The following is a 69,711-nucleotide window of genomic DNA, read 5'->3' on the forward strand; positions in this document are numbered from 1 at the left end:
AAAAAAAAAGTCGCACAAGCTTCTAACATATTATATTTGTTTTAATTGGTTTCTTACTTAGGCTTAAGACTCCAGTGGAAAATTCGTTGAGGGATGCAAAGCTCGCGTTTAAAGATATTGACGAGATAATTCTTGTGGGTGGATCAACACGTATTCCAGCTGTTCAGGAACTTGTCAAGAAGCTGACTGGGAAGGAACCAAATGTCACTGTCAATCCTGATGAAGTTGTTGCTCTAGGAGCTGCTGTTCAGGTAGGTTCAGAACTGCGCTTATTTGCTTGTCATTGTGTGTCTCTCTATTAACCTCACTTTCTGGTGGTAAATGTCTTCAAAGATATTGATGTCTTAAACCGTATAATTTGGGAACTCAATTAAGGAATGTTACATATGAGCTTTCTTTAATCTATAATGGACGTGGAGGGGGATTTTATCAAATAAACCCATACATTTATATGTGATAGAAGAGTGGATTATTGTTGGTGTTTGTAGGCTGGTGTGTTGGCCGGAGATGTTAGTGACATTGTGCTGCTGGATGTGAGTCCGCTATCTTTGGGTCTTGAGACTCTTGGTGGTGTAATGACTAAAATTATCCCGAGAAATACTACACTTCCTACCTCCAAATCAGAGGTCTTCTCTACAGCCGCTGATGGACAGACCAGCGTTGAGATTAATGTTCTTCAAGGAGAACGAGAGTTCGTGAGAGATAACAAATCACTTGGTAGCTTCCGACTAGACGGTATACCACCTGCGCCACGTGGGGTTCCCCAAATTGAAGTCAAATTTGACATTGATGCCAATGGAATTCTCTCGGTTACTGCAATTGACAAAGGCACAGGCAAGAAGCAAGATATCACCATTACTGGTGCTAGCACATTGCCAAGTGATGAGGTACGATTTAAGGCTTTGCTGCTTTTGTGAGCCCATATTTTGATTGCCTTGTTAATGAACGGGAAGAAAAATGTACGCACACAGGTGGAGCGAATGGTTAGCGAAGCGGAGAAGTTTGCAATGGAGGACAAGGAGAAGAGAGATGCTATTGACACGAAGAACCAGGCTGATTCAGTTGTGTACCAGACAGAGAAGCAACTGAAGGAGCTTGGAGACAAGGTGCCTGGGCCAGTGAAAGAGAAGGTGGAGTCAAAACTTGGGGAATTGAAGGAAGCAATTTCAGGTGGCTCAACCCCTGCCATTAAGGATGCTATGGCTGCTCTAAACCAAGAGGTGATGCAGCTCGGGCAATCCTTGTACAATCAGCCTGGTGCTACTGCTGGACCGAGCGCTGAAACCGAATCAGGGCCTTCCGAAACATCGGGCAAAGGAGGACCTGAAGGAGATGTTATTGACGCGGATTTTACTGACAGCAAATGAGGACATTAAAATTGGTCCCCTCTTCTGGATAGAAATTTTTGGGTTCTCGTGAGGCTCAGATTTATATTGCAATTTGATTTTTACGGGGCAGATTGGATTGGTGTGTTGGTTTAGTTGGGAGCAGAGGGTTTGTTATTAGCCACTGCCCCATGATATCAGTTTTATAAATTACGTGATCTCTGTAAGAGAAAAGAAAAATGCTTCTTTACAAGGACTGGTATCAGCTAAAATTTGAGTGGCAGCTGTAACTTCCAAAATTTTCCTTACAGATTAATTTCACGGTACATGGCCACACTAGCATGCGAGTTACACAACTTATAGGCTTTATGTAACCAAATTTGAATTGTGGATTGCTACATTCAGATGCAAAGTTCGAAAGAGTTTATATAAAATTTTCCTTTTGAATGAGGGGTGACACAATAGAGTTCAATATTTAAATAAGAAATACATTTGAATTTTGCATAAAAAACAAAATAAATTGGAGGTTGGGTCAAATGCAAAATACAAAACCAATTGTAACATAATTCTTGAAGAATGCTTACACATTTACGACTCTTATGACTACAATATTTAGCTATATTTAGTAAGTAGCTTAACATTAGGCTTTAATCAATTTCTGCTATGATTAAATTCCACATCTCTAGGTCCTCACTACCCTAACATTGGGCTTTAATCAATTTCAGCTATGGTTAAATACCACATGTTTAGGTCCTCAATGTCACAATCGCACTCTTGATGACAGCGGACTTGTGATTGTGCGGCACTCACTTTTCAACGACAAGTGAGCTAAGCCAATTCGATCTTACGTCGCCTACGGCCAAGCGACGTATGCTCGAGCCTCTGGCCTCAGTTTAAGGTTTAAAAAGAAGGTTTTAGAAAACGAGAGCAGAGAGAGATTTTCGAAAGAGAGATTTTGAAAGAGACGTTATATATGCAAGCAAGAGAGTAACAACAACGGCTCACAGTATATAACTATTGAGAGAGTAACAACAACGGCTCACAGTATATAACTATTGGTAGGGAGAAGTTGACAACTAGTCATATCCCCTATAGGGTATATAACTATTGGTAGGGAGAACTAGTCATATCCCCTATAGGGTATATAACTATTGGTAGGGAGAAGTTGACAGTATTGGTAGGGAGAACTAGTCATATCCCCTATAGGGTATATAACTATTGGTAGGGAGAAGTTGACAACTAGTCATATCGTCTATAGGACATTCTGAGTCATTTCATGTTTGGCAGGCCTAGACATGATTTTTCCGAAACGTCCTACTTCCTAGAAATACAAAAGTAAAACACTAGAACATGGAAAGACATAAAGGGTTCGGCTTGTCATGGGCATGCGGCCATGGGCAATACGCCTTGGACGAGCATGACCATGACACTCAACTCTCTAGGACTAATTTGGGCCAATTTTTGTGGAGTATTTCACCCTTTATTTCTCTATTTCTTGAGTTTTGACATCATCGAGTTCATTACTGAACTACTAACCCTATCGAGGCGAGTTTATGAGCTAGCACTATCTAGGCACTCATAATCTCATGTGTCTCATACTCGGCTCCCTCAAGGCAAATTTATACCTAGCTTAATTTTCTAAGGTGTCTCCCGGGTAAAGTAGTTTTCAATTGAATTGTTATTTCTCGTGTCATGCATCTATAAGGAGCGACCTCTAATTTTTTTTTTCCAATTAATGAGCTGCTAAGACATTATGAAAAATACTCTTCGATATTGGTTTACTAAAATGGATTAGTTGACGACTGCCTAATAGGGCACATCATGTCAGGTTGTCACAATAAGAGGAGAACCCTAGTGCATACCAATCTACTTCATCCATGCAAACCCTTATTCCTACGGGCAAGTTCATGGCCAATGAGTAATTGGAGATCGTTTAATTGTCCTCAATACGTAAACTTATTATAGCACGACTCTCGCTAATCTGACTCCTAAAAAATGCTAAGCACGACTGCAGCCCCCTATCATTGTGACAGATTCATTTATAGGAGTGACTGATTAGACTACTAATGCTCATATTAACATAGAACTCTTTTGGGGGTGGCCTCATAAAATGGTACCACCATGCAAACTCTTGTTCCTCGTGACAATTTCACGATTAAGAGTTGAGGAGCCCCCTAATCATCTTCACATGGTAATCTCATTTAATTGAAGGTATAATGTCTGACACAACATTAGTTATCTATTGTTTAAGTTCATTATTTTAACGTGGCATCTAGTCCTTAAGTCCATTCAGTCATACTATTAGTCATCTATTGTTTAAGTTCATTATTTTAACGTGGCATCTAGTCCTTAAGTCCATTCAGTCATACTAGAGGATCTCCCGGATCCGTACTGTATTAATCAATCGTGAACCATCTCTACTAGCTAGACTCTATTATAGAATTTATGAGAACACAACTTTATAACACCTAAAAAGAAAGAAATTAGAAAGGCTTCATTCTGGTTCCAACTTCTTTGTGGAGTAATTTTGAACCATTTTCATAAAGAACCTGAGAGTTGAAAGTCAGTAAATCAAAGGATTCCAATTTTAGTTGTGCGTTCATCGACAAAAAAAAAAATCAGAAATTTAAACCCCAAAATTCTCCATTATTTCTAGAAATTAAAGCACGATTCTTGTCTCTATGATTTCACATAAGAAACAAAGATCTACAACTTTCAAGTAAACATTAGGTTAGATCTAGGGCTAAAATGCACGATCCAAGTGGAAATTCCAATCACCAGAATCTGGTTAAACATGGTGAAACCCATGATGCCACAACCGGATTGTCACAACCCGCCACTTGTTAAAGACTTAAAAACACGAAGACACTTAAAAAGTGGTGTAGTTCTGTATGATGCCTACTCCAAATCCACGTCCTAACCTCGGCCAGCTGTTTTTTTACCTGTAAAACATGGAGTGAGTACAAAGGCTCAATAAGTAGCCTATTTGTCGGCTATTAATCGTGTCCTTGCTATACTAGGGTACCACACTCTTTAACTTGTTTTGGTTCTTGTTGCAATTACTTAGAAACTTAGGTTTTGTTCCTGAGTTACAAGTTCTTGTCATGATATAGCCATAGGACCTTAGTTCTTGGATTTTTGAGGTCTCAGCCATCATTCTGATCTAAGGTCTTAGTACTATAGTTCTGGGTTCTTATCTTCAGAACTTGAATCTTAATTCATGTTCTAGTTTTTTACGGTTGTCTTGTTTTTGGTTATTTTCTATGTTCTTGTTCTATTCTCGTTTTGTTCTCCAAGATACTCAAAGATACTCACCCTATGATTTACGGTACAAGTCATGAACCTTACAACCTATGTCCGAGGCTTCATATGTTCCAAGCGACACAATCTTAACCTACATCCAAGGCTTCATGCGTTCCAAGCAATGTAGTCTGAACCCGCATCTAAGGCTTCATGCGTTCCCTGAGATACGGTCTGAAAACCTATGCTTAAGGCTTCATACGTCCAAAATGGCATAGTCTAAATACCTAGACTCAAGGCTTCTTACGTTCCAAGCGCGTAGTCTGAAAACCTACGTCCAAGGCTTCATGTGTTCCAAGCGACGTAGTCTGGACCCGCATCCAGGGCTTCATGCGCTCCTTGCGGTACAGTCTGAAAACCTATGCCCAAGGCTTCATACGTTCCAAGCGGCATAGTCTAAATACCTAGCTCATGGTTTCTTACGTTCCAAGTATCGTAGTCTAAAAACTTACGTCCAAGGCCTCATGCATTCCGAGCGACATAGTATGAACCCGCATCCAAGGTTCCATGCGTTTCCTACGATACGGTCTAAAAATCTATGTCCAAGGATTTGTTACAAACAACATAGTCTAAATACCTACACTCAAGGCTTCTTATGTTTCAAGTAGCGAAGTCTTAAAACCTACATCTAAGGCTTCTTACATTCTAAGTGATGTAGTCTGAGTCATGATCATGTTTTACCGTGTGAGGTCTAGGTTTTGAGTCTGAGGATCTTGGTCCATTATCCTTGAGTGATACCTAGCATTCTTCTTATCCCAATAGATGTAAGGCTTGTGTTTGTATTTGATAAGAATAACGGTTTTCTAAATGTTCCAACTAGACCTATTACACGGTCCAAGGCCAAGAAGATTCAACAAGCATTCATTCTTCATCTAGAAAATTGGATAGACTCGGTTCAACCATTATTTCATGTGTTACAAGCTGATTTGATTGAGAAACGATCATTTGGATCTTCATAAATGAATATTTGCACGATTGAAGTAGGAGATGAAGTTGCTATAAATTGCACTTGATTGATAAGTTGTTAGAAAACTTTATTTATTATTTTTAATTTCATAATTCTTGTAATGAGCAAAAGGGTGGAAGTTATTGGTCAAATTGACTTTTCTTTTGTTGAGATTTAAGGGACAGGGATTAAATTATGGCCACTAACTTTTTTAGTGGGCATTTGAAGAATTGAAAGTTAGGCTATAAATACCCACAAATTATTATATAAAAGGCAGATTTATGATGAATGAAATTGATCTCTCGAGTTGAGACTTTCTCCCTGAAGTTCGAGCATCATCTTTGTCGTTTCTAAGTTTCAAGCAATTCTTGTGATAGATTGTATCTGAGTCATTCAATTAAGCCTTGGTCAAGTTCGATTGTGGGGTGACTCAATTTAGAACAAAGTTTCAAATCTTGCTTTTAGTTTTTTGATGTTGAGAGGTAATCTAATTCTAGCCTTATCTATTGGTTGATCCGAATTTTTTATGAGGTATTAATTTCTCTAAGGTTTCAAATATTGCTTTTAGATCTTTGATGTTGAGAGGTAATCTAATTTTAGTCTTATCTATTGGTTGATCCGAATTTTGTATAAGAAGGTGTTAATTACTTTAATTCAAGGGTTCTTACTTCAACAAAAGCTTGGTGAGGATTAGGGTTGCATTCTCAATTTGGTATCATAGCAAGTTTACATCTTTGTGTCGACTTTAAAATTGATTTTATCTTTCATTTCTGCTATTACTTATCGTTTCTTTAAATCTATTCATTTATTTTCTTGCTGCATTTCCACCGTTCTTCATTATCTTTCCACTGTGTTCTTATTGTTCTCTTAAGATCATATTTAGATCTTGAAAAGAAAAAAGAAAAAAAAAAATCTTATCATATTGTTCTTAATATGATATTTATAAATCCTTATCATGAGACCATTTGCACGTTTATTTGAAGATCAAATAAATTTCAATTATCATTTTTCGTAAAGCATATAAATCTAGAATTGTTGTGTTCGATATTTTTCTTTCATCATTTAAACTACAAGATAACTTCCAAATTTTCCCGAATTCTGTAAAAAGGAAAGTTAGATCTTTCTCAAATCTTCACGAACATTCTCTTTAGAATTCATTTTTTTCAGTGTGCAATTATATCCAAAAATATATTTGTCTCTTATTTATTTGTACATTTCTTGTTTTATTTTGTTGTTACTACATAATTACCTTGTCTTGATTGTCTAGAACAGCTCGCTACTATCAGAATTGTTTTATCCATATTACCTACGTTGACCATAAATTAGTCACTTTCTCAAATAGTCTACCTTTGTGTGTTAAACACGAGTATTCCTAAGTGTAAAATCAGTGAGTTGAGTGTGTGAGGTCCTAAGCATATATAACTACTGTTTGTACAGTCATGAACCAAGACGAGAAAATTGGAGGGGAGATCAATGATCTAGTTGAAGAAGCCTAAAAGAATGAAGAGGAACTGGAAGATGGAATTCATTTGACACTTATTACAAGAAGACTTTTTAAAACTCAAGTTATGGAGAATGATGTCGATGATCAAAGAGACAACCTATTTCACACATGGTGTTTAGTCAAGGGAACTGCTTGTAGTCTTGTCATTGATAGTGGAAGTTGCATCAATGTAGTAAGTATCATGTTGATCAAAATGATGCAAATTCAAACTCAATATCATCCTAAACCTTACAAGTTCCAATGGCTCAATGATAGTGGAACAATGAAGGTAGTTTCCCAAGCTTCAATATCTTTTACTTTGGGAAAATATAAGGATGAAGTTCTTTGTGATGTGTTACCAATGCATGCTAGAGACATATTGCTTGGTTGACCATGGCAATTTGACAGGAGGGTTATGTATGATGGCTATTTGAATAGGTATTCTTTTGTAAGAGATGGTAGAAAAACCACACTTGTACCTTTGAGTTCTGCAAATGTATTTGCTGATCGATTAAAGTTGGAGGAAAAAAAGAAAGAGTTTGAGGAAAAAGAGTTGGAATAAAAACAAAGAGTTCAGTGAAAAATTAGAGAAAAATCAAAAGAGAAAAAAAGAAGAATGAAAAAAAAGATGAAATTGAAGAAGAAAGAAAGAGAGTTGTTTGGCTACCTTTGGAGAGGTGAAGAGGTTTTCACAAAAATCAATCTTTGTACGTATGTACAATGGAGGATTTTTGGTCTCTAACTATAACAACTTGGGTTTGCCTAGTGTTTTTCAAACTCTTTTACAAGAATTTGAAGACATGTTTCAAGATAAAGAAATACTTCCCATTAGAGGTATTGAACATAAAATAGACTTCATTCCAAGGGCTGTCATTCCTAATAAGCCAGCTTATCGAGTCAATCCAACTAAGACAAAAGAAATTCAAAGGCAACTGGAGAAGCTCATGGAAGAGGGCTATATACGAGAAAGTTTGAGTCCATGTTCTATATGAGACTTATTGGTGCCAAAGAAAGATGAAACTTGGCGCATGGGCATGGATAATAGAGTCATCAACAAAATCACTATAAAGTTTCGACATCCTATTTCTAGGCTAGACGATATGCTTGATTTATTACATGATTCATGTCTATTTATAAAAATTATTTTGAAATCTGGATATCATCAAACTAGAATGCATGTAGGAGATAAATGGAAAACAACTTTCAAAATTAAATTTGGATTGTATGAATGACTTGTTATGCCTTTTGGGTTAACTAATGCTCCTAGTACATTTATGCGCTTAATATATAATGTTTTGAGAAAATATCTGGAAAAATATGTTGTTTATATTGATGATACTATAACTTATTTGAAGATTTTGATTAAGCATGTGGAGCATGTTAAGTTAGTTTTGATTACACATGTAATACATAGAGGAATTTAATTTTAATAAGTGTAGTTTTTGCATAGAATAATTTCACTTTCCTGGCTTTATAGTTTATATAAACAAAGTAGAAGTTTAAGTAGAAGTAGATAAAGAGAAAGTTAAAGTCATTAGGGATGTGCTAACACAAAAAGTGAAGTAAAGTTCAAAGTTTTTATGGGGCTTTTATACGAGATTTATAAAGGATTTTAGTACCATAGCTGCACCATTGAATGACCGGATGAAAAATAATGTTGATTTTAAATGGGAAAATGCGAGAGAATGAATTCAATTTTCTTAGGAAGAAATTAAGCCACCATTATTTGTTTTGGCTAGCTTTGATAAAACTTTTGAAATTGGATGGGATGGATGTGGTTTGGGCATAAGTGCCGTTTTAATTCAAGATGGAAAGCCCTTAATGTATTTTAGTGAAAAACTAAATGGGGCATTGAAATATCGTACCTATGACAAAGAATTATTTGCTTAGTTCATCTATTGCATGTGTGTCAACACTACTTATTGCCTAGAGAATTTGTGATCCACTTTCATGAAGGGTCAAAGCAAATTGAACGGTAGACATGTAAAGTGGGTGAAATTTATTGAAACATTTTCATATATATCAAATATAAGCAAGGTAAGGATAATATGGTAGCTGATGTGTTATCTAAAATGTACGATCTCTCCCCTTCTCTTAGTGCAAAAATTCTTGGATTTGAGCCTACTACATAATTATATAGAGATAACTAAGATTTCAAAACTATTTATGTATCTTGTCTTGCAAAAAAAAGCGGTGGGTGATTATTATTTGTTTCATAAATTGTTTATACTTTGTATTCCTAAATGTTCTATAAAAGATTTACTTTTGAGAGAAGCACATGGTAATACCTTAATGGGACATCTTAAGATTAATAAAGTTTATAAGATGTTGCATAAACACTTCTTTTGGCCGAAGATGAAGCACGATGTCCATAGGTTTTGTAGCAAATGTTTTAAACGCAAAGAAGGCAAAATCTAGATCACAACCAAATGGATTGTATACTCCTTTGAATGTATCTAACAAACTCAATTGATCATGCAATTGGGTTACTGCACACCAAAGAGGGTAAAAACTGTATTTTTGTTGGTAGATAGATTTATTAAAATGACTCATTTTATTGCATGCTACAAAATGGATCATGCAAAAACATGTTACTGACTTATTCTAGGAGTTTATGGATTTAATCCACTTAATTTGCTTCCTATTCTTTTTAATATTTTTTGTGAGTGAAGCAGTCTGCAAAAGGAGGTGATTATTCTGGTCGTTTATGGATTTAATCCACTTGATTTGCTTCCTATTCTTTTTAATATTTTTGTGAGTGAAGCAGTAAAAGGGGTGATGATTTTTATTCAAGGAACTATTTGGGAAAAACTCAATTGATTTCAAATTTGTCTCCCTAGACACACATCAACATTTGTTGCAATGTATTCTTTTTAATTTCATAAATTATGGAAGGGTCAAATGGTCAATTTGACTTCGTCTTTTGTGGAGATTAAAGGGGATCGGGAATAAATCCCGGCCACAAACGTCTTTTGTCGGGAGACTATAAATACCCACAATATGTTAGGTAAAAAATCAGATTCGTGGATGAATGTAATTCAGATCTCAAACTGAGACATTTTCCTTCGAAATCTGAGCATCAATTTTGTCATTTATAAGTTTCGAGCAATTCTTGTGGTAGAATTGCATCCGAGTCATTCAATCAAGCTTTGATCAAGTTCGATTGTGGAGTGACTCAATTTAGAACAAGGTTTCCAAATCTTGCTTCTAGATTTTCGATTGTAAAAGGTAATCTAATTCTAGCCTATCTCTTGGTTGATCCGAATTTTGTATAAGGAGGTGTTAATTACTTTGATTCAAGGGTTCTTGCTTCAACAAAAGCTTGGATCGTTAGGCTGAGGATTAGGGTTGCCTTATCATCCACCGCGCGTTTGCCTTGGGTCAGGTGGTTAAATTCTTGCTGTTTTTTTTATACGGGTTTCCTTTGGATAGTAGTATTTCAGGAAGGCTTCCTTAAAGGTTTCCCACGTTGTGATCCCCTCTCTCGGGTTGATATTCTGTTTATTATCCGCCCACCACACTTCTGCATCTTTTTACAGTACATATGCCGCGCACGCTACTTTATGGTCATTAGGGCATCTCATTGATTCAAAGGTCATTTCCATGGTTGCGATCCACATATGAGCTACTGTGGGATCTTCATTTGAACCGATTAATGGACGGGGGTCATGCTGTCTGAAGTCTTTTAACCAACTCGTCCCCCTGTCCGGTTGCGGGTTTTTGGCCGGTTGTGTGGACGCTGCATCGACCGGTTGTGTGGCCGTCGCATTGGCTGGTTCCATAGCCATTGCTGCGACTTGTTGCGTAGCTAACAATGTGGCCTATTGTGTGGCCAACATTGTTTGCATCGTCATTTCAAGTGACTCCAAAACCATTTGTGTGGCGAGGTCCAATCCAGCCTATGGTGCAGCTTGAGGGGGCGGTGTGTTTTCAGGAGGTAGTGCAGCTTGTGGGAGAGGTGCATTTTCAGGAGGGGGTGCAGCTTGTGGGGGAGGTGCGTTTTCAAGAGGGGGTATAGCTTGTAAGAGGGGTGCGTTTTCAGGAGGGGGTGCAACTTGTAGGGAAGGTTCCCTCGATGGTAGTTCGAGTGCGTAGGGTCCAGTAGTCGACCCTTCTTGGGAAGAGGTTCTTTCGGCTTCTCTTCTTCCCCATCTCCTAATGGGAGGTCGTCCTCTCCCTCTCCTACCTCTTCTACGCCCTCTGTGCGACATGGTTCTAGAAACCAAGAAAATAATTCTATCTAAGTCTATGATTTACTTATAACCTTACTTACATTCTACTATATCATTCAAGGAAAAGAAAACATAAATGTCATAACATAAAGACATGCATTGACACAAGATCACATCATAGCATAAAATCATTCAGTATCATGACACTCAATATTTAAAGCCAATCACATTAAATATATCACAAAAATGTCCATTCATCTCCCATCCTACGCAAGTTGTACCTGAGAGCTACGAAGCATCGGCGATTGGACCGTGGAACATGTCAAGCCTACTTCGTAGGCAAGTCTACAAGATCTATAACCTGGCTTTGATACCAACGGTAATGACCCTAAATTATATTTAATCTAAGGTCATTACTATACTTTAAACACGGAAGCTCTTATCATAAATGCGACATAAGTTTGTCTTTTATTACCTCATGAATAACGAATACAAGGGAAGGAAAGGCAACTCTGAAATATATGTTCTATACTAACATATGATTTATTAATGCGATTACAATTCAACCTATACTAATGATGCAAGCGGAAATTCAACCTACACTAACCTATACTATGAATGAAAATGAAATTCAACCTATACTAACCTATACTACGAATGGAAAACAACTATCTTATGCATGTGCCACGATCCTGGGATGTGCGATGCTACCGCCGGTCTCACATGGGTGCCTTACCTTTATTTGAAAATGTGGTAGCACGAGGCTTGAGTATTTCTAGAATACTCAGTAAGTGACCCCCTATCGGGGTTATGCAACAATCACATGCAAATGAGATGATGGAACCTATCTTTCAATCTATCTTCCTACGGTGTTGTTCTAATGGGTAATTTGGATGTGTACCATATACTCTACACACAGCCCATACGTACGAGTATGGGCTCACCAGTCAGTTCGCACACCGCTGGGCCACTTTCTTTGCCGGGCGAGCATACTCTAGGAGCTCATTAGGTCGGACACCCATTAGAACTAGTAACCATCACGGCAGTGCTATGCAAAACATAACGATCGTACCCCTGCCCTTGGATGTACGCGTCCGTACCCTCGTGATGGAATAGGGGTATCCCCCCATGAGCACACATAATGCATGAGGTCCCCAATATTTCTACTTTTATCATTAATGAATATAACCTCACTATCATCTTTCATGCTTAACATATCATTTCTCATTTTTCAGTCTACGTATCATACATAATCCTAACGGGGTTACATTTCATGCAGTTTATCGTGATTTCATGTCATACATTTCATGCTGTTTACATTCAAAATTATTGTACCATTCATGCCAAAATCATCCATACATATCATAAACGTCACAAGCACAACACATCACTTCATACACAGCATACATTCACATTTCACAAGCGTTCTTATTCAAGTATAACAGTCTAGCATACAATTTAATGACACGTGCGAATACATGGGCACGTGCCGACAAACAACATACAACGTGTAACCTACGACGGATGAGCACTTACTTGGTAGGCCTTAGCCGAAGTACTCCCTAAAATTTAAACGTAAGCTCCTAGCTCCTCGTATACGTCCTACACTTCCGTTGGTGGTTGGTTCCTATTGGATCATTCAACACCTTCGTTAGTATTTCACAAACATAATTAATTTCCATCTTGAATTTGTGAAATACGGCCTTAAAATGATCTATTTTACCTTAAACGGGGTCGAAATCAAGTCCGAGAGGGTCGGAACGATGCCGAACAGGTCAGAAATAGAATTCCCGAGCCGAATAAGCCGTCGGAGCCGATTAGCTTCCGCCGGAGCCGAGGGGAGTTTTGCGCCAGATACTGCCACGTGGCTGTACCAGAAGCGGCCATGTGTGCTATTCGAAGTCGGGCCGAGGCGCGAGTTTTTGAGTTGCAATCGCGGGTCTGGGCTGACCACGAGTGGTGAACCAGCCTGGGCTGAAAGGAAACTGTTGCAGGTGGGTTGGCCGTCAGCGTCGAGTATTGATTGGGCTTGCGGGTCTCAAGTCGGTTAGATTTTTTGTCTCGGGTCGCGGCTAATGGGTTAGGCCGTAATTGGGCTTTCTGGTTTTGGCTGAGGCGTCTGGGCCGCGGGGTGTCGTCGGCCGAGGTTTGGACTGGAGTGGGTTGGACTCAGTTCAGGTCGCAGGGTCCCGACCTCGGGTCAGACTTCGTCTTCTTCGCTCGGTTATTTGAAATTTTCTAGTGATCTCTCTCTTTCCTCGGTAACGCCGTTTCTAATGTCCGTTTTCCTCCTTCTCCTTTCGTTCCCGAGTCCCCTCTTTCCCCTAATCCCGTTTATGGTGTTATTTTGGCTCGAAAAGGTATGAGACTCCCAGATCTGAGAGGTTTCGAAAACTCGATGTTCTGTCTTCCTTCTCCGACGGTGTACGACGTGTATGCAACGTCAAAATCTATCCCTAGTGTGTGTAAAGGTCTCTAGGATTATTTTCGTGTTGTAGATGAGAGGTTTCGAAGTCGATTTCGTACGGTTGGCTTCGCCGGAGCGTCGTCAGTTTCTTCCTCAAACTCTCAAATTTTTTCGTTTTCTTCCTTGCAGGTGGTTTGACTGAGGATTGGGGTCTGTTGTTGTGGTGACCCCCAAAGTTTGGCGAGGCTCGTGGGTCGTGTGAGAACGAAACTCCGGCGCGTCGGAGTTTTCGGTCTCGCCAACTACCACAAATTTTTTTTTTTTTTTTGATCCGTTACAGTCCATGTTCAATCGTTTGCGACACAACTGACTTACCTCTGCACTAGGCCAAGCTCAACCTTGCCTCTACTCGGAACCTATTTTACCTCTACTCGGGACCAAGGTCTCTCGATGTAACATTGATTCGATTATTATTTCTTAGAAAGAAAGAAAAAAAAAAGAAACTCCTAAATTAGCGTATAGCAAAATAAGTGAAATTGTATTAAACTAGTGTTGGTGACATTGTGGAGGCTTCATAGTAGAAGGAAGAAGGTGTAGGGAAGAGTGGATGTGAGAGAAGAAAGAAAGTCTGTCAAGGTGAATGGGGGAGAAGAAAGTAAGTGAGTTTGGAGACATTCCTTCATAAAAGAGAAACAAGGTCTGCCTCAAATGACCTGGTCATAATAAAATAAACCACACCTAATACCAAAATTTTTAAATAATTTCAATACTTGTAACGGTTTGATCATGAATTGTAGAAAAGATTGAGTTTGTTCTTGGACTCGTAAAAAGAATAGTTGAGCATCTTTGCTCTAATTCGGTTAAACATAAATTTTGAAATTTTAATCAAAATAAACCCTTTAGACCAAAGTGATAGTGAATCAAAACATACAAAAAATTTTTTTTTTTTTTTTTTTTTTTTTGATAAATGTGAACCAAAAAGTTTAATTTTGGCCGGCTCCAACTTTGGGGTATTCTTTAATTTATAATGCTTAATGCTGTTTAGGTATGATTATTGAATTCATATTTCTCAGTCAATACGTGCCTTTCACATCAACACGGTTTGGCTCTTGGACAGAACCATATATAAAAGTATTAATTTAACAAACATTTTTTCTTTCCATGACCAAATTTAAAAGTTAGAAAAAAAAAAAAGAAAAAGACATCAAGTAGACTTTTTTGAAATTTCTCAAAATAAAATTGAATAATCTAATTCAAATGAAATTTAGATGAGATAATAATTATGATTTTAGACATTATAAAAGGTCCAAGATTCATATCGTTGAAATAAAAAAAAATTAATAAAATTGTGGTATGTATTTCTATGTGTACTGTATACGTGCATAAAAAGAGAGTTGAGTAATCTAATTTTAAATTTATTCGTAGTGGGAGAGATGTGTTTTTCAAAATTTCATAACTCTTGAAATGATTGGATCCTCAATCTTAAAAATGATTGAGTTTGCTATGAGTCACCCATGAAAAGAGTCAATATGGTTTTTGAGGATGGTTTGTTGTTTTAAGTTGATAACTAAGCCTACTTGAGCTCTGTATTGAATAATCTTAGTGACATTGACTCTATACGCCAATAAGGAAGCTGAGTTTCATCAACGGTGTCCAACCTCCTTCGTCGAAACTAGAACAGGTCAATTCCACTCCCTCATCACCCAATCCACAAACCTTCTTCCTCAATGGAAATGGCAGAATCAAATATAAACACCATTAACACAATCAAAACCAAAAGGTTAATCTCAAGGATTTCATCAGAGAATGGCCATGGCGACTTGGAATCAAACTCCCTTTGATTGCTTCATCATCCTGCTTTTGCTTGTAGCGTTTTCAAACGCTCAATCTGATGTATTGACACAAGGCCAGGAACTAACACCTGGGTCTTGGCTAATCTCAGCCACAGGGGCTTTTTCCCTCGGGTTTTACAGTCCTAGTCTACTCAACAACAGTCACATAGCCATTTGGTATGAAGGAGATCCAAAGAACCCAGTGTGGATAGCCAATCCAAATTTTGCATTTCCCAGAGATTTTGGGATGCCCTGTCTCACAATCGACAGCAACGGCAGCTTGAAGATTGTACCTAAACAAAGAAATGGACATGCCTATAGTTTCTATCTCTATGAAGCTGAAGAGCCCATGAACAGCAGCGCCATTCTACTCGACAATGGCAATTTTATATTAGGTGTGTTGAATCCTGATGGGTCAATCAAGCAACAGCTATGGCAGAGCTTTGATCATCCAACCGACACTCTTCTACCTGGGATGAAAATTGGGATCAATCATAAAACTGGATCTACTTGGTCTATAACATCACAAAGAGGAGATTATTCTGTTCTATCAGGGTCTTTCACACTCACAATGAATCCCAACAATACAAACCAGTTACTGCTATTACATAGAGGAGCTATTTTCTGGACTAGTGGAAACTGGCGGGATGGCCGGTTTGAATTCTCAGAAGAACTTTCAAGCATCAACAATCAAGAATTCGTGTTCAGGCGATTTTCGAATGAGAATGAGACCTTCTTCAATTACTCAACCTCCAACTTGAACAATGGAGTGATTGAAATTCAACCCCGGTTGAGATTGGTAAACGATGGAAGATTGGTGGGGAGTAAGTGGGATTTGAAAGTTGAATGTCCCTATTTTGAGAACGAGTTGTTTGAGGTGGCTAAGGGTGTTTCTGGAGATGGGTGTGTGGGGAAGAAGCAGCACAAAGTACCAGAATGTCGAAATCCGCCGAAACGATTTTCGACCACGCAGAGATTTGGTAACATGGAGAGAAATAGTTTGAGATACAGTGACAGTGAGAATCTCACAATTTATGATTGTGAAAAGATATGCATTTCAAGCTGTGGTTGCATAGCTTTTAGTTCTACGAATGAAGAAGGCACTGGCTGTGAGACATGGAATGTGGGAGCAATGTTTGTTCCTGGGAAGGGAAGCAGGCGGATTATTTGGTCCATTCAGGAGACTGAAGGGAAAGGTAAGCTGGTTACTCCAAATACTTAGAATTTCCTCAACTTTCAGAATTGTGTTAATATTTTGTCTGTTTTCAATTGGTTTATTCAAACTCCTCACAACTGGATATGGATTCTTAGTTCCTGCAGGAAAAAAAAGGGTATGGTTGGAAGTAACAATCGGTGTAATAGTACCTACAACTCTTCTCCTATTGTGTTTTATTTTCTATCTCAAATGGAAAACACAAATACACAAAGGTAAATCAAAAAACTCTCCTTGGATGTCTTATGAATGCATGAATTGAGTGCACTCATTCGCTTTAATCTACAGCTATAAGAAAACTGAGGAAGGATTCAGAGCATCAAAATTTTCTACAACAAATGGGGGCCAAATCTAATAGTTCTAACATTCTGAAAACTAAGAACAAGCAGAGAAGAGATATAAAGAACTCCGAACTGCAGTTCTTCACATTTGAAAATGTAGTTTCTGCAACAAATAATTTCGCTGACAATTGTAGGCTGGGAGAAGGTGGTTTTGGACCCGTTTATAAGGTACGTATCATTTTCTTTTCAATGTAGCATAAGAAAACTATTTATAAAATAAAAATGATAAGTTAAAGATCACATATTATGAGTGCAAACAATGATTAGTATAAATATGAAACAAAAAGAAGATTGTAATATAAAAGTTTGAACAAAATGAGTTAATATTCTCAAGAGAACTGAATGAGTTCAGTTGTGTAGGGAAGTTTGGATGATGGCCAAGAAGTTGCTATTAAGAGACTGTCAAAGAATTCCGGACAAGGACAAGAGGAGTTTAAGAATGAAGCCATGCTGATTGCCAAACTGCAACACACTAATCTGGTTAGGCTTATTGGTTGCTGCATTCATAAAGAAGAGAGATTATTGGTGTACGAGTACATGCCCAACAAAAGCCTTGACTCCTTCCTCTTTGGTTAGTGAATTAGGCAAGCTTTAAACACTTGTATAAATGCATGGTTCGAGATTTCTTTCTTTCTAACACGTCGTTGAATTTACAGATCCAGTGAGAAATTTAGTACTAGATTGGGACAAACGACTGCACATAATCCAAGGGATAATTCAAGGACTACTTTACCTTCACACCTATTCTAGATTACGAATAGTTCATCGAGATTTAAAAGTTAGCAACATCTTGCTTGATGATGAAATGAATGCAAAAATATCGGATTTTGGCATGGCTAGAATCTTTAAGCCCACGGAACAAGAAGCAAATACTAGTCACATTGTTGGTACATAGTAAGTGAATTCAGTCAAATTTATTATTCAATACTCTTTTGTTAATCGCCGTTAGGCTAAAAAGTTAAGTCGATATCATATTAAATATTGTCAATATCAAAAAGCTTAATAAGTTGTCTTTTTGTATGCTTTTACATAGTGGATAAAACTTACTCGAGGTACACAAACATTGCAGTGGTTATATATCACCTGAATTTGTAATGGGCGGTACTTTCTCGATAAAATCAGATGTCTACAGCTTTGGAGTGCTGTTATTAGAGATCATAACAGCTCAAAAAAACTACAACAATTATGACGTTGGACGGCCTATCAATCTCATAGGACATGTAAGTAGCAAAGAAGGGAAATCTATGCATCTTCGGTCTTTTTCTTTATCTTTAGTCTAATTAAGAAGTGCTTAAGGAATTAAAGTATTGAAGAAGTGGAGTGAATTCTTTTCAGGCATGGGAACTGTGGATGGAAGGCAGAGGAGAAGAACTGATTGATTCAACTTTGTACAACTCCGATCAGAAACAAAAAGCTCTAAGATGCATCCATGTTAGTCTTCTATGCGTCCAACAAATGCCAGCAGATAGACCTACCATGCTTGATGTTCATTCCATGATTCTTAATGATACTACTCAACTTCCATTGCCTAAACAGCCTCCATTTTTCATCACCCAGAACGCCAAATTGGAAGGGATGATAGATGGCACAGAGATCAAATCAGAATCAACAACAGAAATACGTTCTTCGAATAACATGTCAGTCTCTATTATGGTTGCCAGATGATTTTCTTCAGTTCGGTCTAATCTTCTATATTTTAAAAGGGTTCTAGCATAGCTCTTGAACTATAATTTTGTGTCTAATAGATTTTTGCCTTTAACTTAGCTATATTAATGTTTATGTATCTAAGTTGTGAGCTGATTTCGTGTCAGTTACCAGTGTTTAATGATATAAACATCAGACCTTGAGTTAACACAAAAATATAGATGGCAATGATTTTTCTTGGAACAGGGATAAAAAGCTACAATATTGCACAGATCATCCATCTTCTTTAATGATACTATGAAATTGTTTCAGAGTTTGTTTAAAGCGTTTTATAAGAATATATTGTAACTAAAGGCTACGTTTCAAGGTTCTAAAAATTCTTTTCGTAAACAATTCTAATTAATTAGTCAAATTTTCAACTTCCAGAATCAGTTCTCTTTAAGACCGTCAAATTTTCGTCCTATAAATTCATTGGTTGAAAGTAATGACTAGAGATCAATGTCTCTAATATGTCAAATCTTGAAATGAAACTACTTATGGATCTCTTCTTTTTTTGGAGGGTAAGTCTAGAAGAACCACATGCTTTGTAAGGAAAATCCTGATGTGGGAAAGAGACCTTGTGAAAAACACTTGTTGGGGAATAAGATATGGTAAATGAATCAGATAAATGGGTTGTTGGATGCCTAGACCATCCACTCTTAAGATTATATGTCCTACTGAATATGGAAATTTTAGAAGGGTGGCTAAGCTTATTGATTCTAATGGTCAATAGAAGAACGCTGTAAAGCAAATATTTAGAGTCAGATGCTAATATAATTTGGAGTATTCCCCTGATAAGGGCGATTACGAAAGATGAAATCATCTGGCATGATTAGAAAAATAGTTGTAATTCAATGAAGAGTGAATGCATATGGAGAAATGAATTGTCCATCAGACTCCACATACACACAAAATATCAAGTCCAAGTACTTCAACGAAGTAGTATAGGTGCTGCATTTCGAAATGAAATGAGGGAGAGAATGCTGACCTTTTTCAAGCCTTTCCGGTTCTTGCTTGATGTGGATGTAATGGAAGTCATAGCTATCCATGATGCTTTAAACATTGTGATGGAGGGGGTTTACATTCCATCGATGCAACCTTCAATTTTGAATTATCAAATTAATTCACGACAATGCAGGCAATGAAATTGAGGTAGGAATCATTATCGCAGAAATTTGCTTACTCGTTCCCATTTCACCGTTTGCCCCTCCAAATGGTGTAAAGGCTACACGAATCACCCTGCCCATGGACCAAGTAAATTAGCAATTGATGCAGAGGAACTGGAAATCTTGATTGAAGATGTTCCACATGGTATTCGGGAAACCTACACGAGAGGGGACTGTCGTACTGAGGGTGTGCTTCAGTAGGGTAGTCTGTTATGTCTTTTCCACCTCCTTTCTTTGCTCTGTAAGCTTCAGCAAAGAAAAAAATAACTGTCTCTACAATACTACAACTGTCGATACCAATTTGTTAGCTCTGATACCAATGCCAATCCAGTTGTTAGCTCTGATACCAATTGTTAGGATCGCTCAACAACGCAAACACTAGATGAACACAAACAACCGGAGAGATCAAGATGAATACAAACAACAGGAGAGATCAAGATGAACACAAAGAACAGAGAAAATACAAGGAGGAATATTGGCTGCAAGTTTTATATTGATGATTTACTTATTTGTACAGCAAGAGAGAAGGAAGAGAAGTAGATTTTGAGAAATTTACTAAATATAGCTTCCAAATATTTAAACAGATATAATCTAACAAATATATTCCTGTCAAATTACCAAATCTCTCCTATGTATATCTCTATCCTATTTTTAGGAAATATCTTCCAAATATATGTCTAGATCTAGGCATCAGGCTCCATGTCCCATGGCTCAAAGTCTCCTATTAAGATAAAAAGGCAAAAATGACAAACATTAGTTCGGGTCATTGTGATTCTACAGTGACGGGGAATCTTCAGTAAGTTAAAGAGCTTTTGTGAGTGCTAAGCTACTAATCTTCATCAGTGATCTCCATTTAACTTCCGGCAACCTGGGAGATAACTATGGTGCTTGAATCCAGTCAATGAGGGTTTGTCTTTTCCGTTTCGTTTGAACCTTTTGGCTTTGTTCCTCATCTAAACTTCGTTTCAAGTTCTCCAAATCATCTTCACTTATCATACCATTCAATCTTTTGTTTAGTTCGTATGCTTCAGCCATCTTCCTCCTGCAATCTTTGGTAGCTATATCATGTGATACCACTGAAAAGGAAAAACAGTAGACTTGAGTGATTGAGTTGGTGAATCAAATATGATCGACTAAAAGTAAATGAATTCTAACTTTAAGAAGATGCAGCATAACTCGATCTGTGTTATAAAAAATTATCGTTTTACCTGTCTCCTAATAGATAAGCCTAGAAATTCTGGGGCAGCTCGTGAGAATATTTCAATTACTTTCTTGAGAACCCAAATTCCATACTTGATTTTATTGCTTTCTGCACTCAATCATATAAGACTACATACCTCCCTTGGCATCTCTTTGTTGAGGATTATTGAGAGGAATAGTCTCACGTTGACTAATTGAGAGGAATAACATGGGTTTTATAAGTAAGGAACACCATCACCATTTGTATGAGGCCTTTTGGAAAAACCAAAAGAAAAGTAAGGAGAGTTTATGCTCAAAGTGGACAATATCATACCATTGTGGAGGTCCGTTGTTCCTAACATGATATCAAAGTCATGCCCTTAACTTAGTCATGTCAATAGAATCCTCATATGTCGAATAAAGAAATTATTAGCCTCGAAAATATAATCAGAAGTATAGTCAAACTGACTCAAGTTTCTTTGGGCCTCTATTTTCGTTCGTAACTATTTGATGGGTCTTATTTCTCTTGACTGAAGTTCCTTCTTGTAGTCTAGCTCCTTTTTGTGAATTTTTTTCATTTTTTCTCAATGAAAATCAAGTTTTTTCCATTTCAAAATAAATCTCAGAACTAACCTGGCTCTGGGTAGTCTTTACCGATGATGCACTTTGCCTTCTTTTGGATGCTGAGAGGAGCTGTCCATGGCTCGTATATGTACTGCTTGGGCATGTCTGCCAATCAAACGTTGGATTTCAGAACGGCAAAATAGAGCACAAAATCAATCATGAAACATGAGTAATTCATGGTTTGCAGGGGAAATTGTTTTCAATCATATTATTCTTAGCAAAACTATTTTTGAAAACTACTATTTACAAGCATGTGTTCTTGTAAATTCAATTTATCCTAGAAAGACAGTAATGATACTACACTAACAGAATTTTCTTATAGAAAACATTTCAAAGAAACCATCAGGAAAGTTTTGTATTAAAAAACAAAAACTGTTCTAATAATAGTATCCAAACAAACCCCTTGCTTACCTTTTAAGACCGGAAGAAAATGCCTAATGTAGTCACCGTTCGGGTCATACTTCTTTCCGAATGTGACAGGAGAGTATATACGATTATACTGACAGCCAAAGACAACCAACAAAATCATGAAATGTAAAAATGAATTATTGCAACAAAAAGAGAGAATTATGAAATATTATCATTTATATTTCACATGGTCATGGTATTTTTATCCCATATTTAGCATTAATTAAAAAAAAATTGACTCAGATGATCCAGCAAGTAAAAGCTGGTCGCCAAATTTAAAGCTGTGTGTTCGCTTAATGCTTTCAGCACTTGTAACAAGTATCATTCCATTTACCTCATAATGGTGGTAGAGAATCCACGCTGTACTTTTATGAGAAAAAAATTTATCGTTGTATTTAGTTCCAAAGAGAAAAAAAAAATTACGATTCTAACATCAAGATAGTTACTAAGAAACAAATCAAACCTGATAAAAAAATGATGAACACGATAACCACATCCAATTTCCATTGTTAATAGCCCAATCTGAATCAATCAAAAGCCTCTCGAACACATCACGACCTTTCTCCCAGTGAACAAACTAAACCCAGAGAGAGAGAAATGAAAATATAGTAATGACATCAAGATAAACTAGAAAGTCAATGCTCTATCATTTCCAAAGCTAAGACACATACCAGATCTCCGCGAGTTAGGAAACATGCAACACAATGTCGTGCTAGGTGGTGCATCCAACCCCATCTACGAAGCTACAACCAAAAAATAAAACAACTGTTTCGCTATCTTATGGCCATGTAGAACTAAGGTCACCTACCTAAATGTATAGATGGTAATGGAAAAGGATAAACTAGACTAACCTGAACCATGATAGCATCAATCCAAGGAAATCCTGTTCTTGCATCTCTCCATGCCGCCAAGAGTTCATTGTCATCTTTCCAAGGTATCTACAATTTCATTTTATTCACTTTAGCACATACAACCTTGAGTAAACAAAATAGTGCTACCAGGTCCAACTTTTGTCACCTGTAGTTAAGCCTGATATTTTAATAATCATAATTTTCTTTTCACAACTTCTTTAGGCTTAGTTCGGGATGCTACAACTTTTGAAATAATTGTTGTCAGCTTTCCTTTTAAGAAAATCAGTGTCATATGAAAAAAGTTTGTGCTGGGTAAATTTCAGATTTAAACCTGGAAAGTCCAATTGCAGTGTTTAGTAAATTAATACTAAATTGTTATGAAATAAACATATATTTCAATTAAGCATGAGTTTGTATTAATATTTAAATTCAAATTTTGTATAAGATAATTATGTAAATTTTTTATAGAATTTTAATTACAAATTATATTTTGTTTATTTTAAATAATTTGATAAAAATATCAAGAAAAAAATTGTTATAAGAAAATTTTGTTTAAAACAAAATCTAATTTTAGTTCAAATACAAAAAAGTAAGAAAAATAAATTAGAAGCAACTAATTAAAATTTAAAAAAAAAAAACTAATGAGATGAGATAAATCGTAAAAAATAATACTCTACTACTTTATCATGATTTTAAACAGTGGGTGAAATCCAAATCTTGCACATCCTTAACGTGGAAGCTAAAAGAATTCAATGCTGGTTGAGACAGATACAGTTTAAAAATCTTTAAATCAAAGAGAAACTCGAGTTCTATAATCGTCTTATGCTAATCACTAGAAGAATTCATGGAACTTTAGATCAGATAAAACTTTGCTGATCTGGAATACTGGAACCAGTTTCATTGTGGAAGATCAGTGTTCGTCATATTAGATCATAAATAATAGAAAAGCATATAATACATTCACTTTTATGCATGCAGGCTACAATTTTATGCCACAATCACCACCAGAACTTTATCACAGAGGAGAAGTGAGAGATAATAAAATATCTAGTTCTCTAGCCAACAAGTTGTAACGAAAAAAAAAATTAGGCAGAGTCCTTAATTCAGACAAAGAGAAATGATGAGTAAAATCAGGTACCTGTTTGCATATTTTATTATCCTTCATCCGGTCAAAATTAGGCGTTCCAAAAGCTGCAGTATAGAAAAACTCTCGCCATAGAAGCTGTTAAGGAAGACAAATTTTGTTACTACAAAGACAGACACCATGACATTGCGATGTCTGATAGGCACAATAATAAACCTGTCCAACAAGGGAAACTGGAGGTGTTGTATGCCCTTTGACATTTTTATATATATCTTGAACACGTTGATAGAAGTACCTGGAAGAGAGACACCCAAACTGCCAGAAAAATTGATAAGAAAATTGAAAGAAAAATGGGGAAAGCTCGTTACTACATACCAAAGAGAAACAAATAGCAAACATACAAATCGATGATAAAAAGAATTTGACAATTCACTCACTTTCAGATAGGGCGATAAGACAGTTGTAGCTGGCTTTAAAAACGCAGATGGATCACCTTTGGGTTTCTCAAACTTTGCCACCCAATCCTGCAAAAAATCCGATTAAGAAACTATCGGAGTATTGATACAACTAAATTTATCATCACTCATCGATTTAAGTTTTTGGGTTGAATGATGATTTAACGTGATATCAGAGTAAAAGATCTTAAGTTTGGACCCGTATAGTGTCATTTTCTCCCCAATTAATATTGATTTCTACTTGTTGGCATTTTTACAAATTTTCAAACCCACAAATGAAGGAGAGTATTGGATTATTGATATAATCATATTCAACATAATACACCAGCAGCTTTTACATTCATAGTTGATTTAGCAGAAATCTTACACGTTCATCACTGACTTACCCAAACAGCTATATCCATTTAGTAGGTTGTCTATGCGTTGGTTTGCTAATTTAATGCTATATTCTTCTTCTTATCCTAAAAAGAAATATGAAGAAGTAGGGACCTTGGAGATAGAAGCTTAGAATCTTCAAGAGTTTTGGGGATGAAGCTGTACCTTGTTACTCAATGATTCTTCTAGCCTCTTCAAGGCTTCCGTTTCACCTCCTCTAAAAGGAGTCCATTCAACCTGCATAAATCTAATTTTTATTGCATATGTAACAGACGGCAGATTCATATTACAACATAAAAAACTTCAAACCTTTTCCATGTCTTCATAACCAAGGTCTTTAATTGTTGGAACATCTAAAATCTGAGATCTTCCGGTGTCGCCAACAGGAGGAAGTGAAGAAACTGTGGTAGACAGAGGGGCACGTGCCCAAGAGGGCTCGCCAGCAAGTTTTAGGAAGGATTGATAACTCAGAGGTGGCCTGCCCCCATTCTTCTCAACAATTATCGTTACAAATTAAACCATCGTACTAACTAATTGAGAACAAATTCCACACAAGAATATTGCTTTTAAATTGGACCTTTTAAACTAACCTTTTGAATAATGTCTGCCGGATTGAACAGAGTATGGCTCACAGGAGAGAAGACTTCAACCCCAGCAGCAGACGCATGGTTCTGCGAGAAAACAGACGCACACAAAATTTCCGTCGTCAAGAGTTCAAACTCAGAGTAATAATTTAACGTTCTAATTTTTGAAGTATGGTGAAAAGTAACGTTCAAATTATAAATGCTCAATTCTCAAGGATCTTAAGTATTTTATAGACCCTTCTTAAATTTAGGACAGACTAAGCGGTGGGAAGTGTCGGTTGAGGATTATTGGAAGTGAGTCCCACATTGGTTAATTTAGTGGAAGATCATGCACTTATAAATGAAGAATATTATCTCCAATAGGCCTTTTGGGGAAGCCCAAAGCAAAGCTTTATGCTCAAAGTGGACAATATCATACCATTGTGGAGAGTCGTGATTCCTAACATGGTATTAGAGTCATGCCCTAAACTTTAGTCATGTCAATAGAATCCTCAAATATCGAACAAAGAATTGTGAGCCTCGAAGGTGTAGTCAAAAGTGACTAGAGTGTCGAACAAAGGGTGTACTTTATTCGAGTGCTCCAGAGAACACAGTCAAGCCTCGATTAAGGGGAGGATTGTTGAGGACTATCTCCAATGGTATGAGGCCATGAGAGTTTATGCTCAAAGTGGACAATATCATACCATTGTGAAAGTCGTGATTCCTAACAGTTTCTTCTTTCTTGTCTCCGTCAATGACTACGAGTAACACTTTTACAGCTTCCTACTCAAGATTTACAAAATAATTGGCCAATATTTTTTAAAGAAACAAACAGTCAAACAAAACAAAACAAGCTTACTTGAACTCTACTGTCTAAAGCCTGGTAGTAAGGATCCGTATCATACTCGAAGCAAAGCTTCTTGACATTCCACTGCAAGAAAGTGAAAGCATCCACAGATAATAAACTAATAACCATAAACAGAAGCTACAGTAACAGCTACTCTAGCTCAATCCTCAGAGAAAATGTGAAAAATTACAAGATATACCTCTTCCAAGCAGCGAATCAATACCTCACCAGGCTCCCCGTGAAGAACCAGCAAGCGCGAGCCGAGCTTCTTGAGGTTCATATCCAGGTCCACGAGGCTCTCAAGAAGGAACTGAATACGGTTCAGTCCAGCCCTAGACGATCCAGGGGAAAACGCCGAGGGATCAGGCTTCATGTAATGTGGATCGATGACGAAAACGGGATAGAGAAAATTGGCGCTCTTAGCCGCATATTCAAGCGCCGGATTGTCGTGAATCCTTATGCCCTTTCGAAACCAGAGCAAAGAGCTCGAATTAGACGCCATGAACTTGTTGGAAGTCGAACAGTGAAGAGAAAATGGTTGAATCGCCGCCCGCATTGAAGTACCTCGGACGGACCTTGGTGTCTGGTGGTGACTTTCGCGCCCAAAATCGTTGGGAAATTTGTACATTTGCTAACATACGCATGTATGGACAAAAACGGTGCCGTTCTAGTGTCGTCGTGAAGGAAGTGAGACTAAAATGCGCGAGAGGCGTAGGGTAAATAAAACGACACGTCGTATACTTTTTCGATGGACGGTTTTGTATGGTTATAAACATGCTTGATGTTACGGGACACGCGACTGCCACGTCGCAATCTAAATAAATTTGTTTTCTTTTTTTTTTTTAAAACACCAAAAAAACTTGGTATAAAAAATAACATATTTAATAATTGTGCTTTTAATTATTATTATTTTCAATTTAAAAAATGTACGAACCAACCTCTGTTTTTGTTTTATGTTTTTTATTTTTAATTTGGCACAAGTAGATCAACGTTACGCGCGTCAAAATTATGGGGGCAAACTTAAATTGGGTTGTAAAATAAAATTAAATCAACCAAAAATTCGAAGTGAGTAGTTTGGTAATCGAAACAAGGCTTACAACTCAACTAAACTTTCCATTTTTTTTTGTTGGATTAGGTCGACAGTCATTCATTTTTTTTAAATATAATATATATTACTTTAATAACTAAAATATCAAAAAAATTAAATATCAATTTATCCTAACTCATGGGTATCAATTGTTACATATATCAAATATTCTTAATATTTATAAAAAATTTAAAAATAATGTACGGTTGGAAATTATATTTTCTGATTGGTCAAGTTAACACAACTAGAAAAACTTTCAGCCCAACTCAACCTTTTTGTAATTTGTGTTGGATGGTTATAAATAAAAAAAATCAAAAATATTAAATGAATAAAAATATCAATTATAAATAATTAAATGATAAAAGATAAAGGAGCTAACCAATGCATTAAAAAAAAGATAATTAATAAATATAAGAGAGAGAAAGAGAGAGCAGTTAAGTCATAGGGACTTTACAGATAAAATTATAGATATTTTAGATATATTATTTTTTATTTTAGAAAAATGTTAATATTTAAAAAATAAAAGTGAAAAAGATACGTTTGAATGAAATAAAAGCGAGAAAATCTTGGAGAATATTTATAAAAATAAATAAATAAATTTCAATTAGTCAACGTCAAAATTTTAATTTTTAAAAAGATAAATAGATTTGAGTACCCTTATATATTAAATAATAAATGTTATGTTAAAAAATTAAGAAATTGAGGATTAAATTTAAAAAAATATATATATATTTTTAAATAGGAGGTGAAATTACCATTATGTATTTAAGAATTTTAAATTTGATTGGGTAAAAAAGATATAAAATTTGAAGTTTAAAAATTTAAAAACCCTAAAGATTTAAGAGTGAGAATAGGAAGAAATAATTAAAGGGACATTAAAATATTTATTATTTAAAAAATAAAAGTGGTTATTATTGATAAGTTAATCTAAAATTGAGTTTGAATAGGAGAGAGATGGGTTATAGCCCAAGCCCAGATTTAAAAACTGATGCCATTACCGTATCCCAATTGGTTTACGAATTTAAACTTGTTTATAATTTACTCTTTGCTCATAAATTTCTCCAAAAACCCTTTTCTTTTTTTCACTCAATTTGAAGAATTTATTTACAAGATTCACAACATTCTCATACTCCGCTCGATTCTTCTCTCGAGGTATCGATCGCTTTCTAAACCTCTTAATGTGTTGTTGTTGCTGTTGTTGTTGTTGTTGTTGTTTGATTTCATTTTACCATTGAATCAATCGAATTCAGCTTTGTGTTCACTTTAATTCCGCATTTGACTTCTTTTGATTCCGTCAGTTTTCTACGTTGATTTCTTTTTCCAGGTTTGGAGTTTTGTTCTTCTGTTTGAATTTGGAAGTTTCTTTTCTCGTCTGCTTAGTGTAGAAGAATTTTGTAGTTATTGTGCTTTCTGTATGTTGATTACTACTGTTTTTATGTTTTGTCTCGTTTCGTTCGTGGACTTTTGGGTTGCTGAATGAGTGAAAAGCGTTTTTTGTTTTTTAATCTTTACAGGCTTGCAATCTGTTTAGAATTAGGATCTTTGGAAGTATGAGACTAAGGAAGGGGGATCAAGTTGAGGTTTATAGCCAGGAGGAGGTTTCGAGTGGTTCATGGAGTTGTGCTGAAATTGTTTCCGGTAATGGCCGTACGTATAGCGTAAGATATTTTCAGACGGAGGAAGCGGTGGAGAAGGTGCCGAGGTGGGCGATAAGGCCCTGTCCTCCCCCCGTAGAAGGACCAAATGTTTGGGCTGCTGGTGATCTTGCTGAAGCGTTCCACAATTCCTCTTGGAAACAAGCAAGAATAATGCAGATCATTGGGGTTAATTGCTATCTAGCAAGACTACTTGGATCACCATTAGATGTTTTGGTTAGCCAATCTTATTTGAGATTGCGACAGGCATGGCGCGACGGCCAATGGTTTCTCCTAGGAAAGGTAAATTTCCTAACAACAATTTTCTTGCAACCCTTTTCCTTATTATACTTTATTTACAAATGCTTTTTTTTTTTTTGTTTCTGTTTTATTGATCTACTGTGCTTTGTATGCATGCATTGTGTTACATCTTTCTTCCGTATGCATAATGAAAAATCCAGGCATGCTGCAGTCTAGTTTGTGCTTGAAACAGTTATTGAACCATCATCTCATAGGTTATTTCTTGGACAGGCCTTTGAAGATTTGGGTTCATTGCCTGGAAATAAGCAGACAGTTCCAGACATGGTGAAAAGTAAGGTTCAACAGCTAGTAACGGCTCTTCCTACCAGACATCAGAGAAGGCCTTTGCTTGAAAAGTCCAAAAAACACACAGTGTCTATCCTGAAAAGGAAAATCACTAAGAAAGATGTTACGTATTTGCCTTCTTTAGCAAAAACTACTAAACTGTGCTTAACACGAGAGTTGAGTAGGGTTAGATTGAGCTCCACCTTTCCTGCTGTAAATACCGAAGTTGCTACAGGTTATGTTGGTTTGAGAGAGGACAACCTTATTCCAAGAACCTCAAATTACATTCACACAGTTAGCTGTGCTTCCTCTGTTGGTAGTAATAATTCCACTGATGATTTTTTCAAGGTGCCATTTAATTCTGTAGCTCGTAGTAAACAAGTCAAGGATGAGGATTATTGCAGTGATGCTGAATCATTTACAGGAAGAGGACATGAGGAAGAAAATTCATGCTCCGATGAGGAAGTATCGGTTGGATTCCACAGGTCAGAGCTAAGTGTATTTCGTTCTTTTATTAGGGTATTGTATGCTTCAGGACCTTTAAGTTGGGAAGACGAAGGACAGGTTTCAAGCATTCGTGCTTCACTCCACATATCAAATGATGAATATTTGACGGAGCTGAAAAATCTAATGTCTGCTGCTAAAAAGACATCTGTATGATTGATTGGAGCATTTATTCTTTGTTTCGAATTCTTACTTCTGCATCCCTTGATATCATTCTATGGGTAAGTTTCACTGTGCATCATTCAATTAGAAGTTTGGGAAGCACCCAATTGATTTGTACAAACCATTCAGAAATGAGAATTGCTCTTCGTTCTTAATGATACTTAAGCCTTCTGTCATATCAATGTCACTCTTTTGTTTCACTGGACTGCTCTGTTTGGTAGCGCTAGGATTCAAAATAGAGTATCTATACTGTAAAGATTTTTCAAGAGTTATTCTCCATAAATGAATTTTGTCCTCTTCATGTGAAGGTTCTTACATTTCCTCTTATCTGCTCTGGATCTACAGTGTACTATTGTGTTGTATACATTCTAATCCTATAATGTCCTCAGCTGCCTATGCGCTTCATTTGAGGAAAATATGGGTACCTTCCCTTGTTATGACATGGAATAACTTGGAGGCTTTGAGGGCTTTCTCAAGACGGTGGCTGTGGATTATACTTGGCTCCTTTTTCCATGTAGACCACCATGGGATATCACATCCAAATTCTTGCAAATACGCTTACGGCAAGCCATTTGATGAGTAATCCCTAGCTTTTTTATGCTTTTATTGGAGTCTAGTTTAATTTATGTGCGATATCAGTAGAAATGCAAGTTGCTAACTGAAATAAATGGACTTTATGAAGAAAGAAGAAAACTTAAAAGTCCCTGAGTTATTCTGAAAACCAGATAGAATTAAATTTTCTGTAGGTTGCAATTACTATGTGCCCTTCTCTTATCTTTGATTTCAAACATGACACTCATCCATATTTTCTTACACTTCGGGTCGTTTAGAAACCAAAAGGTTGAAATTATCTCTAGACGATGTTGATGAAATTGATAAGCCTGCAGTTGAGGAATGCAGAGTGTTCTTTTTTGTTTTTCGTAGCGAAAATAAAACGTTTATGCTGTAGAAATTTGTATACTGAATGACATTGTGGCTAAGATATTTTCAGGTGAAAGGGGCAAAGGCTGTGATGGCCAATACTTGTCCCCATCAAACTGCAAAACTGAAGTGATGAAGAGAGACATTTTATTTGTTTCTCTGCAATCAATCAAAAAATAGCTGATAATTTTGTTGTTGAACAGAGGTAGCCTTGATCTTTCATATTCTTCTTCTGATCAGTTTGCAAAGGAACTGGATAAGGAGAAGAATCGTAGATCGAAGTAACTATCAGGCCTTAAATGCTTGTTATTTCTTTGACATTGTTGTTAGGAAAGGCTTGAATTTAACTTCTTTGTAAATAATGGTGTAGCTTTTCTACCTATTATCAGTTAATGAAGCGGCTGAGCAACTCAAAATGAAGATTGAGCTTCAAAATTCAAGGAGAGAATGCTCAGCTTCTCATTGCTGCAGACAAGCTTCAGGCCGGAGTCTGCGGCTGATGCCGGTGAAGGAAGGAGCTAATTTTGTCCTCGTGCTTTTACACAGGCAAAGTGCTTCCTTCTCCACCACTGCTTATACATTTCATAGCTATAAAATCTCTTGCATATGACTTCTCCTCATGTATTTATATTACTTGAAATAGAATTATATCATGAATCATTCTAGAAGACATATATTGTTGAGTTTTTATTGCTGATGCGATCATCTGATTAGTTGAATGTAAGGAAATCATCTTTGAATCAAATTTATCAATGAATTAAGCAAAAGTGATTACAACTCTAAATTGTTTTGTGTATTTATGCATGTTACATTGTGATGACTATTGTTTTTTCTTTGGTTAAAGAACACTTTTGGTCTCTATTTTTTTATCGAAGTAACAATTTAGTAAGTATTGTGAAAAGTATGTTAAGATTTAGTTGAAATTCTTACATATACACATGAATGAACTGATTATGGACAAAAATATGTCTATAAATTATAAAAACTAAACAAAAATGTGTTCGTCTAGGCAAGATATGATTTATTCTTCCAAAACCAACTTCATATAGTAGTACTTATCTGAATTGACAAGCGTTCTTGGTTCTGCAAAAAAAAGAAGAATAATAATAATTTAAACTTACTGGAATTACATAGAATAAATATACTAAAACGGGGAGCAACACTAATTTTGGGAATTCTCATATGAATTATTTCCTACTGATTCAATTGTATCAATTTTCTCTTTAGAGATTCAGAAAAATTAGCAGGGAAATTCGCTTCTACGATCTTTCCTTGATGCTTGGTGGAAGTTGACTCTGTGCGTAGGCATACAACAGGCATGAGACCAATCGTCTTTCATGCCGAGGCACTGACACTTTTGAAATTCTTATGATCATCATTATTTGTAGTTCTTTTAAATTTTGAAAGATCTTGAAAGATTTTGAAATTGACGACTATTATGAAATGAATTTATACTTTGCAGTTCTTTTAAATTTTGAAAGATCTTGAAAGATTTTGAAATTGACGACTATTATGAAATGAATTTATACTTTATTCTCTCCTGTTATGACTTCGACATTTGCTTCATAGAATGATGTTGCTCCAATTGGTCAAGATTCATGATTTCTTTATATTAAGTAACTCTTTATTTTGTTTAGTTATAAAAGAGCACGATGTAAGTTTATAATACTTTAAAAATATCTCTCGATATTGGTGTTACGGGAGCATATTCAAGACATTGAAAGTATAAAATATCATCTTGAACATATTTTCACAAGTAATTACTTTTCGTGACTTGAACTCACTTAAAATCTTGCAACATCAAGTGCATGTAATCATAATAAACTTTGCGAATAATAACTATCTCAATACATAGAAATTGTATGTGTATAAATACTGTTGTGCGCCGAAAGCGGAACAAATGTACTCACAACACCAAAGTTACTCAAGACATACAATATGACACTCAAAACTTGATGATTTCAACAGCAGAAAGAATGGCATTATATAGCCTTCGGCTAAACCTAAAGATAAACTAACAAGCCAAAAAAAGACCTTGAGAATAGGTCTTGGTCCTAGAGAATAGGGCTTATGACAGTGTTCAACAATCTCCACCTTGTCATAAGATCTCCAAGTTGATAGCTAATTTGGTTGCTACCATGTCAACACACTACTCCCTTCCGACGTTGATGAAATCTAAACAATGCCAGAACTTTTCACGAGTGATAACCTTTGTCAACATATCAGCAGGGTTATCAGCAGTTCCAATTTTTAATAACCGAATATCCCCTTTGCTAATAATTTCTCGAATAAAGTGAAAACGGACATCAATGTGTTTTGTACGAGCATGATGGACTTGATTTTTTGACAAGCAAATAGCGCTCTGGCTATCACAAAATACATCTATATGTTCCTGCAAAATACCCAAGTCATTGATCAAACCATGCATCCAAATAGCTTCTTTAAAAGCTTCTGTTACTGCCATATACTCTGCTTCAGTGGTAGACAATGCAACAGTAGACTGCAATGTTGAACGCCAACAAACAGGTCCACCAGCCATAGTAAATAAATAACCCGTAGTAGATCGTCGCTTATCCAAATCACCAGCATAATCAGAATCCACATAACCAGCTACACGATTGTCAAGATTAAACATTTCTTGTTTTTGAAACTTAATACCAACATCAATAGTGCCAAGAATGTACCTAAGAATCCATTTTACAGCCTGCCAATGCTCTTTACCAGGATTATGCATATAACGACTCACCATGCTTACTGCGTGTGAAAGATCAGGTCGAGTACACACCATAGCATACATCAACGCACCAACAGCATTTGTATAAGGAATGTTCTCCATATACCTTTTGTCATCATCAGAACTTGGACACATGGAAGCACTAAGCTTGAAATGAGGAGCAAGTGGAGTACTAACGGGTTTGGTTGAATTATTCAAACTAAATCTTGACAATACCTTGCGTAGATATTGAGACTGAGTCAACCAGACTGTACCTTTTTTCCGATCTCGCTCTATCTCCATTCCAAGTATTTTCTTTGCATTGCCTAAGTCTTTCATTTCAAATGTTTTAGAAAGCTCATCTTTGAGCTTATCAATCTCCATCTGTCTCTTTGAAGCAATTAACATATCATCAACATATAAGAGCAAATAGATAAACGATCCATCATCGAGACACCGATAATACACACAATGGTCAAATTGACTATGAGTATACATATGCTCTACCATGAAATGATCAAACCTTTTATACCATTGGCGAGGGGATTGCTTCAGCCCATACAAAGATTTCTTCAATCTGCATACTAAATGTTGCTGTCCAACTACTTGGAAACCAACTGGTTGCGCCATATATATTTCTTCTTCCAAATCTCCATGCAAAAAAGCAGTTTTTACATCAAGTTGTGCAAGCTCAAGATTAAATTGAGCAACCAAAGCCAACAAAATTCGAATGGAAGAATGTTTTACCACAGGTGAGAAAATTTCATTGTAATCAATACCTTCCTTTTGTGCGTAACCTTTAGCCACAAGTCGAGCCTTATAACGTATACCAGAAGAGTCTTCCTTTTTTGCAAAAACCCATTTACAACCAATTTCCTTCTTACCTTTTGGAAGTGGTACCAAATCCCAAGTTTGATTTATCTCCAATGATGCTATCTCCTGATTCACAGCCTCTTGCCAGTGTAAGCTATCCGGGCTCTGAATAGCATCTTTGTAGCTGTTAGGAACTCCATCAATCAAAGAGAAAGCATATGCTATCGTATCATCAAACCTTGCAGGTTTTCGAATTACCCTTCGTGGTCTATTCTTGGCGATTGACTCAGGTTCCTCCACTCTTTCATTCACAAGGCTTTGCTCCTCAAGACTTTGCTCTTTTTGTTCTAAGACATCAAAGTTATTATTTACCTGATCAATAGGTTCTTCGGTAGGAGCAACCACATCAGGAGAGAACACCACCTTCTCCACCTGCTTCAATGCCTCGTCATTATTTTCAATTTTCTGCAAAAACATTCCAGACTCATCGAATGTCACATCTCGACTATTAACAATTTTACTTGTTTCTGGACACCATAACCTATAGCCCTTCACACCTTTGCTAAAGCCCATAAACTTGGCTTTTTTTGCTCTAGGATCCAGTTTTGAGTTTGTCACATGATAATAAGCAGGACACCCAAACACATGCAATTTATCATAATCACTAACAGGACTACCTGACCATACCTCAAGCGGAGTTCTCCCACCGTTTCCAGAAACAGGTAAACGATTCACCAAGTGAACTGCATAACTGAGAGCCTCAGCCCAAAATGCCTTACTCAATCCTGCTTGAGACAATATGCATCGAACCTTCTCTATTAATGTCTGGTTCATTCTCTCAGCAACTCCATTTTGTTGTGGCTTACCAGGAACAGTGAAGTGTCGAACGATCCCTTCATCTCGGCATACTTTAAGGAATGGATCATAAGTATATTCTCCCCCGTTGTCTGATCTCAGCTTTTTGATTTTCCTATCCGTCTGATTCTCTACCATTTTCTTCCACTCTAGGAAGATTTGGAGAACCTCGTTTTTGTGCCTCATGGGATACATCCAAACTCTCTTCGAGTAGTCATCAATAAAGGTGACAAACCACCTCTTTCCTCCCAATGAGACATTCTTTGTGGGACCCCATACATCGGTGTGAACATAATCCAAAATACCCTTTGTTTGGTGTATAGCTGTACCAAACTTCACATTTTTTTGTTTACCAAATATACAATGTTCACAGAAATCAATTTTTCCAGTTGTGGCACCCTTAAGGACTCCTTGGTTCACCAATGTCTGAAGCGCCTTCTCACCAGCATGCCCGAGTCGCATGTGCCATAATTTCGATATGTCTTGTTCTTTCGAACTTGCCATAGCAGCATGCCCAATTATTGTGGTTCCGTTGAGGTAGTATATGCTACCTCTTCTAGTTCCTGTAATTGCCACCAAAGCTCCACGAGCTACTTTCAAATTCCCTCCTTCCAAAATGATGCGATAACCACTCGCATCCAAAACGCCAAGTGAAATCAAGTTTTTCTTCAAGTCAGGAACATACCTCACATCTTTGAGTTTTCGTATAACCCCATCAAACATCTTGATTTGTACTGAGCCGATTCCCATTATCTTGCAAGTACTATCATTGCCCATATAGACAACTCCACCATTGAACTTTTTGAAGTCCAAAAACATCTCTTTGTTGGGACACATATGATAGGAGCACCCAGAATCAAGAATCCATTCAATGGTTTGGCTGGCTGATAGGGAGATTGTCAAGGCATCATCTGTATCAGTGTCGTCATCTTTAACCACATTGGACTTCGACCCCTTCTCTTTTAAGATCGAACAATCTTTTTTCCAATGGCCTTTCTGTCGACAATATGCACACTCATTTTTATCAAGTTTTCTCCAATTATCAGATCTACCTCTCGACTTTAATCGAGACTCTCCACATTCGTTCCTTTTCCAGGTAGAAGTTCTTCCATGAGCAGTGAGAACATTTGAGCTAGAGCTTTGATACGTCTCCTTTTCCTTCTTTCGCATCTCATTGTTTATTAAGGCATTTGAAACATCTTCAAAATCAATATTAGTGATTCCATGTAGTAGGGTTGTTACTAAAAACTCGTAGGATTCCGGCAAAGAGTTTAATAACAACAACGCCTTGTCCTCGTCATCAATCTTAACATCAAGATTGAGCAAATCAGTGATGATTTTGTTAAAATCATCCAAATGCTCAGCCATTGAGATACCTTCCTTGTAGTCAAAACGGAAGAGTTTCTTCTTCAAATAGAGTTTATTTTCCACACTCTTCTTCATATATTTCGCTTCAAGCTTGTCCCATAATTCTTTCGCCATGGTAACCTTCATAAATGGATATTTCTGATCCTTGCCAAGACAGGATCGAATAATTCCACAGGCTTGCCGATTTAATTTTGTCCATTCTGCTTCTGTCATGTCTTCAGGCATCTCCTCTTGGAGAGAAACATCGAGGTCTTGCATGACCAGCAAATCGCTAACTTCGCCTCGCCAAACACCAAAATTATTGGTTCCATCAAATTTTTCTACTTCGAGATTGGAACTCCACACTCTCGATCCACGTCGTGATGGTTCGGCCATTTGCAATAATTAATCTGGATGTAACTCAAAAACACAATTCTTGAAAACTGATTTTCAAGAGAATAAACACGATTGTGAGCACGTCTAATGGTCGATGAGGCCCAAACTTTCAAAATACCCCCAAATACCAGAATAAGGCTCTGATACCACTTGTTGTGCGCCGAAAGCGGAACAAATGTACTCACAACACCAAAGTTACTCAAGACATACAATATGACACTCAAAACTTGATGATTTCAACAGCAGAAAGAATGGCATTACATAGCCTTCTGCTAAACCTAAAGATAAACTAACAAGCCAAAAAAAGACCTTGAGAATAGGTCTTGGTCCTAGAGAATAGGGCTTATGACAGTGTTCAACAAATACAAAAACAAAATGAAGAAACCGACCTTTAACAAAGAAAATGGTAGAGACTAGTGTTGTTAATGTGTTATGAAACAAGGAACAATAAAAGAAAGGAAAGACAAAGACGAGATGGAAATACCGAATTTTTTAAAGTTCCAATAATCACTTAAACGTCCAAAAGAAAAAGTTAAAAAATAACATAGCCATTAATTTCGGATTCAAATCTTTAATATTTTGTTTAAAAAATATCTCTCAACTTTCAAAATGTAGTTTCAAAGATATCTTTTAACTTTCAAAATGGTTTCAAAGATATCTTTCAACTACCAAGATTGTTTCAAAGATATTTTTTAACTACACGGTTCCAAAAATACTTTTCAAAATTTTCAAAAGTTGTATCATTACTTTTAATTTTTTTAAAAACTTAAAAAATACTTTTAAATATATTTTTAAAAAGTTTAATAACACCTTTAAATATTTCTTTAAAATTTAAAAATACCTGTACCACGTTTCAAAAGTAACATTAAAATGTTTGAAGATAATACGAGAGTAGTATTAATATATTAAAACTTTTTTTTAAAGTGAAAGGATATTTAATAAAAAAATTTTTTTTAATATTTTTGAAATACTATTAATATTTTTATTATACTAATAGTGGAATGATATTAATACATTTTCAAGAATACTTTTAAACTTTTTTTTAACAAAATTGAAGGGTTTAGGAGTTTTTTTTTNGAGTTTTTTTTTTTTTTTTTTTAATTTAAGAATATTTTTCAAACACTATTAATATTTAATTAAACTAATAGTTTCCTTCCAAAATTAAGATAGAATCAGTATATTTTTAAAAATATTTTTTTTAGATAAAAATACAAAATTAATAGGTATAATAATATTGAATATGTTTACAACCAAAAATTAAAAATTAAAAAAATTGGAGCGTACAATATTTTTTACCCAACATCTAGGCACGCTTCAAAAAATGGATATATTCGATTAATCTATCATTAACTCGTTTAGGTGAGTCATCCAGATTCCTAATTATCTGTTTTTGGTGGGATTTGGAAAGAACTGACCCAATTATTTAATCTACAGAATCATTATTTATCATTAATTTAATTAGTATATACACATTATACACCGCTCCTATCAGATTCTGTAGCATTCTTAATTCAAACAATTTAAGATTTTTCAACTCTCACAGAATTTTTTTTTTGTAATCTCTCCCTCATTAATCAAGATTTTGTCTAATCCAAAACTTGATCGTTTCACAGAACAACAAAAAAAGTTTGGATCCATTTCCTTTTCCTTTTCTGAATACTCTAATTAAGAACATCACCTAAACAGCGACGATCTGATGTTAAAAAATTCTTCAAATTATCCACTTAAGATGATTCAGCAAACATCTCACTGAATGGCTCTGAGAAGAAATCGTTAGGGCATGGGCTACACATCTGATAATTATTTCTAGTGTTCTATTAAATTACAACGGTGGGCGTAGATTTCAAGGCCGGTCAAGATCAAAATGTATTATTCATCTACAACCGTTTCTATGAATTGATTGTGATTGTAACAAGAACACAAGGCTTAACACAATCGTCGTCAATCAATAATCAGACGCAAAAAAATTACAGTAGGTTTGAAGTTTCAGCAATCTACACGATCTAGAAGTCAAAAGTAAAAGGTAAATTCATTGGGAAAGTAAGCTTCATATCCTTTCCCCAAATTTTTTGTTACGACGATTTGCAAAGGAAGGCAGTACAGATACAGATTTCAAAAAACATAATACAATACCTCACTGCGCTAAGCTTCGTAGATCTATTCCTTGCTTCGGTCCGACAAATCGGAGGCGAGGCGCGACGCGATTGCTGAATGATACATAATGTCATGAAAAGTAGAGCTCTCCAGCGTCTTCATCCGGAGTAGTTTCGCCTTCTCCTCCGTGAAGCAGCCTGGCAGGAATTTGGATTTCGGTCGTCCGCCGTCGAGCTCTGGATCGGCATTCTGAACAAGCTGATCCGCGGCGGAAGAACCGATGTAGTCCGGCTCGGAGGACCATCCAAAGATCGGTGACCACCACTTTGGCGCGGCAGCCTTCCGGCGATTAGGTTCGGATTTTCCAGATGACGAAGCCCTTATCGGAGCGACATGGAAAACGGGAAGATTGGTCGCCATGAGAGAAGCAGAAAATTAGGGATTGGAAGAGGGGGATAAATTGTCAAAGTCACAGGGACGACTCTTTTTAACGGGAGTGGAGGAGAGTTTTAATCGGGTGCTTCAGAACCACGTGAAATCGTCTGATCCTGTCGTACCTGTTAAATTACAAAATTAACCCTTGTAATTTGGTCAAAGTTACCCGTTAGTCCTTACAATTTAAAATATTATAATGTAATTTCATAAAAATCTTATAAATTCTTCCTACTTTCCACGCTATTTATTTATGAATATTTTATCAATTTATTTAAATTATTTATAAAATTTTATCAAGACATAATTTATAATTTAATTATTAAATTAAAGACTCTTTAATAGAATGGTTAATTAACAAATAAATAATATTTTTCTTACTAGAAGTATTTTTAATCCTTTCTTCTATATATATGTTTATTAAAAAAAGATTAAAGTTTAAGGTATTATTACAATAAAACACACATATTTATTAGACATTAAAATATTAGTTTATAAAGAAACAAAATATTACTTAAAATTCAGAAATTAATAAAATGAATACTTTCACAGATTTAAAAAACTCGAAATTTCATGCGTTTGTAATTAATATTAATAATTTATAAGAACGGTACGGAATGGTGACTGTGAGTTGACTGGAAGGGTAAAAGAGGAAACAAAATGGATAAGGTTTAGGCGGGGTGCGTAGAGAGTGATGTGGCACGGTCCCACTTGTGCGCTTTTTTTAAGGTTTTCAGCCACTTTTCCAACTGTTATTTGACCATGACATCTTGGGCCCCACGCTTTTTTTCTTTTATTATTTCCTAAAAATTAAACAAATTTATTAATTAAATATAAATTTGAATTTACTTCTAACGTAATCTTAAAAACTAACTATTTTAAGCTTCAATTAATCAATTTGAGCATATATCACTGATTATGATGTTATAAAATAGATGAAATAATCGTAAATTTGAATATCTAACTATTTTACGACACTATGAAAATACCCTTGTGAGATTTTTTTCGAGAAGATAAACACGGATGTATATTGGTGGGTTAAAAAATGAGTTGGTGACCCAAACAACTCCAACCGACTTTACAATTTAACCTTCTATTTTTCAATTATTTTTTCTTCATTATTTAATAATATCGTATTATATTAATAGCTAAAATATCATAAAGTTCAAATATTAAATATTTACGAGTTACAACGCATCACTAATATTTGAGTTATCAGTTATCAAATAACGACAACATTTTTACAAATAAAATATTCATAATATTTTTTAAAACTATGATTGGGTTGGGTTATAATCGTAATTTCGGGTTAGTTGAATTGATTCGATAAAAAAAAATGCCAACTTGTAAACCGAACTAAATTTTTTGTTTTAAAAGAAATGTAACCCAACACAACATCAATGACTTGGGTTGAACAATCTAAATTGGTTCGGGTCATATCAATAATCCTATAAATTAAGATTATTATTTCAAAATATTTGTTTATAAGTAATTTGAAAATTCTCTTTTTAATTATTTAAAAATACATTTAATTATAACCTTATCCTAAAGAACAATGGGACCAGAATCTAACAAATATTTGTATGGTTTGAACCAAAAAAAATTAAAATATATGTACTTTATAATAATTAAATATCATCTTTTTAATTGAATTTAATATTTTGAATTTACCAATTCGAAATACAAAATTTAATTGAAAAATACATAGTTTATAATAATTAAATAATTTATTAATTAAATTTATATTTTGAATTTACCAATCGAAATACAACATTTTAGGGTTAAAAAATAATTAAAACAAATTTATATAAATAAATAAATAAATAAATAAATAAATAAATAAATATTTATTTTTGAAGAAGAAAAAAGGAAGGGTATTTGGGTAAATGTGGGGTGGAGAAGCTGAATCTGCAAGTCTTCGTGGAGTTATCGAAGAGGGAGGGGGTTGGGGGGTTGGGGGCATTACTTTTATCTACCTCGCTTCCCGTCGTTCCTTATCGGTTCTTTTTCTTTCTCCTCTAAAAATCCGTCACTGCAAGTGAGAGGAACCCTAATTCTTGGGCTTCAAAATGTCGGGGAAGGGAGCCAAGGGTCTGATAATGGGCAAATCTGCCTCCAACAACAAGGATAAGGATAAAAAGAAGCCCGTTTCTCGCTCTTCCCGCGCTGGTCTCCAGGTCTCTCTCTCTTTCTGTACACTTCACCACTTCTCTTTCTACCTTCCTTTTGTGTGTCTTCTGTGGATCTGTGTTCGTTTGAGGTTTATGCCGGTTTTCACTTTACAAATCCACAAATTTTCTAACGTAGATGCGTTTCAAGGTTTCCAACCCTTAGAATTTGGACATTGGGTGTTTTTTTTCTTCTAAAACTTTTAAAATTTTGTGTTTGAAAGTTTTATATTTGTTTATTTCAGATGGGTCCTATTTTTCCACCCGCGCTTCTTGTTTTCCTGTTTTCCTGTTTATTGAATAGCTTGATAAGTTCGTTTTCTTCATGGGCTGCGCTTATTGGAGCTGTAAGAGTGTGAGATCGACGTTTAGGAGGTGGCCGTCTGAGAATCTCTGTAGGGGTACCTCTTAGTCCTCTTTGATGTTAGAAGTAGGTGCATGTTTCTGGGTATGTGTTCCTTTAGCTAGTGTCGGTTTGCTGCTGTTGTTCTGTGCTTGAAGAAGTTGCCTTGCCGCCAATGTTCTTTTGTCGAGGGATGCCCACCACTAGTATGATATGGTATGTGCAAGTGCGAAGTATGCATACAAGATCTCTTTCTCATGCTATTGAAGTTGTTTGTCGAAAAGATGATGCAAGTCAATTGTAATAGCCCAAGCCCACCGCTAGTAGATATTGTCCTCTTTGGGCTTTCCCTTTTGAGCTTTCCCTCAAGGTTTTTAAAATGCGTCTACTAGGGAGAGGTTTCTACACCCTTATTAAGAATGTTTCGTTCTCCTCCCCAACCGTTTCTACACCCTTATTAAGAATGTTTCGTTCTCCTCCCCAACCTATGTGGGATCTCACATCAATATATTGGAGATAGATTGGGATTTGACCATTCTTATGTTTAGAACTTTCAAGATCATAATGCATGGGTTCACAGTAGGCCTTTATAATATATCTTGTTCGTTTACATGGTACTTAGTCTTTTTCCTAGCGTTAGAGTTATAGAAACTTGAAAATTGGACTAAAAGTTTTATTGTGAACTTGAAATATGAATTACAGTTGATTATCCCAAGTAATTTGAGAAACTGAGGAAAATTCTTAATCACCATTTAGTGACTTACTCTGTAGTCAATGACTAATATGCTTTCACTTTATCCTCAAGGTGTATTTGACCAAGAGGTTCTCCTGTGGAAAATTAAATAATTGTATATAGAGCAAAATTGAAGTTTCAACAAGTTTTTCTCCCTTCTCCACTCCTTTTTGTAGAAAAATTCAAGCCACTGCTTCTGGGTAAATCCTCCTAGATATTTGAAACACAGTTGGTTGTTGCCAATAATTTGTAACAATAAGTGCAGTCCATAATTTAGTATATATAACACCTAGCGCTAGAAATCATCATGGCCATGGCACTTGTATTATTTTCTTCTTTTGGTAGAGAATGATTCTCAGCAATTACTTTTAAACTCGGCATTGTGTCCGAAACTTCACAAGTCCAAGGCCCACCTAAGCTCACGCCCTTGCTACATCTTCAATGATACTTCGTTTAGCATTTGTTGGACCTCTCTTCCTTTACAGTTCTAGTTCCAACCACTCCTTTTGTCATTGGCGGAGGCTTCCTTTAGACTCGTTTTTATTTTCAACAACTATTTGTCTTGCTTCTATTGCATTCCTTTTTCCCCACATGTGCTCAATTGGGCATCCACTCTATGCCACTCTACTCATTGTTTTACGCATTGTTATGTGTTTTCTTGGTTTTTTATGTGTCGTTCTCAAACCTGTTCATATGGAGGTGGATCTTATAATTAAAAGGGAAAAAAAAAACTCTCTTTAGTTTGACTTGAGCTACACATTATTGCCCTTTCATGCGATTCTTCTGGTAGGTGGCGTTTTTGGCCATCTTATGGAAAATCTTGCTCTTGAGGAATACCGAACACAAGAAATTTCAGGGTAAGAGGGTCTTGGGGGGTGATGTGGGTCTTGGCTCACTGTTATGCCTCTCTTTAGGTCATTTACAAGTAGCACCTGTTATCATTTATCTTTTTCTTTTTAACTCTTAGTAACTAGAGTCTTTTCAAGTAGTTTTGTTCTGTGTTTAGTAGCTCCTTTTTAGTTTAATCCTTTTCTTTCATTCAAAATAAGGATGGAAGGTGGATTGTATGGAGAGTTATGTCATGGTATTGGTGGTGGGGTTTATCATTACAAAACAAAATCTCTCTCAATCAAGAGAGGAAGGTACAGGTCTAAATAGTGCCCCAGTTGAATTATTACAGACATATGTTTTTCTTTGATAATGAGGAAAAGTTTCCGGCGTATGGTCAATGTTTTGCAAGAATTTTGTTTGATTAGGGGATAGGGCTACTTTTTCTTAGGCAGCAATTGTTGGTCTTCATTGTCTGAAATATACTCTAAATCGTTCATGTTAAGTTTTTTCTTTGCCTGTGTTTAGCTTCTCTTGGGGAGGATAGCCAGAATTTGTGGAACTCTGGAACCCATTGACTGACGAAGTTGTAGAAAGTTATGGTGATAGAAACTTGCATTTTTCGAAATAGGAGACTAAAGGGATCCAAGCTGTTTTAACCAATATTCTTGTACATTACCTTTTTTTAGATTTCACATTAGCCAAAACTTGAGCTCATGACCTGTCCAGGAACACAGATTGCCGTGCCCTCGACCAATAAACCAAGAAGTTGTTATTGTACAGTACATTTTTTTAATAAATTCTCTACCACCGTGGTATTGATTGAAGAAATTATCATGAACTTTTATTGGGAAGGTCCATATGTGGATGGTGAAAATTGTCCCCTACTCCTTTGGATTCGGGTGGTCTTGAAATTGGAATTTTGAGTTTGAAAAACACAGCTTTGATTTCTAAAGGTTGTTAAGATATTTGATAGAATAAAAATTGATAGTGGCGTAGCATCATCATTGATAAATATGGCTAGAAATCTATTGAGTTAACAACAGTGGTGCACTAGAAGTTGTTGGTCATTCGTCGTTAGGGGTGAAATGGATTGGTTTAGGTCAGTTTTTGTAGAAATCCTATCTGACCCATTCCGATTTAGAGAAGAAACCCATCTCAATTCATGTTTGAACAAAAGTAGGTCGGATCGAGTCCCTCATGCTTTTTTCCCCACCCAGTCCATTTCCATCTTGGTTTCTCCATCTCCTTTACCCATTCCTTTTTCTTCCCAAACCTGACCAAATGTTTGTATCAATCAATCTTCTTCTTTTCCCACAAAATCCATCTTAATTTCTCAATCTTCAATTTCCTCCTCCTTCTCTTTCCATATTTCCCTTCTTCCTCTTCCATTGTTCAGACCACCATCCTCAACATCATAAAACTACAACATTATCCAAATCGTAACTCAAATCATGAGTGGGTTGAACCTAAAGATAGATCTGGATTAGGTGATAGAAAGAAAGGAAGAGAGAGAGAGAAAAAAAAGGTGTGGCCAGGTGAAATAGGTAAAGCAAGCTTCAGATTGAGAAAATCTAGTCTGGGTTGCCGTCGAAGAAGAAAACCATGCTTGGGTTGCCTTTGAAGCAGAAATCCTGTTGTTTTCATTTGTGCCCGGATGTGAGAACGACGATCGGAAGATTTTGATTTAAGAAAATGATGGTTGCCATGTTGATTGGGAGAGATTCATGACTTCGATTATAGACTAGAAAGAGCGTAAGAACGGAAGCGAATCAAGGAGAGAGAGAGAGAGCATCAGAAATGAATGAAACCTAACTCAAATAATGAGTCAGTTCGGGTAAATCAAGAACTGATCTGAACCATAGTGGTTCGGTTTGAGTCAAATAATGCTTAAAAGTGAACCAAACTGACCCAAACCGAAGAAACCCTTCAGTCATAACAAACTACAAAAAACTGTTCTTGCAAACCTAGAATGCCAATGGCATTGATTGAAGATTCTAAAGTTTTGAATGGACAAATGGATCAAATGATGGAACGAGCGAAAATTTCCCAGACCGTACAAGATGCAAACATTGATTGTAGTCATTCCATGTATTGAGGATTTTGGGGTTAGATTCCGTTGATATGGAATTTCGAATTGATTTCCAGTTATTCATCAACNTTTTTTTTTTTTTGTTTTTTTTTTTTTTTTTTTTTTTTCTGATAAGTTAATACTTAATTGTGTTTTGAATGGTCTTGAAAACGCACTCAAGTATGTACGGCTTTTCTTCCCCAAATTCTTTGTTTTTAAGCCACTGGAAACCATCATTTCCTGCCATGTGGTGTCTGTTTAACAATTGTTAAAGTGAAAACCGGTAATGTGCCGACTTTAATTGTGCTTCTATATAAATCCCTTGTGAGGGAATTTCAGATTTCTGTATTTTTCTTACTACATCAACTAGATGAGTTACTTTTCCTTCAATCCTGTTGAGGCTCCTCTCTCTCTCTCTCTCTCTCTCTTTTGCTGGTAGTAATACCCTCTAACGGAGAAGAAGAAGCTAGTGTTGCATATTACATATATATTATATCTATATCTTGTTATGCTCTTATTGAGTTCTGCCACCCATTTTTCCTTGCTTTCCTTTTGTTTTCTTCTTAGAACTACTTTTATATTTTGATCAATATGCAACTTATGATGGACTGGGTGGATAAAGTGTGGCCGGTAAAGACGAAGATGTGGCGTTTGAAAACATTTCAAGATGAAACTGGTGCTTTTGTAGATGCTTCATTTTAGCCCTTTTTGCTGTATATCTTCTGAACTAATGGCTTCTCATTTTCTGTTTTCACTTTTTTTATGCTTTCTTTTCAATGTTGGTTTATAGTTTCTTCTGCTCTGCGTATATTCCTTTTAGTATACTGCAAAAATTTTCTCTGTTGTGGGATGATTAGAATATCACCTATGTTTTTATTGCACATCTTGTTTGGTATAATAAGGCACAATTACCGAAAGTGATTTGTAGATGACTTTATAGCAGTTTGATGTATAACTTTTCTATAAGATAAAGTAGCATTAAAAAATGCTTTGGGATCGTTTTGAAACTTCAAAAAAATATTTGCAGATTATGAAAGATCGACTATGTAGCATTTTGATGTATAACTTTTGGACTAGTATGAAAGTTATGCATATGTTATTCTCCATTTTTGTTTGTTATCTTTGAAATATAAATGGCTTAGACAGTGGAAGCAATTTCTTTCCCTTTTTTTTCTTGAACTTTTTCACACTTTCTCATTGTTGTTGAGGGGTTTTTGGTATTGGATGGCTTGGTGATACAGTTTCCAGTGGGAAGGGTTCACCGGCAACTTAAAACAAGGGTTGCCGCCAACGGTCGTGTCGGGGCTACAGCAGCTGTATACACAGCAGCAATCTTGGAGTACCTGACGGCAGAAGTGTTAGAGCTGGCCGGGAACGCGAGCAAGGATCTGAAGGTAAAGCGTATAACACCAAGGCATTTGCAGCTTGCAATCAGAGGAGATGAAGAACTGGACACACTCATTAAAGGAACCATTGCTGGTGGAGGAGTGATCCCCCACATCCACAAATCACTCATTAACAAATCCTCCAAGGAATGAATTGAATTGAATTGAATTGAATTGAATAGGTTGTCTGTCTCTTTTAGAAGTATGGGTTTTTTATCCTTAATCTTACAGTTTAGTTGAGTGGTTATCATATGCTGTCATGTCATTGTCTGGTCTAATTTAGTTGTGTCATATATCACCAATTCTACTTTTGTGATGTGATATTGCTTTATCCATTTAGTAGGCACAAGGAGATACGAAGTCATTTCGTGTTTTGTAAGTTTTAATATGCAAAATCTTTCTCATTTTTAGTCTCATTTCTATCTCTGTTCATCTGAAACATCTCTCATTCATCGCTGAAAAGGAAATGAAACTAAGCCAGTTTGAATAAGTGTCTTTCTTGATGAACTCTTGAAAATCTAACGAAAAAGATTTACAAATATAAGGTTATCTCCACAACACTAGGTGGGAAATAACACCTTGGTTCAGTAAGGGGAATTACAGGGTTGTTACTAAATAGAACAATTTGGAAACGGCTCTCAAAAACTGTCACCCAAAGAAGTGGCCTTTTCGCCAATGTTCTTGAGGGTGAGTATTTCAACGAGGGAAGAAGAAGAAGAAGAAGAAGAAGAAAATAGGAAAAAGGGTGCTGTCTATTCTCTCTAAAAGGAATGGTGAGTATTTTGTATTTCTATTGAGGGGTGCTGGAGTGAGGTCTCTGCAAAAGAATTCTGGTGATGAAGGGTGAGATGGCAGCAAGTAAGGCGCTCGGGCATTCCTCGTGCGGCAGATGTCCGCATCCAGATATCGTTATCAGTCTCTGTGTTATGATACAACCTCATCGTTCATTGAAACGGAAACAAGAACAAAAACGAACGAGTACAGAGGGATGAGAGTGAAGAAGACATACTGAATTAGGGAGTTTGGAAGCCATAACTCTGGAAGAGTTGAGGGAGACGAGAGCATCCTCGACACCACCGACCACCAGCACGGGCATCTCTTCAACAGACTTCACCAAAGCTTCGACGTTTTGAGGAGAAAGTAATGTCTCGTATGATAATCTTGCTATCTCATGCAGTGCTTCATCCCACCCTTCCACACATAACGCCTTCTGCTTCCATTCAGAACGGTACACATGTTAGCAGTTTCTAAGACTAACTTGCAGATTTTACCTTTTAAGACAAAATGAAGATCCAAGTGATCTTAATAAAATGACGTTACCTTATAGAGATTTAAGACCTCGGTTGTTAGCTTGGTAGCATCGTACCAAGCACGTCGGTTCACAACTTGAGTTATTTCCGTTCGTAGCAGAGGCCGAACCAGGTGCTTCTTCCCTAGTGATGTTCTTAGCAAAATTCTTGCAAACCCAGGAACCACTTCTCTTGATAAGCTCACACTTAGCAATACCACCCCTTTGATGGAAACCTGCCCATAATATCACAGTTCCCATTCACAAAAGCCAAGAAGAATTAAGCAATAACCCCCAAACAGTTAAGTTACATGATTTGATCAAAACCCCTCCAAGGAAATCTTACATTGAATGAGTTTATTGGTGATTCTTGAAGCCTTTGTGCAGACTTAAGAGCGAGCAGCCCTCCATCGTCGTGACCCACGAGCACCACTGAAGAAAACCCCATTTCTGAGCAAAATGCAAGCAGTAACTCCACCTGAAAAAACCATTCAATACCATTCCATTCAAACCAATAGCACATATACTTCAAAACGACTCCGCTCCATGCAACCCCGACACGAGCACCATCTTTTCTTCATTTACCTTGTCAATAAATGTTCATACGCACAAGTATCTGGTAGTAGTCAAATCTGTTGCATTTCCAAATGAATTGTGTTCTTGCTAACTATTTCCAAGTCTTTTAATGGAGTATGAAAGTTTATGAACTAAAATAAAATTTAAACTAATATTGTGGCCTCTAATGATAACACAAAATTTGATTTAAGTTACACAAAGAAACATTAGCACAATCACAAGCAGTAGCTCTACAGCTCTACCAGAAAGAAACATTCAGAGAACCAAATCAATCAGCACTAGCGCAACAGCTCTACAACAAAAAAGAAGAATGTATGATTTTGGTTACCTGACTATCAAGCTTGTAGGGATTAGGCAATTGTCTTTCTTCCCAGTCTTCTGCACGGAGCCTCGAAGTTAATCCCCAACCAGGCCGATCATAAGCTGCAACTCTGCAACCAGTCTGCCTTGCAAGCACCCCCATCACATGTCTCCACGAGAAAACTCCACCCCCGAAACCGTGCACCAAGACGATACCGAATTGCCCATTACTCTCTAAGTTTCCATCTAAGCAACATTTGCTCAATTCCTCTTCTTCAACATCATCTAAACTAATCACAGGAATTTCATCACAAAGAATAGGAGAAGTTGTGGAAGAGCCATCCAATAGTGGATCATACAGAGATGAACCGTGAAACTGATTGCTATAGCTCCTATGGATGTTGTGTTGGTTTTTTGATAAGACAGTAAATGGATGCATATCAACTACTAGCCTCCCCATTGCCTTCTTTGGAGAGATGCAACTATAATTGGGTTCAAGAAATGCAGCGGAGGACAACGACCGCGGTGGTGACCCGGGCAAGCTGATCTTATAATGAATAGTAAGCCCTTGACATATTATGAACAAACTATCCATATCAGCAAGTAATCTAACCGGCAGTTCACTCTCATCCCGGGCATTACCTGAAACTTTCCACTTGATTTCACTGTCACTTTTTGGTGTTTTTGATCCAGAAGGAGTTGGAGATCGAGGGATCTTCTGGTAGCCAGAGAACACATTTTTGCAAGAAAGGACCTGCCAGCCAAGTCAAATAGGATTGTTTGTAAGGAACCAACATGCCTTTTCTTTGTGTAGTTTAAAGACTTAAAAACTTACAGCTTCTGGGTCAACACGATGCAATAGAAGCTTTCTACGTGCTCTGCAGCTTGTTCTGTATGCCACAACCGTATGGCCGAGGGCAAAGGCTACTGAAGATAGAAACAAAACTGGCATCCCCCATGATTTCTTTAAGTGAAGCCTCTGCCTAGAAGGTGAAGATGAAGCTTCAGCCTCCATTTGGGAGTTCACTGTAAAGACACAAACCTTGATAGAAAGAACAAGAATGGATATGAAGGAACACAAAGTCACTGTTCCAAGGTAAGGACCATTTGAAAGAGCAGGTCCATCACACATTGAATAAACACCTACAATCAAAAACAAGGAAAAACGATTGACACCCAGACGATCATAATCAAATTAACGCATAATCCTCCATAATTTATCTAATTTCACAACGACCCAGTATGTGAATTGAGGGGAAAATGATAGATGTGATGGAAATCGGGATCATACAGATAATAATGAGAGATCTGATCATCGAAACGAAAGGGATATCAGTCAAAGAACTTTTGAAAGCGTATCGACGCAAATGTTGTTTGAAGCCATAGCATCTAACACAAGTAAAGCTCGAGATCAAAATACATGGCACCAACATGTCTCCAATGGCTACAAGAACTGGCAACGACGACACGAGTAGTGACGCCAACATCGCCACCATAAAGAACAACGTCCTTAAACATCTCCGAAACTTATCAACAAAAAACCCACCCTTCGCCATCAAAATTGACGAAACCCCTCAAAAATATTACGAAACCAACAACCCTAAAATGCTCCAAAATCGCCTCCGATTGATCCGACAAATCCCAACAAAAAAACAAAAACCTATGTCGGATTCGGAGAACACAGTGAAACCCTAACCGGCAGCGGCAAAATTAAGAACCCCTCTGCAGGCGGCGACTTATCGGCCATTCCCGGCGGCGACTTAAAGAAGGAGGGAAAGATCAGAATCTTAAAGAAGCCAGAAAAATCGGGTGAAAGCCAATAAGAACTCCATAGATGAACAACAATTGGTAGAGGGCTTAAAACGGGTTGATCAATGGATTAATGGAGCTTTGAAATCAGAGAGGCTTTCCCTTTTCTTTCTGGCCGTTTTCAGAATGATGTTCAATTTTGAATTTCAACTCTCTGTTTTTCCTTCGTCTCTTTTAATCTCTGAATTTAATAAATAAAATATTAATTTTTTTCAACAAAAAATAATATTCAAAATTAGGGATTCTTCGTAAGCATCGTGAGCAACAAAAATAAATAAATAAATAAATAAAAATAAATAAAAATCTGTTTAAATTATTAAATAAAAAAGTAATAAATCCAGAGCACACCCTGTTGCAGACCTGGCACAAAGTTTCCATTTTGCTAAAATACCCCCCTTTTTTTCACAAATTGGAAAGTGGGCCCTTGATTATTAATAATGTAATTAAATTTATAACGCCCAATAAATGGCACTTCTGTTAGGAAAATAATAATTTATGTGACATAAATAAATGGGTTCTAAATTGGGTAATGTAAAACTACATTCAACATTGGATTCTTTAATATAGTTTTGGAAAGATATTAATTTTTATTATATAGTTTTAATTTGATGTCATTTAAATAATAAATAAATAAAAAAAGAATATTAGGGAGAGAAGACTATGGAAATAAAAAATGAATAATTAACAATATCTTGGGGTGGCTGAGAACAAAATTCAAACCAACATTCACAGATAAGGATCTAATTTCTGACAAAAAGGATTGAGTTTTCTCAATTATTGACTTAATTTAAATTAAATAACCCTTTGTTTTTTCTAAAATCAATAATAATAATAATAATAATAATAATAATAATTAAATTGGGTAATTAAAAAAATATATTTTCCAAAGTTTGAATTAATTCATGTTTGTCTATGGTCGTTGTTGGGATGGGATGCCGGTCGTGGCGCCATTCCATAAGCTTCCATGTGTTTTAAATTAATTATTTAATGATTGCTTCATATATATATATATATATATGAACATGTATGTGTATATATGCGGCCATATCCGTGCCATCTTCTATACGGTTCTTGAAAGGCCCATTTTAGAGGAAGTCGTATGAGGCATTCGTCTTGCAATGGTTGCTTTCATTGTGACACACTATGTGTCACATGGTAGCTCGTTAGGCTATGGAACTCAAGTGTGGTAGAGAGTTGATATCATGCCTCCCTCTAAGATGTATTTGGAGGCATGCTTATAAATTATGGACCTATTAAACACAAATTTAAATACCATCTCTACTTGTTTTATATTGTCTCTTGACTTGATTTGTCGTTGGGATGTTTCTAATAAAAATAAGAAAGGAACAAACATCTCTCGGGTGATTCTAAACTGGAAACTAAGAAAGGATTGGAATAACCTTATTTTTTGTTTCGTACGTAGCAAACAATCTTGAACTCGACATAAGAACTTAAACTCTACTCTTATATTTCTCTCTACTTATAAATATACGACATCTCCTGACTTTATTGTTTTCGTACGCTCAAGAAATTTAGACAAATGGGTCTATCAAAAGCTACCAACTTTCCATTTCATCTGATTACTTTAAATACTAGCTGTTGATTTCTTGTAGGACCTCGTGTTAGAATATCCCCAATTGCGATTCTTCGTCCGGGAATAGAATATGATTCTCTTTCTCATCTTTGTCTCGTCTAATCTATCCGACCATTCTGATTCTTTTTATTTTATTGATTAAGTTTAAACGATATAATAACGAAGTATTTGATTGTTTGATCATCATGTTCATCAAATATCTACTTGACTAAGTATATAACGACTTAGAACATGTCAAAGTCAACATTTGTTAAGAAAGATTGAGACTACCCCACATGATCTTAGTGAACATCATTTATGACCAATCAAAGTTACCCACACAAACATCTAAAAAGCTCGATGTCATTATTTCAATAAATAAACTTGAAAATAGAATGAATTGTAAGTACAGTAATGCAACCCATTAGCATGCTCGTACCTAAATAAACGTTAGATTTTAACGTAATGTGTTAAATTTAGAGCGTAAGTTTGTGAACGAGATGGTAAAATAATAAAAAGTTGGTGGTAGGGTTTGGAAAAGATGGATGTGCAGGCAAGTTGTTGTATGTTGGCGTTGTAGGGTTTGCATAATTTGTAGAATGGTCCCTTAAGTTTTTATTTTTCTAACACGTGTTAGGATTGCACAACGCACACTTGATCTAGATGAACATAAATAATAGGAGAGAGAAAATACACGGAGAACGCTAAAAGATTTGTATTAATAACTTCAGGTAGGTACTGAGAACATAAAGTACATTTTTAAATGTTTGCTTGAGAGGATATACATATATATAATTCAACTTACTATAATGGTACCAGATATAATTATCTACTATATATAGATTGAATTTTTAACCCTAAGGTTAGAGGAACGAACATTTTCGGGGACTAACCCATTTCTCATTGCTCGACCAAGGCTATTGTTCGACCCTCTTTCATGTAGAATCATTTCACTAAAAAGATATTGGGCTCAGCTGATTCAATACGGCCCATGTTGAAGTGGGCTTAGGTAATTTAACGAATTATTAAAATAATATTTTATTTTGACAAAATTAATAATTAAAAAGAAAAGAAAAGAAAAAAACATTCTTGCCACCTCATTCTGAGCTCCAATAGGTAACAGCGAAACTGGAGGTTGATCCCGACGTTACAATTTGCTTGGCTTTCACGTGTTGCATTGCACCGTACGATGCTCAGGATTTTATCCGCTGCATCATACCTACATAATCCCCTGATTCCTAGATTCCATCACGATAACATTAACGCCTCTGATTACCCTAAATAGCCTCCCCACTTGGAAAATTATTAGCTCCATTGAATAATTTGTGCAAATTATACAAGTGGTTGGCTTGTCACCGCACGATTTCGTCACTTGGATTGGTTTCAGTATCCTTGCGTCACACAGGATCACATGTTTGTCCATTTAGGGCATACAATTTCGTCTTAGCTCTCTTCCAGATCTTCCTATTCCAATCCCAAACAAAGATTTTCCATTTTTTTTATTATTATTTTGTTCGTTTCCAATTTTATTTTATTTTTCTCCTCCTTCCATCAATGTCTATACCACTCGAATTCCATTGAATTTAAAAAAATCTTTTAAACCAATCAAAAATTTAAATTAGTTAAATTAGTGATCCAAACAACTTAAATGGGATTTCGAGCCTAACTCAACCCAACCCCTCTAATTTTTTTGATAGGGTTAAGTTAGGTTGAGTCATATCTAACATTTACTTATGGGTAGGGTTGAGTTTGACTGTAATCCTATTTTAGAGTTAATTGGGTTGACAAAAAAAATGTCAACCCACCAACTAAATTAAATTAAGAGTTTCTATTTTTCAAAAATTCAACTCAACCCAAATCTGAAAAAAAAAAAAAAAAGAGTATGATTTGGGTTGAAGAGTTTGTGTTAGTCACGTTATCAAGTCATACTATCAGTCCTATTCTCATTTGTCTCGGATAATTAATTTAATGTAGGTTCTTAACGAAAGAAAACCCGTTTAATATACGAGCTTTAAAGTATGTAATTTAGAGATTAAATTAGAGAAATAAAACAAAACAAAAAATTAAACCCATTATCAGTCTTTTTCAAATAGTGGCACAGTGTAATAATAAAACATTTGGCTACATATAAACTGGAGGGTATAAATTTGGAGGGCATGAACTGTCAAATTGGATGCGCATATTTTGCATTAATAACCTTTGTCTTCTTTTGCTCCTCTTATCACCTGCTCTGCTCTACTCTGTTTTCACCATTCTTCTCTCCAATTCCCACAAAATGAAGCACCAATCTCCGCCCCAGGATTCCGGCAAACTTTCCCCCGACCAATGCTACTGGTTTCACGATTCCGCTATTCTCGACATCGATTACTTCGTCAAAACCCTCGCCGGAATCAAGGCCAAAGGCGTTCGAACCGATTTAATCGGCTCTGTCATAACGCATTACGCTTCCAAATGGCTTCCGGATCTCTCCGACGAAGCCCTAGATCAACAAAAGGGGATTGATTTGACGAATTTCAACGAATCGCCGCAGAATGTGACGAATTCGTGGATGAAAAAGAAGTTCTTCGTCGAGACATTGGTCGGAGTTTTGCCGCCGGAGAGGGATTTGATTCCGTGTAATTTTTTGCTGAGGCTTCTCCGGACGGCGAATATGGTGGGAGTGGAGCCTCCGTATAAGGCGGAGTTGGAGAAGAGGATTACGTGGCAGTTGGATCAAGCGTCGTTGAAGGAGGTGATGATTCCGTCGTTTAGTCACACGTGTGGGACGGTTTTGGATGTGGAGCTTGTGATTCGACTTGTGAAGAGGTTCGTTAACTTGGACGACGGCGTTAGGAGCGGCGCCGCCTTGGTTAAGGTGGCGAAATTGGTGGATTGTTACCTTGCTGAAGCGGCGATGGATTCTAATTTGGGATTGCTGGAGTTTGTTGAACTCGCCGGAGTACTTCCCAGCCACGCCCGAGCCTCCGACGACGGACTGTACCGAGCCATTGATACGTATCTGAAAGTAAGGCTTCATCTTCCTGTTTTAGCTTTGATTATGCCATTAATTGAACTAAATAATAATAATTTTTTTTTTAAAAAAAAAATCAAATGAAGTATAAATTTAAAGATAAAAAACAAAAGGATGAAAAATTATTTGGTTTTAAAATAGAAAAGAAAAAGGAAAAGATTCTCCCATGAAAAGCAGTTTGTCTCATTAGTTATTACTGTATATTGTGGGCAGAAGAGAGAGAGATAGGCAAAAAGTTAATTTGTTGTTTTCTTTTTGTTTGGTGTTCATTTAACTCGAGTCAATTTCTATGAAGATCCGTCTAGAAGGGAATAAAGAATTCCCGTTTAAATGTCTCATAAGAGAGAAAAGAAAATTTTCATTAGCTTAAGTGAACTACTCTGTGGCACATACGTGTCTCACAACGTGGGCGAGCGTGCTGATACGAGTGTCTCGGGCAACTTTCTTTGAAATGGGTTTTCCCAGGAGAGTACTAAGGTGGCACGGGTGTGTCGGTATTGCACCCTTACCCGCGTGTCGGAGGTTGATATATACACCCGTTATTCGTTACGGTATTTGTAAATGACATGACATGGGCACGTGAGGGCCAATACCTCGATAGAACTTGGATGGATGAATGTTCGGGATGTCCCGATGAGATGAGCTACATGTATGGTCGAACAAGCTTGAATTCTGCACAAGCGATATTCGGTAGACAAAGACAAAGCTCGTCTAAGTTTCGATAAAGCGACAAAGCAGGGACAAAAAATATGTATGGGGCTTAATTCCGTTGAAGGTTTATTGTGAGTTGAAAAAGTAGGACTTGGCTAATCAAAACTAATTTATGGTAGGCCTAGATTATTTTTAAGGTTAAATGATTATTATTTATTTATGTATAGGCACATCCCAATATATCGAAGCAAGAAAGAAAGAGTTTATGCAGACTAATGGACAGCCGAAAGCTGTCCACAGAAGCATCACTCCACGCCGCCCAAAACGACCGCCTCCCAGTCCGCGCCGTAATCCAAGTCCTGTTCTCCGAGCAAACCAAGCTGAACTACCGCCACCTCGACTGGAGCGGCTCAATCGGGGGCAGGAGTCCCTCCGCGGCCCTCGACCACCTGCCAGCCAGGTGCCAATCCAAGAGAGAAATAACGGCCCAACAAATGGAGATTAAGAAGCTGAAAGAGACGGTGGTGAGGCTGCAGAACCAGTGCAATATCATGCAGGCCCAAATGGAGAGGCTCTCGGAAAAGAAGAGAGGCTTTTTCAAGTGGAGGAAGTTTGGGTTTAAGAATGGCGGTGAGTCGGAGAGAGTGGACGACAGCGGCGAAGTTGTGGAGGAGGAGGACGCCGGGTTCGGGAGGCAGACGCCGGTGGATATTAAAACAAAGTTGGTCAAACGTAGGACGCCCACTAAGACATGGAGGAAATCTGTGTCTTGAAAATGTTTTTATTTACAATGACTTGTCTTTATGTTTTTATGCATTATTATTTTTTTTTTTTTTTTTTTTTTTTTTATACAAAATTACTTACTTTTATATAATACCAATAATTAATTGCACTTTATTTAAATAAATTGTGCTATTATTAATACATTCTCAAAATCTAAATTAAAAAATGGTTCCAAAAACCTCAAATTTGGACTTTTTTTTTCTTTCGATAACTCTTAACTTTAAATGAGCAAGAAATCTTCGTTCTTCAACTAATATAAACATATTTATTAGATAATTGGTTAGGAATCACTTTTCTCCACAATAACATGATACTGTCTACCTTCAGTATAAGCTCTAATGACTTTACTTTATGTCTCATACCAATAAAGAGGTATTCTTTACTTATAAATAGTAAACTCATGACGATGTGACTCAATCCCAACCATCAAAAACTGTTAAAGATCACATATATGTTTAGATTGTTAGTATCTGATTAAATCTCTAGTCTGATATTTAGTTTTTAATTTCTTGCTTGTTACCTGAGTAGATTTTCTAAATATGTTTTTGTATTATATATATATATATATATATCGAACATTCTTGCTCTTCCTAATATAATCTTCTTATCAACCATTCAACCACTCATTCTTTCACTAACAAAAGCTGCTCAATCAATCCCGACCGTTCCAGCCCCCAAATCTTCAACAAGCACAACCCCAAGGCCCTATCTTTTTTCGAAAATCTGCAATCCCATAAGCAGACGGTAAAAAAAACTCAAGAAATCTCAGTCTTAAGCGTCGCGCTCTCTAGTTCGACTATTAATCAAACCAAGAACTTTGAATTGATAAAACTACGCCTTTAGGGAACCTAGAACAAGCGATGAAACACTTGGAATCGATGGTGGAGCTCCGGATTGAAGTGGAAGAGAAAGCTTACATTGCTTAGTTGAGGCTTTGCGAATGGAGAAGGGCATGCAGTGAAAGGTCTCGAGTTTACGAGCTTGTTTCGAGTAAGAAATCTTGATTGGGCATTCAACTTGGTAATGTTTTGTTGAGCATGTTCGTCAGGTTTGGAATTGTTAGTGAAAAGGGTGAGTGATTGAATGGTTGATAAGATGATTTTATTATAAAGAGCAAGAAGGCTCTATATATATATACATACAGATCATACAAAAAGATATTTAGAAAATCTACCTAAAGATCGGCAGAAAATCTGGTAACAAACTAGTAAACAAATAAAAAATTAAATCAAATCAAAACTAAATCAACTCCTAACTTTAAGGAGATTTAATCAAATACTAACTGACAAATCCAATACTAATTGACAGTAATCTAAACAAAAAACGTGATTTTTAATACTTCTCCTTGTTTAGATGTTGTGAACTCCAAATTTTTTTCTGAACACCCATCTTACTCCAATTATCTTTCGGTTTAGAGGTCGTTCAACCAACTCCTAGGTTTTGTTTTTCTCAATCACCGAAAGCTCCTCCTCTGACAGGTGCATCATCAACCAAAGCATCTTGTCGTTCATCTTCAGACTCTTCTAACATGCTACCAAAGATTAAATTGTTTGGTGTATTAAAAATGTGATTCACCTTCGTCAGTTCTTCCCAATTCCATTGCTCATCTTCAGCAAAATGAACATCTCGACTCACTATAACATAACTAGTGTGTGGTTGAAAAACTCTGTAAGCTTTGGATATAGTGTTATACCCAACAAAGATGTCAGCTTCTGCCTTTTTGTCAAGCTTATCATGCTTGATCTGTGGAATGTAAGTGAATCAAAGACACCCAAATACTCTAAGGAACTTTACAGAAGGTTTGTAACCATACCAAACTTCAAATGGTGTGAGGTCCTTCATAGCTTTTGTTGAAATTCGATTTTGCAAGCACACAACAGTGTTTGCTGTTTTTCCCAAAAACGTTTTGGAAGATCCTTCTCATGAAGCATGCATCTCGTCATCTCCATTATGAATCTATTCCTCCTCTCACTGACGTCATTCTGTTGAGGAGTGTATGGTGCTGTCAATTGATGTTCAATTCCAGCCTCTTCACAAAACGTGTTAAAAGTTTTTGAAGTGTACTCCTTGCCATTATCTGATCTTATAGTCTGAATCAAGCATGCACTTCCATTCTCAACTCTGGCTTTGAATTTCCAAAATACACTCGCAACTTCTGACTTTTGCTTCAGCAAGAAAATCCAACACATTCTTGTTAGATCATCAATAAAAACAATGTAATAAAGATTACCATTTAATGATGGTGTTCGCTGAGGACCACAAAGATCAGTATGAACCAGCTCCAGTTTTTTCGAGACTCTCCATGCCTGTTTAGGAAAGAGTTGTCTATGTTGCTTCCCAAAATTACAAGCACGACAAGGAGGCATGTCATCATCAATGTCAGCGAGTCCTTCTACTAGCTTCTTTGACTGAAGCAAACCTCGATGATAAAAGTGCCCAAGTCTTTTGTGTCAAATCTTAGTGACACTAGCTCTCGATATAAAGGCCATATGCTCTTTCTCCATTGGATTTAGAGCAAAACTTTTTCCTTTCATTTTGAAATTGAACAAGTCTTTGCCACTAGCATCTCTGATCAAGCACTGCTTATTCTCAAACAACACCTTATAGCCCTTATCAAGTACGNCCTCCTCTGACAGGTGCATCATCAACCAAAGCATCTTGTCGTTCATCTTCAGACTCTTCTAACATGCTACCAAAGATTAAATTGTTTGGTGTATTAAAAATGTGATTCACCTTCGTCAGTTCTTCCCAATTCCATTGCTCATCTTCAGCAAAATGAACATCTCGACTCACTNACACTTAAGAGATTTTGATCAATTTTAGGTACAAATAAAATATTTGGAATAAATTTTTTTACCTTCATAGCTTGTTATAGCTACTTTGCCCNATATAGTGTTATACCCAACAAAGATGTCAGCTTCTGCCTTTTTGTCAAGCTTATCATGCTTGATCTGTGGAATGTAAGTGAATCAAAGACACCCAAATACTCTAAGGAACTTTACNCAATTGATCTTCTTCTTCTTGATCAACTACTTGTGCATCTACTTCTTTTACTTGTCCTTTGACTTTGCAGATCACAACTTTGAGTTCAAGTTGATTGCATTTGAAGCATTTGGCGTCAAGTTCTCCAACATTTGTATGGTGGATGACCTTTCTTCTCACAATGGTGGCAAGGTGGATAGGATTTTTTGAAACCTCCTCCTTTTGCCTTATGATAATTGGCAGATGAATCTTCATTCGTCGATTGGTTTTTGAAAAATTTCTTGTTTTTGTACATGTTTTTGTCTTGATGCTTAATAGGTAAGGCACCTTCAATCACCCCTTCTTGCCTCATAGACCTCCTTTGCTCATGTGCTTGTAAAGCATTCAAGAGCTCTGTAAGATAAATCTTTGACAGGTCTTTGGTGTTCTCCAGAGTAGTAATGGTGGCTTCAAACTTCTCTGGAACAGTGTGACTAGCAGCTTTTCAACAATCCTGGAATCATTTAACATAAAACCAAGCAATCTCACCTTGTTGGCAATGCTGAGAAGTCTGTTAGAGTACTCTTTCACCGACTCAGACTCCTTCATCTTCTGCAACTCAAAATCCCTAATTAAATTTNATTACCATTTAATGATGGTGTTCGCTGAGGACCACAAAGATCAGTATGAACCAGCTCCAGTTTTTTCGAGACTCTCCATGCCTGTTTAGGAAAGAGTTGTNATCCTCTCATCTCCTTCATATTCAGCCTTGAGATAATCCCAGATTTTTTTTGCTGTTTTAAGGGGTATTATTCGCATGAAGATCATTTGAGATATAGCGGCAAATAGGCAAGCTTTTGCCTTTGATTTCCTTGTCTTATTTTCCTTTTGTACTTTGATTTGTGCTACAGTAGGATTATAAAAATGATAAGGGACCTCGTAATCCTCTTCTATTGCTTCCCAAAGATCCAAAGCCTCCAGATAAGTCTCCTACAAACTGCCCACATTTGATAATTGTCTCCATCGAAGACGGGTGGTGCAACAGCTGAAAAACTGGATTCTCCTTCCATCTTGATCTCACAGATCCCTTAGGAAGACGACTTTGATACCAAATGTTTGTGAAAAGAGTGAGTGATTAAAGCCATGTATGTTTGTATTTGTAAGTAGACTTGGAAAATGTAGTAAAAGAAGCATTTGTGCTCTTCTTTAGCCAATGACTAAGTTTCTTTGCAATTCTATGTAGTTTAGGTTGCATGTAGAATCATTCAAGCTCGACATGATCAATCTTGTTTGTGGAGTGATTCGAATCTCAATCAAGTGTTCTTGCCTTAAGATATTTGATCAACAAGAATCATTCAAGCTAGACATGATCGATCTTGCTTGTGGAGTGATTCGAATCTCAAACAATGTTCTTGTCTTGAGAAATTTGATCAACAAGGTAATCCGAATCTTACTCCCCATGTACTGATTCCTTATCATATCACGGGCTTTGAAAAGATTGCAAGGGCAACTACTTCAAAAGAAGCGTGGGACACTCTAGAAAAGGTGTTCAAAGGAACCGACCGAGTCAAGCAGGTGCGTCTCCAGAATCTGCGTGGCGAGTTGGAAAGCATGAAGATGAAGGAGTCAGAAAATATATCTAACTACATTACACGTGTACAGACCGTGGAGAATCAGCTAAATCGAAACGAAGAAATGTTACCCGAGAAGCGGGTTGTGGAGAAAATCTTGAGGTCGTTAACAGACAACTTCGAGAATGTCATATGTGCCATAGAAGAGTCAAAGGACCTGACAAAGTTCACAGTCGATGAGCTTGCCGGTTCTCTCGAGGCACACGAGCAACGTAAGAAAAAGAAGAAGGGGCCACTCGATCAAGCGCTTCAGACGAAGGCAACAATAAAGGATGAAAAAGTTCTCTACTCACAAAATTTTCGAGGTAGAGATCGTGGAAGCCGCGGGAATGGTCAAGGTGGTCAAGACAATAGTTACGAAGAAAACTACCAAGAGAAAAGACTGATGAGCTAAGAAAATTGGCGTGGAAGAGGACGAAATCAAGGGTGCAGTCAAGGATACAATTCCAATATCCAGTGCTTTAAATATCAGAAGTATGGCCACTATGCAAACAATTGTAACTCCGTCAGATGTTACAATTGTGGCAGAATGGGTCACTATGCGAGAGAATGTCGAGCCGAAGAAAAGGTGGAAGAAACCATGAACTTGTTCTTGGATGACGCAACAAGTGGAGGCATCCTTTTGATGGCTGAAAATGAAGAGTTGAACACAAAAGAAGACGGCGGCGCGACAGTCGTGAGCTGATGAAAACTGTTGGAAATGAGGTGATGCGCAGCGGATGTGGCGAAATCCTGATAGCGGAGACGAGAAAATCGGATAAAGATGAACAACCGAATAACAGAGAGCCCGAGCTCGAAGAGAGTGAGCTCCAATGACCGAAAAAGCAATTCGAGAAAGAAAGAAGAAAGATGGTGAAAATTGAAGAAGAAAAGAAAGAGTTGGAAACAAAAGTTGAAAGGTTAGAGAAGGAAATTGATGAGCTGAATGAGAGTTCCGCCTATCTCAATGAGGAGAAGGAAGAGAATGGGCAGGTAATCTCTAAACTTGCGAAGAAAGTTGAAGAAGGTGTGAAGAAAGAGAATGACTTGTTAATGGAGATTGAGGGTCTAGTGGACGAGCTAGTGAGGGAGAAGAAAGATATAGAGATACTGACTCAACAGAGAAACTCACTCGACGTGAACCTGAATCAAGTCCAACAGGAGGCAGTGAACTTACGCCTGAATCAAGTTCAACAGGAGGCAGTGAACTTACGACACACAATTGAGACACTCACTCGTGATAAAATCAAAACTGGAGGAAACAAGAATGCTACTTGACGTGAACCTGAATCAAGTCCAATAGGAGGCAGTGAACTTACGACACACGATTGAGACACTCACTCGCGATAAAACCAAACTGGAGGAAATAAGAATACTAGCTGTAAAGGTCGTTGTGGACTTACGAAGGGAATTGAGTAAACTGAACGAAGCCGTGAAGTCTCATCAGAGAAGGACAACCCTATTTTGCCGCTCGAGGAAAAGAAGAGAATATTGAAGAAACCACGACTAAGATCGAAAAAACGAAAACGACGCAGGTGTAATGATTATATAGAACATTTAAGTTTACGGGGGAGTGGTTAGAAATAAATTTAAATGAGAGAGAGAAAAGAAAGTAACAAGGAGTAAACTTAAATGAGAGAGATAAAACAGTTATTATTCNCAAAAAAAAAAAAAAAAAAAAAGTCAGACGTATTCTTTGGAAAGGAATAGTTTACGTATTCTACCGTTGTGGGCTGAAATTAGGCTTCGTGTATTTACTTTTCCCTCTGTTTTGAGAACTTGTGGTGGCGTTTCTGATATAGCTAGAGGTAAAAGCGATTCATGCGCATGTCATTAGATTTGGATTTGAGTCGGATGTGGATGTGAGTAATGCTTTAATCTCTATGTACATGAAATGTGGCTAATTTAGTAATGCAAGGAAACTGTTTGATAAAATGCCGAAGAGAGATCGTATTTCGTGGAATGCGACGATTTTGGGGTATTTCGAAAACAGTGAGGTATTGGAAGGATTGAGGTTGTTTTTCATGATGCATGAGCTTTCGGTTGACCCAGATTTGATAACTATGACTAATGTAGCATCTGCGTGTGAGCATCTTGGCGACGATGTTTCAGTGAATAATTCTTTGATTCATATGTGTACAGGCCTTGGGCACTTGGAGGAAGCAGAGAAAGTCTTTTCCCGAATGGAGTTAAAAGACGTCGTATCGTGGACGACGATGATAGCAAGCTATGACCATCACAAGCTGCCTTATAAGGCTGTGGTAACTTATAAAATGATGGAGTTAGAGGGTGTTTTGCCAGATGAGATTACTTTAGTTGGTGTATTATCAGCTTGTGCTTGTTTAGGCCATTTGGATTTGGGTATTAGGCTACATGAGATTGCCATCAAGATTGGCCTCATATCACATGTCATAGTCTCAAACTCTCTCGTTGATGTGTACTCCAAGGCCTTAGAAGTATTCCACAATATCTCGGGAAAGAATGTCGTATCTTGGACTTCACTCATCCTCGGGCTAAGGATCAATAACAGAAGTTTCGAGGCGCTGTTTTTCTTCCGTCAGATGAATGAATCAACGAAACCAAATTCTGTAACTTTGATTACTGTCCTATCAGCATGTGCTAGAATAGGAGCTCTTAAAGAGATTCATGCACATGCTCTACGTACTGGCATCGAGTTTGAAGGCTTTTTACCTAATGCTATTCTAGACATGTATGTAAGATGTGGAAGGCAGGTCCCTGCACTAAACCAATTTAACACTCAAAAGAAAGACGTTACGGCGTGGAATATACTTCTTACAGGTTATGCCGAGCAGGTGTTAAAATGTCATCACTAGCCTAATAGGGTTAAGCCTAACCATTGTATGAGTTATTATATCTATGATTTAGGATTTTAGAAATAAATTTAGGAAAATGATTTTCCGAGTTTAGAAATAAATTTAGGAAAATGATTTAGATATTTTAGGAAAAACGTTGAGACATTTTAGGAATAGATTGATTATTCTCTAGTATAAATACCCCTCCACCCTACTTAGTTTATCATCCCAAGCAATACAAAGCAATAGTTTCTACATAATGTTTGTAAATCTCCACCTACTTAGTTTATCATCCCAAGAAATCCCAAGCAATACAAAGTAGTAGTTTCTACAGAATGTCTTGTAAATCTCTTCTCGATTGGTCTTAATAAAGTGTGCGAGTGTTTCTCGATTGGTCTTAATAAAGTGTGCGAGTGTTTCCCACAGAGAGTTGTGTTCAACAATCTAGTATCAGAGCGAGGTTAGTGTAGGTTATCTGATCTCTTGGAATTCTTAGTATGCTATGTGGTTGCAGCTCTGACTGATCTTCCACATCATAAACGATTTCTTGAAATTAATAGTGAGTGAGTTTCTTTTGTGTCGTGAGTAGTCTGTGACTCTGCAAGTCTTGTGTCGAAAGATCTTGTTTGGTATTACTGAGGTATAGCCAACACGATGGGTGATTTCCAAATCGTTGGAGGAATCAAGAAACTCAACAACAACAACAACTACAACACGTGGGCAACATGCATGATGTCCTATTTACAAAGACATGATCTTTGGGAGATCGTTGGCGGGTGCAAAACTACGCCGCCAGAGGATGATTCTAACGGCGCCTTGCGCAAATGGAGAATCAAAGCAGGCAAAGCAATGTTTTCCTTGAAGACCACAATCGAAGAAGAGATGTTAGAGCATATTTGGGATGACAAGACACCGAAAGAAGCTTGGGACACGTTCGTGATGTTGTTCTCAAAGAAGAACGATATGAGGCTACAACTTCTGGAGAATGAGTTGTTGTCAATTTCACAACGTGACATGACGATTTCTCAGTACTTCCACAAGGTCAAGTCGATCTGTCGGGAGATTACTGAACTAGACCCGAAGTCCACCATTGTAAAATCTCGATGAAGAGGATTATAATCCACGGATTGCGACCAGACTATCGAAGCTTCATTATTGCTGTACAAGGATGGCTCACTCAACCATCACTTGTAGAGTTCGAAAATTTGTTAGCCAGCCAAGAAGCCATGGCTAAACAAATGGGAGGCATCACATTGAAGGGTGAACAAGAAGCACTCTACACAAGTGAAAGTCGGAGCAATAATAAGTCATCTACAAAACGTGGATACAATGGTGACAAAAGAAGTCACTAAGGAACTGTACAACCAAGGAGAGCTTAGAAGAACGACAACCAAAGTTCTCAAGGGAAAAGATTTGAGGGCATTTGCTACAATTGCGGGAGGAAGGGCCACATATCCAGAGATTGTTGGTCCAAGAAAAAATCTGTCGAGAGCAATGTGGCATCCTCCAACATGGAGATGGAGGAGGAATGGGATGCAGAGGTATTGTATGCCATAGAAGAAGATGAGCAAGCACTCATGGCGATGATGGGAGACCATATCGATTATGAGAATGATTGGATCGTTGATTCAGGATGCTCAAACCACATGACTGGCGATCAAAGAAAATTGCAAGACAAGAAAGAGTACAAAGGAAGTCGTATGGTACGCACAACAAATAACACACAATTGTCAATTGCTCAGATCGGCAATACGACAATCATGCTTGGCAATAAATCTGATGTAGTGTCACTACATAATGTCTATCATGTACCAGGAATAAAGAAGAATTTGTTGTCAGTATCACAACTAACAACATCAAGAAACTATGTTTTGTTTGGGCCAGAAGATGTAAAAGTCTATGAAGATATTAAGATAATAGGAAAGCCGATAATATAAGGACGAAGAGTGGATTCCGTTTACGTTCTATCTGCAGAGTCTGCCTATGTTGACAAGACACGGAAGAATGAGACAACAGATCTATGCATGCAAGATTGGGACATGTTGGCTACCACAAGTTGAAGCTGATTATGGAAAAATCCATGCTCAAAGGTCTACCTCAATTTGAAGTCAAAACAGACGTTATGTGTGCTGGATGCCAATATGGTAAAGCTAATCAATTACCATACAAAGAGTCAAATTTCAAAGCAAAGAAACCATTAGAGTTAATTCACTCTGATTTGTTTGGTCCAGTCAAACAAGCATCGATCAGCGGAATGCGGTATATGGTGACGTTCATTGACAATTACTCAAGATATGTGTGGATTTTCTTTATGAAAGAAAAGTCTAACACGTTTTCGAAATTTCAAGAATTCAAGATGATGATCGAAGGAGAAATAGGAGAAAAGATCTGTTGTCTACGTTCAGACAATGGTGGAGAATACACGTCAAATGAGTTCGATCAATATTTACACGAGTGTGGGATACAATGTCAGTTTACATGTGCCAACACGCCACAACAAAATGGTGTAGCAGAAAGAAAGAATTGACATCTTGTAGAAATTTTTCGAAGCATGTTACATGCAAAGAATGTTCTAGGAAGATTTTGGGCTGAAGCTATGCGAACGGCTGCCCATGTGATCAACAAACTTCCCCAACCAAGGCTAGGGTTTGTCTCACCATTTGAGATACTATGAGACATGAAACCTACCGTTAGCTACTTCCGAGTATTTGGTTGTGTTTGCTATGTATTTGTGCCTACGTAGCAAGTTTGACAAGAAAGCAGTCAAGTGCATATTTGTTGGATATGAAAATCAAAGGAAAGGGTGGAAGTGTTGTGATCCAACAAGTGGAAAATACTATACATCAAGAGATGTAGTTTTCGATGAAGCATCTTCATGGTGGTCCTTAGAGAAGAAAGACTTACTCGATTCAAACAAAATCGAAGAAAGTTTACAACAGAAGATGAGGGAGCAAACTACGCACATTCATTTAAATGTTGATGTGCCTGAAGATCCAAGTGACATTGATATTGACGAACAAAAAGTGATTCAATCAAGAGAATCTGATAAAAATGAAACGACACATCTACAACTTAGGCGATCAAATAGAATCCAAAGGTCAAATCCTAAGTATGCCAACATAGTTATTGTAGAAGACGGAGATAATAAGTTAGAGGCATATGAAGAGGCTTGACAGAAAGCGATGAAGGAAGAATACGGATGACCAAGTAGCAAATGTGTTTACAAAAGAGCTTTTGTTGTTAGCTCAACATGGTGCAACGAATGAGGACTAGTGCTAAGGGAAGTGTTAAAATGTCATCACTAGCCCAATAGGGTTAAGCCTAACCATCGTATGAGTTATTATATTTATGATTTAGGATTTTAGAAATAAATTTAGGAAAATGATTTTGGGATTTTAGGAATAAATTGAGAAAAATAATTTAGGTATTTGAGGAAAAACGTTATAAATTTTATCATCCCAAGAAATCCCAAGCAATACAAAGTAGTGGTTTCTACATAATGTCTTGTAAATCTTTTATCGATTGGTCTTAATAAAGTGTGCGAGTGTTTCCCACGGAGAGTTGTGTTCAACAGCTGACAAACTTGCCATTAAACTATGCTTGAATCAGAACTAAATCCAGATGAGATTACCTTTATTTCGCTACTATGTGCCTGTAGCATGTAGCAGGTCAGGTATGGTTATGGAAGGTTTGGAGTATTTCAATGTAATGAAAACCAAGTTTAATCTAACTCCTTATCTGAAGCATTATGGTTGTGTGGTCGATCTACTTGGCCGTGTGATATCATACAGGACATGCCAATTAACCCAGATGCAGCCATATGGGGAGCCTTGCTAAATGCTTGCAGAATTCACATAAACATTGAGCTCGGAGAACTTGCAGCGACACGTGTATTTGAAAATGACGATAAAAGCGTGGTCGGGTACTATATTCTTCTCTGTATAAGATGATGAGAGTACTTTGGGGATTACTATATAATCTTCATCGTCCATGGCAACGACATTCATGTCAATACTCTGACAAATTACCCAATAAAAATACATCTAACAAACTTCATCAAATCAATCATTTTTTATTTTTTAAAAATTAAAATAATATTTTCGTTAGGATCACATGACGATATTTAAAATGGACAAATCTTCTACATCTATGATGATGATACTAGTTTCACTCGACTAATAGCTAATTAAACTAACCAAACCAATGAAAACCAATTTGGTGATGGACGTCCATTTGAGTCCAAAACCAATTCTAACAGATTCATGGGTCGAGGTAGCAATTTTCAATTAGTTAGTTTGTTAGTTAGTTTTTTCTGGTTATTAATTTTGATGGATTTCTTCTATCAAAGGCATTGAACCCTATCAATAATAAACGATCATTTTTTGTATCTTTCCAAAGTCACTGAAATTTACCGTTAACACGATGATCATACATACTTCAAACGAACAGTAGAGACTAATTTTAAGCTTTTATGGTAATTACATAGACTAAAATAGTAGATAGAATAAAAAGAAGTACAAAGTATAAGTTGAAAATGTTATTTTAAATGGGTTGAACTCATGCTATTCAAAATTATTTAAACAAAAAAACTACCGGTCGGACGGCGCGTCAACCGGCGATCAAAAAGGTCAACTGTCCCTATCATAATATACATATAGCAAAAATACCGAGATTACCCCCAAATACATCCCTACATACCCAAAATAATAATAACTTTATATTAAAAAAAATTCTAAAAATACTTTTGTGTTTGTATGTATTTGGTTCAATAAACTTTAAAAAAATGTCTAAAAATTCATGACTAGCTATATACAAAATTAAAATTTATTATTATAAAATATATAATCTAATCGGATAGTTAGTTTTGAAAAATTCAATACGTCATAGATATATTAGACACAATAAATTAAAAATTAATTTTTTTCAAGAGCTCTGTAGAGATTTATTAGATACACAATTAAAAATTCAAAATTTATCCGACACTTTTTTTAATAACTTATAATTCATCCCTA

At 36.7% G+C, this 69,711-nt stretch overlaps 8 protein-coding genes and 1 pseudogene across 13 annotated transcripts in view; 6 read left to right on the forward strand and 3 right to left on the reverse strand.

The window, feature by feature from the left end:
* Nucleotides 1–1,661, forward strand: part of LOC111778555 (stromal 70 kDa heat shock-related protein, chloroplastic-like) — a 3,699-nt gene extending 2,038 nt beyond the window's left edge. Inside the window, exons 6-8 of the mRNA XM_023658457.1 lie at nucleotides 62–251; nucleotides 489–887; nucleotides 972–1,661. Coding sequence (XP_023514225.1) covers nucleotides 62–251; nucleotides 489–887; nucleotides 972–1,367 — 985 coding nt within the window. The 3' untranslated portion in view covers nucleotides 1,368–1,661. The remainder of the gene's footprint in view (nucleotides 1–61; nucleotides 252–488; nucleotides 888–971) is intronic.
* Nucleotides 1,662–15,287: 13,626 nt separating this feature from the next.
* LOC111778355 (G-type lectin S-receptor-like serine/threonine-protein kinase CES101) lies at nucleotides 15,288–18,874 on the forward strand. The gene is made up of 7 exons (XM_023658129.1): nucleotides 15,288–16,661; nucleotides 16,777–16,893; nucleotides 16,967–17,187; nucleotides 17,380–17,590; nucleotides 17,676–17,913; nucleotides 18,089–18,239; nucleotides 18,355–18,874. The coding sequence occupies exons 1-7, from the start codon at nucleotides 15,440–15,442 to the stop codon at nucleotides 18,682–18,684; spliced, it is 2,490 nt and encodes an 829-aa protein (XP_023513897.1). The 5' UTR covers nucleotides 15,288–15,439; the 3' UTR covers nucleotides 18,685–18,874.
* A 1,702-nt stretch (nucleotides 18,875–20,576) lies between these two features.
* LOC111778241 ((6-4)DNA photolyase) lies at nucleotides 20,577–26,828 on the reverse strand. Its single transcript, XM_023657947.1, has 14 exons — nucleotides 26,454–26,828; nucleotides 26,267–26,338; nucleotides 25,435–25,515; nucleotides 25,154–25,333; nucleotides 25,010–25,081; nucleotides 24,452–24,538; nucleotides 24,231–24,329; nucleotides 24,069–24,152; nucleotides 22,931–23,017; nucleotides 22,751–22,822; nucleotides 22,543–22,656; nucleotides 22,083–22,170; nucleotides 21,681–21,776; nucleotides 20,577–20,944 (listed from the first exon to the last, which is right to left on the reverse strand). Exons 1-14 carry the CDS (start codon nucleotides 26,808–26,810, stop codon nucleotides 20,748–20,750), a joined length of 1,686 nt encoding a protein of 561 aa, XP_023513715.1. The 5' UTR covers nucleotides 26,811–26,828; the 3' UTR covers nucleotides 20,577–20,747.
* Nucleotides 26,829–28,286: 1,458 nt separating this feature from the next.
* LOC111778157 lies at nucleotides 28,287–31,894 on the forward strand. Of its 6 annotated transcripts, XM_023657834.1 has the most exons (7): nucleotides 28,287–28,493; nucleotides 28,856–29,278; nucleotides 29,507–29,908; nucleotides 29,985–30,045; nucleotides 30,616–30,805; nucleotides 31,218–31,428; nucleotides 31,537–31,894. In XM_023657834.1, exons 2-6 carry the CDS (start codon nucleotides 28,892–28,894, stop codon nucleotides 31,219–31,221), a joined length of 1,044 nt encoding a protein of 347 aa, XP_023513602.1. In that variant the 5' UTR covers nucleotides 28,287–28,493; nucleotides 28,856–28,891; the 3' UTR covers nucleotides 31,222–31,428; nucleotides 31,537–31,894. The 6 variants fall into 6 exon arrangements, with proteins under 6 accessions (XP_023513602.1, XP_023513603.1, XP_023513601.1 ...); XM_023657835.1 differs by having other exon boundaries at nucleotides 30,619–31,428; XM_023657833.1 differs by having other exon boundaries at nucleotides 29,507–31,428; nucleotides 31,518–31,894.
* A 7,534-nt stretch (nucleotides 31,895–39,428) lies between these two features.
* On the reverse strand, nucleotides 39,429–39,785 carry LOC111778781. The gene has a single exon (XM_023658757.1). It carries the CDS (start codon nucleotides 39,783–39,785, stop codon nucleotides 39,429–39,431), a length of 357 nt encoding a protein of 118 aa, XP_023514525.1.
* A 1,932-nt stretch (nucleotides 39,786–41,717) lies between these two features.
* LOC111778379 (probable histone H2A variant 3) lies at nucleotides 41,718–47,741 on the forward strand. The gene is made up of 2 exons (XM_023658164.1): nucleotides 41,718–41,974; nucleotides 47,182–47,741. Exons 1-2 carry the CDS (start codon nucleotides 41,867–41,869, stop codon nucleotides 47,476–47,478), a joined length of 405 nt encoding a protein of 134 aa, XP_023513932.1. The 5' UTR covers nucleotides 41,718–41,866; the 3' UTR covers nucleotides 47,479–47,741.
* Nucleotides 47,742–47,806: 65 nt separating this feature from the next.
* LOC111778378 lies at nucleotides 47,807–51,492 on the reverse strand. Its single transcript, XM_023658163.1, has 7 exons — nucleotides 50,781–51,492; nucleotides 50,325–50,632; nucleotides 49,518–50,243; nucleotides 48,960–49,091; nucleotides 48,646–48,849; nucleotides 48,335–48,535; nucleotides 47,807–48,244 (listed from the first exon to the last, which is right to left on the reverse strand). The coding sequence occupies exons 1-7, from the start codon at nucleotides 51,043–51,045 to the stop codon at nucleotides 48,116–48,118; spliced, it is 1,965 nt and encodes a 654-aa protein (XP_023513931.1). The 5' UTR covers nucleotides 51,046–51,492; the 3' UTR covers nucleotides 47,807–48,115.
* A 3,526-nt stretch (nucleotides 51,493–55,018) lies between these two features.
* On the forward strand, nucleotides 55,019–57,429 carry LOC111778277 (coleoptile phototropism protein 1-like). Its single transcript, XM_023658000.1, has 2 exons — nucleotides 55,019–55,875; nucleotides 56,760–57,429. Exons 1-2 carry the CDS (start codon nucleotides 55,045–55,047, stop codon nucleotides 57,303–57,305), a joined length of 1,377 nt encoding a protein of 458 aa, XP_023513768.1. The 5' UTR covers nucleotides 55,019–55,044; the 3' UTR covers nucleotides 57,306–57,429.
* A 5,162-nt stretch (nucleotides 57,430–62,591) lies between these two features.
* Nucleotides 62,592–64,720, forward strand: LOC111778782 (annotated as a pseudogene).
* Nucleotides 64,721–69,711: the final 4,991 nt, after the last annotated feature.

The sequence above is a fragment of the Cucurbita pepo genome, chromosome LG17 (genome assembly GCF_002806865.2).
Source record: "Cucurbita pepo subsp. pepo cultivar mu-cu-16 chromosome LG17, ASM280686v2, whole genome shotgun sequence".
NCBI classification, from domain to species: Eukaryota; Viridiplantae; Streptophyta; class Magnoliopsida; order Cucurbitales; family Cucurbitaceae; genus Cucurbita; species Cucurbita pepo.

What these genes read in the sequence shown, in the direction of transcription:
- LOC111778241 (XM_023657947.1), bottom strand. Translation starts at nt 26,810, where the DNA reads ATGCGGGCGGCGATTCAACCATTTTCTCTTCACTGTTCGACTTCCAAC. An exon ending in TGATTCGCTGCTTGGAAGAG is followed by an intron (nt 26,339 to 26,453) that starts GTATATCTTGTA and finishes ACTTTCTTGCAG; the next exon opens with TGGAATGTCAAGAAGCTTTG. An exon ending in TAAAGACTACCCAGAGCCAG is followed by an intron (nt 20,945 to 21,680) that starts GTTAGTTCTGAG and finishes TTTCCTTTTCAG; the next exon opens with TGGTATCACATGATATAGCT.
- LOC111778379 (XM_023658164.1), top strand. Translation starts at nt 41,867, where the DNA reads ATGTCGGGGAAGGGAGCCAAGGGTCTGATAATGGGCAAATCTGCCTCC. An exon ending in CTTCCCGCGCTGGTCTCCAG is followed by an intron (nt 41,975 to 47,181) that starts GTCTCTCTCTCT and finishes TTGGTGATACAG; the next exon opens with TTTCCAGTGGGAAGGGTTCA.
- LOC111778157 (XM_023657832.1), top strand. Translation starts at nt 28,892, where the DNA reads ATGAGACTAAGGAAGGGGGATCAAGTTGAGGTTTATAGCCAGGAGGAG. An exon ending in AATGGTTTCTCCTAGGAAAG is followed by an intron (nt 29,279 to 29,506) that starts GTAAATTTCCTA and finishes TTTCTTGGACAG; the next exon opens with GCCTTTGAAGATTTGGGTTC.
- LOC111778355 (XM_023658129.1), top strand. Translation starts at nt 15,440, where the DNA reads ATGGCCATGGCGACTTGGAATCAAACTCCCTTTGATTGCTTCATCATC. An exon ending in GAAAACACAAATACACAAAG is followed by an intron (nt 16,894 to 16,966) that starts GTAAATCAAAAA and finishes TTTAATCTACAG; the next exon opens with CTATAAGAAAACTGAGGAAG. An exon ending in CCTTGACTCCTTCCTCTTTG is followed by an intron (nt 17,591 to 17,675) that starts GTTAGTGAATTA and finishes TTGAATTTACAG; the next exon opens with ATCCAGTGAGAAATTTAGTA.
- LOC111778781 (XM_023658757.1), bottom strand. Translation starts at nt 39,785, where the DNA reads ATGGCGACCAATCTTCCCGTTTTCCATGTCGCTCCGATAAGGGCTTCG.
- LOC111778378 (XM_023658163.1), bottom strand. Translation starts at nt 51,045, where the DNA reads ATGGCGAAGGGTGGGTTTTTTGTTGATAAGTTTCGGAGATGTTTAAGG. An exon ending in CAGATCTCTCATTATTATCT is followed by an intron (nt 50,633 to 50,780) that starts GTATGATCCCGA and finishes TTTTGATTGTAG; the next exon opens with GTGTTTATTCAATGTGTGAT. An exon ending in ATCGTGTTGACCCAGAAGCT is followed by an intron (nt 50,244 to 50,324) that starts GTAAGTTTTTAA and finishes CTTGGCTGGCAG; the next exon opens with GTCCTTTCTTGCAAAAATGT.
- LOC111778277 (XM_023658000.1), top strand. Translation starts at nt 55,045, where the DNA reads ATGCGCATATTTTGCATTAATAACCTTTGTCTTCTTTTGCTCCTCTTA. An exon ending in CCATTGATACGTATCTGAAA is followed by an intron (nt 55,876 to 56,759) that starts GTAAGGCTTCAT and finishes ATTTATGTATAG; the next exon opens with GCACATCCCAATATATCGAA.